Raw genomic sequence first — 53,843 nt, forward strand, 5'->3', positions numbered from 1 at the left:
AAAGTCCTGTCAAGCAACAGTAGACTAAATATTTCATTGATCTTCTAACGATTGGATTTGTCTTTTCTCGAACTTTTCTAGGTTTATCTGTATGAGTGACAACACACACCCACAATGAAATCTGCCACTCACGAGCCAAACCCCCAATCATAAAAAAATTCCCCACAACACAGCCGTAAATCGTGGGGCCTTTCTGGTGTGTGATGTTTACCGCTCAGTGAACCGCTCGGTGCCAATGACCTCAGTCTGACCACATGGGTTCGATGTGTGTTCCAACCGCCTGTCCGGCCCAGCCAGGGAGTGAGCTCAGACCTTCTCCAGCTGGAGAGACTTAAGACTTCCTCCTCTACACACAGCACACACGCACACACAAATGATATTCAGGGAACAGATACTGTACAAATGTGTATGACTACGAGAAGACAATTATGTGGGGATGAACAGTGAATCAGTGCATGGAGTTGGGTGAACTTTGAACTTGTCGCTGCATTGAGGAAAGGTTTTGTCTTAAATACCACATGATTGACTATGAACCCTTTTAAAAGACACTGCAGACAAGACCCTTTTCTTCCCTTTGGAGAAAACTTAGTAAACTGAAACCAAAGTTGAACTTTGTTTCCTGCTTGCTACCCACCAAATAAAAGTAATCAAACCCAGCGCAGTGGTTAAGGGCGCTGTACTGCAGCGCCAGCTGTGCCATCAGAGACTCTGGGTTTGCGCCCAGGCTCTGTCTAACCGGCCGCGACCGGGAGGTCCGTGGGGCGACGCACAATTGGCCTAGCGTCGTAAGGGTTAGGGAGGGCTTGGCCGGTAGGGATGTCCTTGTCTCATCGAGCACCAGCGACTCCTGTGGCGGGCCGGGCGCAGTGCGCGCTAACCAAGGTTGCCAGGTGCACAGTGTTTCCTCCGACACATTGGTGCGTCTGGCTTCCGGGTTGGATGCGCGCTGTGTTAAGAAGAAGTGCGACTTGGTTGCGTTGTGTTTTTACCTTTATTTAACTAGGCAAGTCAGTTAAGAACAAATTCTTATTTTCAATGGTGGCCTAGGAATAGTGGGTTAACTGCCTTGTTCAGGGGCAGAACGACAGATTTTGACCTTGTTAGCTCGGGGATTCGAGATTGCAACCTTTCGGTTACTAGTCCAACGCTCTAAACACTAGGCTACTTGCTGCCCCATGCGTGTGTCACTTCCTGGATAATTTCACGCTCATTGCCAGGTGAAATGTGGGGCAGCGGGTCGATTGGCTGTTTGGATCTTAGCAGATGTGGAAAAGCAGGCAGGGCTCTTAAAGGATTGATTTCTCCCAGGTGCATGGAGGAAATGAGGAAGGGAGGGATGGATAGAGGAAGAGACACTATGGCTTAGTAGCTTGCTCAGGTCATTAAAGCACACTTGTCTGTGTAGAACTGTAAACAGTCATCGGTCTTGAGTGCTATAAGCTTTCACACATCTACCCCCAGCTCCAATACAATGTCTGTCATGTCTATTGGATTTAGGCCACAAAGCGTAATTCAGCGTAACTCCCTCCCTCTGGCTGTCCAGGAAGTTAATTCTCCTGAGGGCTCCTTCACCTACAGGGAGAATGTCAGAGTCAAAGCTTTTACTGTCGATAGAGTTTCTCCATCTTCCCATGCTTAGCTAGAGTGCATCTTTATCAAAAAACACAGCCATTGGCATTCAGTATTGTTCACGTCGGTCCATGCGGCTCCAGCAAAACTGACCTTAGATCAGGCCCATTAGGGACACACCCATCCTATTCTTAAACTGAATCGTATATCTTCATTACTATTCAGACACAGCCAGAGGCCTCAGGAGGGTCGGGGAACAGTCGGCCTGCCAACATAGAACAAACCTCAGAATGTTATGGATTCATCACCTTCAGACCAGGACGAGTGAATAGGACAATGCTCAGTTCTGTATGCTATCGATACTATGGCAGGGGAAATAACACAGAGTGGGGGTGGGGTTCACAGATATTGATATACTAACGTGTCCTCCCATAGGACGATGTTGGAAAGTCAAGTAGTTCTAAAACCTCTTCACGCTCGCTGTCAGCTAGCAGCGCTGATGCATAATCTCTCACACCCAAAAACAACTTGTCATGGCAAACTGTTTTTTAAGCAAATAATACCTGAGGGATTGTGCTTCATTGTGACGCAGCCATAGGTATGAGGCGGTAGCCGAACCAAGGATTGCTAAAGTAAAGAGACTGGCCCTCTGGCTGACAAAAAATAAACAAATGTGTAGTGTTTTAGGACATAACTGACATACAGGTAGATGTCTATGGAGAGAGTGTACTGACAGCCCCCCCCCCCCCCCCCCCGAGACCCCTCTGCAGTAGACCCAGCTCCTGACCCTAAGGTGGTTTCTGGGCGGCCCTCTACTGCCTCTATGTGACCTTTCAGCCACGGGGTCACGATCCCAGGTGGTAAAGGAACACAGGAGGGAAAACAGGGACACAGAGGGCAACACACGGGACACCCCATGAACACTACGCAACAAATAATTCATGGCCCTGACATTTACAGTTTTAAGCCAATATGGCCTGCCTTGTGCTCCGTTTTGGACCTTAAAGCACCTCTGTGTATGTAGTTGAGTAATGAAGGTGTGGTAGTAAGAACAATAGGACAGTATTGTTTATATTTGAGATGTTATATTTGAGACCTGCAAACCAAATAGCTGAATAGCTCCACTACTAAAAACTAAAATGTACTTATCTAACCAGACTTAGGTCTCAAAATTCCGATATGCGGAATTAGTTACAAGCGCAAGTATGTATGTACGTACAGTGGGGTCTGAAATGATTGACACCTGCTGATAAAGATGAGCAATAATGACTGTGGAAAATAAATCATTAAAATACTGAGCTGTATTTTATCCCCCAAAAATGGGAAATTATATTATTTTATTCTAATACAATTGCTCAGATAAAAAAGGTAGGGGTCAAAATTGAAACCCCTAAAGATTCTTATCAATAAAGTAGTCAAAGGTTTAGTATTTGGTCCCATATTCAATTCTTATTTACAATAAAAGTTACTCCAAAATGACACTATGCATTATTTAACATTCATTTCAAAAGGCCACAAAATAATCTGAAACACAACCAAAACTAACTGTAAACACATCCAACACGTTTGTAGAGTAACAAGCTTGATGTAATCATTGCGTGCTAGGATTATGGGACCAAATACTCAACTTTTGACTACTTTATTTACAAGAATCTTTAGAGATGTCAAACATTTCAACCCCTACCTTTTGAGAAAAGAAATATTACTGTTAAACAAAATCTCTTTCCTCATTTTTTTCACTTACAATTATCCTTATCAAAGGGTGTCAATAATTTTGGACCGCACTGTATGTATGTATGACTGACAGTCACAGCTATTCTTGTAGCATCATATCACAGCATCAACTCCACATCTAAAAAAAATACAAAATACAAAAAAAAATAGTACAATTGAAATAAAACATTGCAATAATGGTCAAAACTGAATTGCGTGTTCAGTTGGAGTACTTCATTTTCTTGAGTGGTCTGGTGGAAGGTCGGAGATCGTCTGGGCCATGGGCGAAGGCACACTCCTCGGCCTGCAGTGGGCATCCGTGAGGGTGGTGGACGTGGAACCAGCAGGCCCGGGTCTTCAGGGCACCAGAGATGAGGTGCTTCCGCTTAGAATCAGCCGTGGTACCCTGCAGCCCTCTAGGCCTCTGGGCCTGTACCCGCCAGTCCCGGATATGGACCATACCACCTTCCACTGAGGGAGAGAAGAGTGGCGGAGAGGGGGGAATTTAGTAAAAAACTTTTTTCTTGCATTGACTAGGTATTTTCCAGGCCTGTTGTAATCAGGTTAAAGAAGCAAGCCTTAAGAGAGATTGCAAAATGCAAATTCCTTCAAGCTGAGAATGGGAATGATTCCATCGACTTTTTCAAGCATTTCATATCTGTATGTTGCATTCCAATAAGCCCTGGATTGCGTCAGTAAGATTAATATATGCAGACCCAGAGCCAATGATGTACAGTTCAGCAAACTTAATAGCCATCATGTTAGCACCAAAAGTTCCAAAATGAGGAACCTTATAGTGAGTATGCAAATAAGAACGCAATTAACGTGATGTTTGGTGCCGAAATAGACACAGCAGATCTCCACATAGTATCTACTGTATATACATCTATGGCAGCATCCCAAACATCCCTACCCCTAACCCTTTAGGCCCTGGTCCAAATGTAGTGCACTATATAGGGAATAGGTGCCGTCGCTCTGGGGCTCAATCTTCTTTGAGAGGAGTGTGTGGATGCGGGGTTTGTGCTGCACGTACCTCTGAAGACCTGGTGGTTGTTCTTGAGCAGGGTCTGCAGACCGCCACATTCTTTCTTCAGGACCTGCAGAGTCTCCTGCTCCAACAACTCAGCCACCTCTCTCACGGACAGCCTGCCTGGAGAGGAGAGAGCCAAGAGTGCAATTTGGAATGAAAAAGGAGAAGAGGAGGGTGGTTAAGGGTTCAATAATGGAGGACTAGGACAAAGGGATGAGAAAGCCATAGGAGATTATGGGGTTGTGATGAACATGACATTGGCGTTGTAGGAAAAGGACTTGGGTGGGTAGGTGTGACTTTTGGAATGAAACCAAGAGTTAGTCCCAAATGGCACCCTATTCTCTTTATAGTGCACTGCTTTTTTTTAGCAGTGCACTACAAAGGGAATAGGGTCCCATTTGGAAAGCAGACAGAGACAACAAGGGAGTTGTGATAAATTAGAACCTCAGAAAATAACTTATTCTCTCTGACAGTTCGTCTAAGGTGTCAGACCGTCAGAGCTGTGAAGTCAATTAAAATCATAATAACAGAGGACATTTTTGCCAGTACAGTTCCCAGCGGCCATTTTAAAATAAATCCTGAGACATTGTTGTCTGTTATTTCCTACCACCACCATTTCCCCACTGAGGGAGATATTAAAACGAACCCATTCCCCATGGGTCTTAGATAATGCATATACATGGCCAAAAAGTCTAGGTGTTTCCACAATATTTGTAATCCGAGATATAAATTCACATCTGAGTTTGCAGCAGAGCAGCTAGCCAATCTTTAAGTTCCATTTCATGGACATTAAGGTATTTCTGTCTTTGCTTTCCCCTTCTCCATGGATAATTCAATCTATGTTGACCTTTGGTTGATATAAATGACAATCTTCTCTCTTTGGCATATGGGAGTGCAATTCTACCTTTGGTTCCCTTCCCTCATGCTCCTTGTTATTTTATTTGATCATATATATTATATCAGAACGAGTTGTCGTGGCACCCATTGTAATTTTTCTGCTGTGGCACAGCCTTACTAACAAATCAGCGCAATACTTGTCAATCAATCAAGACCCCTCCACTCTTGATTATCAACTTCAAAACTGTTCTGTTGGTTTTGTATACAAAGACATTATACATAAACTACTTTGATTACATAGAGATGATTGTTTTAGTACTGTACCACATTACGTAACAATTCAAGACACTCAAGTTTTGTTTGCAGCCTGGCACAGTAGCTAGGAATAGTATGCCAATGTATGTGTGAACAGAGGGCAGCAAAAGAGCAGTCAGAGCACAGACACCAGGGGGCCCAGGGCCTTAATATAAGATTAATACTACATTTACAGCTGCCCTTAAGAGACTAGAGCCTACAATGCTAATAGAGATTAATGGGATAAGTGGGGCTATTGACAATGTGGATTCAGTTTAGACCTGGACTGGCCTCCCAAACTGTTATTAATGGATTGTCCATAGATAGTGTGTTTGTGTAATGCTGTGGGCTTTAAAAAGTACACTCAGCAAGGTGACATCGTATTACTGAGTGTATTAAATGGTTCCTAGCTAGATGCTCAGCTAACATTGATTGCGGGTTAGCAAGTATTTATTTAGTGCTATTGTATAAGTGGAGAGAGAAATGCTCAAAAACCATTGAGGAATTGTTTTTACCCTGCATTTAATCCTGTATGCTAAAATAGTGAATACTTAAAAGTGGAACTCACAGCGTTTTAGCAACATGAAATCTTAGCAAAATCTTTTCAAATACACCCTCTGGAGGAATTAAACCTTTTTTTCTTTCTTTTTTAAAAACATTTTCTGACAAGCGAGCACTTAAATATGGTCATTTTCACGTTTTAAATTCATAGAATATTAGAATACATTTGTAAAAACAATTCTACAGCGATATAGAGAGGGAAACCGGCCGTGCGTTTGGCCAAATAATATAACCTTCAAAAAAACATCTTCCTCGTCCAGGACCGGAGTCTATGCAGCCTGGTGCACCATAGTCAATCAGAGCTACACACTGGCCTGCCATCATTCACTTTGAACTGAACTGTGTGTTTACAGGCAGTAGCAACAGCGTGACTTTAGATCATTAAAACACATTCGCCAAAGGCCATGAAATACACCTGAGTGGATTTGAAAAAACATGGCCCTTTATAATGTCCACTTGTGTACATAGGATGATATATTTAGGCAATAAGGCTCGAGTGGGTGTGATATATGGCCAATATAACACGTCTAAGAGCTGTTCTTATTCATGGCGCAACGCGGAGTGGCTGGATACAGCCCTCAGCACTGGTATATTGGCAAACACCACAAACACCCAAGGTGCCTTATTGCTATTATAAACTGGTTAGCAAAATAATTAGAGCAGTAAAAATACATGTTTTGTCACGCATGTGGTATATGGTCTGTTATAAACTGGGTGGTTCGAGCCCTGAATGCTAATTGGCTGAAAGCCGTGGTATATCAGACCGTATACCAGGGGTATGACAAAACACTTATTTTCACTGCTCTAATTACGTTGGTAACCAGTTTATAATAGCAGTAAGGCACCTCGGGGGTTTGTGATATATGGCCAATATACCACAGCTAAGGGTTGTAATTTAGACACTCCCCACTCCCCGTAAACAGCCCTTAGACGTGTTATGTTGGCCATATATATATACACACACCACACCCCCTCGGCCAAAAGAGATAAATAACATTTGTCCAGCCTTTGCTTGCAGATGTGTGTAATATGTTGAAGTTGAATTCACCGATGCGAGCACATCAGGCTATAATTAGTAGATGACTCAACTGTTGACTCGTTTATATTCGCTTGTGTGTCCTATTCGGCCCGCGGGCCTTATGTTTGACACATGTGCGCTAACCTATTAGCCACGTTACGACTGACTTGTGATCATTGCCCTTTCTAGTTTGATTGTTTTGACATTTCCAGCCTTTTTTCTTCTCTGTAAAGGGGTGGATCAGCTTAATATTGCGGAAAGAATATTGGTTCCATCAATGTAATTGTCTGCATCATTTCCAATCCCCCATATATCTTTTTGGTAAATATATATACGCATACACGCATGCATATACACATATATACATACACATACCTATATAGACATACATGCTTTTTAAAAGAATATAACTTTATTATTATTCCCTGCAAACCCTTCCACCGATCGCCCAATTGGAGTAAACTAATAAACACTTCGGCTTTTACCTTCAATTTATACATCTTATACACATTTTACAGACAGTCTATTTTACAATAGTTATTTTTTGTTTTTGTTTTAGTCCTTCCTCTATTTCTGATGTCCATCCAGTTTGATTTCTATTTGTAACTGTCCTATTTCACAAAAGATCTGAACCAATATACATTTTACAGACCCCGTATGTTTTACATGGTTTATCTTGCTATTAGTCCCAGCCTTCAGCTCCATTCAACCCCTCCCATCGATCTCTCAACATCATCCATTTTGGATTTCTATTTGCCATATATTTTTCAACTGTGCTGTAATGCTTCACAAATGAATTGAACCTTTCTACTCTCATAGCTTCTACAGATTGTAAATTAAAAATAAACATTTTCGCTAAAATAATTATAATATTTTTGATTGATTGACTATGGCTTTTCAAATCACCCAGTATTGCTATCTGTGGCGTTAGTTCTAGGCATATGTTGCAATTCTTCAGCCATTCCTGGACCTGTGACCAAAAACGAGCTACATCTGGACAATACCAAAATAAATGATCTAATGACTCTGCCTCCTCACAGCAAACTCTACAGAGCTGGGAAAATTGTATCCCCCATTTAAATATAACGGCATTGTTTTGCGTATCAATTCATAAACCATGTGTCATGGAATGGGTACATCGAAAATCTCTGCCCAACTATTTTGCCATTTATATGGCACAAATGTCAGTTTTTTGGTCCTTAAATGAAATTGGTATATGTTTTTATTCATCACACTTTTCTTTAACCATTTATGCTCTTTAATACAGGGCCAACATACAAGTTCCTTACTTTTTTCCCCTTCTACTTGCCTCTTCCATTTTTGTGGTAATGCTGCAATTAAATTGTTGTAATTTTGGGTAGAGCAGACATTTTCGTATGTCTGTGTTAGCCGCATGTGTGACATAACTCCACCAGTCCTATTTATGATATCATTCACAAAAATTAAAATTTCTTCGAAAAATAGTTTTTTTAATCAAAAGGTATATTTGAATTTAACCACAATATTTATTGTATTATTTGTTCTGTCTTTTCAGATGGATTAAACTGAAATTGCAACCAACTTTCTAAGGCTTGTTTTAAAAAATTAAGATATTTTGGAGATTATTTCCTTTACAAACAATCAAAAGTGGGCAGGTGTAATCTGAATAAAGGGAAAAAGGCCCTTCTTGAACATAGGATGAGACATTCATACCAAATTACTAGAGAACCAGTTTGGATTTAAGTATAACTTTTGTATGACTGATGCCTTTACTGAGAGGTCTAATGCTTTAATATTTAATCATTTCAGCCCACCGAATTCATATTCATTATATAAATAGGCCCTTTTAATTTTATCTGGCTTGCCATTCCAAATAAGATGGAATATTTTATGTTCATATAATTTAAAAAGCAGGTCACTAGGTGTAGGCAAAACCATAAGCAAATAGGTAAACTGTGATATGACTAAAGAGTTAATCAGGGTGATTTTTCCACAAATAGACAGGTATTTTCCTTTCCATGGTAGCAAGATCTTATCTATTTTTGCTAACTTTCTATAACAATTTATTGGAGTGAGATCATTTCTTTCTTTTGGGATTTGTATACCGAGTATGTCCACATCTCCGTCAGACCATTTTATTGGTAAACTACATGGTAATGTAAAATTAGCATTTTTCAGTGATCCAATACGTAATATACTTATCATAATTTGGTTTTAATCCAGAGAGAATAGCAAAAGTATCTAGATCCTCTATGAGGCCGTGGAGAGACTCTAATTTGGTTTTAAAAGATCAGCGTACAATGACACCTTAGTTTTTAAGCCACGGATTTATAATCCCTTAATATTATTGTTTGATCTAATCTTAACAGCTAACATTTCGATGGCAATAATAAATAGATATGCCGATAGTGGACAACCTTGTTTTACTCCTCTAGAGAGTTTAAAACTTTGAGATGTAGCCATTATTTACTATTTTACACCTAGGGTCACTATACATAACTTTAACCCATTTATAAAAGATTCCCCAAAATTGAAATATTCTAGGCATTTATAAACTCCAGTCGTACTTTATCAAAAGCCTTTTCAAAATCAGCTATGAAAACCAGGCCTGGTGTCCCCAATATTTCATAGTATTCTATTGTTTCCAGTATTTGTCTTATATTATCTCCAATGTATCGTCCATGTAAAAAACCTGTCTGATTAGGATGAATAATATCTGACAATACTTTTTAAATTCTATGCGCCAAACATTTTGCTAGGATTTTTGCATCACAACACTGAAGTGTAAGAGGTCTCCAATTTTTTAAATGGACTGGATCTTTATATATACCACTTGGGTCCTGTTTCAGTAATAATGATATCAGACCTTCTTGTTGCGTGTCTGATAATCTACCATTTATATAGGAGTGGTTAAAACAAGCCAATAATGGTCCTTTGAGTATATCAAAGAAAGTTTTGTATACTTCCACTGGTATGCCATCCAGCACTGGAGTTTTCCCAGCCTTAATACTTCCACTGGTATGCCATCCAGCCCTGGAGTTTTCCCATCCTTAAAGGCCCCAATTGCCTCAAGCAGTTCCTCCTCAGTCATTTGGACTTCACATGAGTCCTTCTGTACAGATATTAATTTTACAATATTATTAGGGAAAAAATCCATACAATTAGTTTCGGTTAGAGTAGATGGAGGAGCCTGAAACGAAAACATATTCTTAAAGTACTTTACTTCCTCTTTCAAAATATCATTTGGTGAATCATGTGACTCCATTATTTGTAACAAGTTTTAATACATTTTGTTTGGTAGCATTTCTATATTGAAGATTGAAAAAGAATTTGGTGCATTTTTCCCCATATTCCATCCAGTTCACTTTATTTTTATAATCTATTACACTGGATCTTTCTTGAATAAGTTCCTCCATGTCTTTTTGTTTTTCCTCTAACTTATTCTGTGCCTCTATGGTACCGTGTTTATTGCTATCTAACTGTACTGTTAGTCCTTCAATTTCCTTTGTTAATATGGACTCTTTTGATCTAAATTGCTTTTGTTTTATTGATGAGTACTGAATTGCATGGCCTCTAAAGGCACACTTAAAAGTGTCCCATACAATAAGGGGATCTGCTGTACCTATGTTATGTCTGAAAAAGTCCATTATTTCTTCTGTCCTATATCTAAACAATTTATCATCTAATTTCCAGCCTTAGTTAGTCTTCCATTTTTGTTCAAAACATTGAGTCATGGAAACTGAAACAGCGCATCCCAAATGGGTGGAGGCAGCAAACAACGTACCAGACCAGCTGGGATTTACAACCTGATAGCAATAGTTTTTGGACTACCAAGAAATGTATTGGTGAATTATATAAATCATGCATTGAACTGCATACATCGATTTTGTCAACAATGTCTTATTGTCTGTCATGGAATTTTGAGTCAAATGGTTTTGAAGCATAAACTGGGAATATAATATTTGTTACTGATAATATGATTGTCTGTTTGTTTAATATTTGCAAAGTAGTTGAAACACTGTCAGTTCCACTTTAATAGTAGCACTTTGCTTTGCCATCTAAAATGGCACATTGAAACTCGGGAGCTAGCCACTGTCCATGCAAGCTGCCCCGGCTTAACCCCCGCTAATCCTCCCTCTTTTCAGAGCAGCGCCATAAAGTAACTGGTAGAAATACCTCAACACAAATACAGACTCATGCATAAAAGATGGGCCAGAGTGCATTATTCATCCAGTCATCTCCATCCTGGATTACAGGCTCTGTCTCTTCCCCTCTTTTTTCTCTCCCTCCCTTTTTCTCTCTGACTAGACTTCTTCTTCTTATCTCATCCATCGTACAGGGGGAGGGGGGAGTGCAGGGGAGCGTGTGTGTGAAGGGGAAAGTCCGGAAAAGGTTGATAAAAGAGAGATGGGGGCAGTGTGTGAATGTGGTGCCGAATGGCGGAGGATGAAACGCTGACAGGGTTCAAAGCAGGGTTGTGCTGCGCCACCAGGGGCTTTCCTATTGGTGCTGAGAGGGAGCGATAGACAGGAAGAGGTAGAGATACAGAAAGAGGTGGGGTGGGGTGGGTTAAGGGCATGATGGGCCACCAACATTGAGTTCCTGCACACACCCGATCATCCTGAATTCCACTGAATCAACAATACACCATGTAGTACACAGTACATAAATCCAATACACGCCATAATAGTAATAAATCCAAGATCAGATATGTACTTCATGTTCTGTTTTCCTAAACCTGTTATGACCTCAATTACAGCTCATGTAAATGCAGACTGAGTGAGACTTTATTGTATTTTGAGGGAGAGATTACCTTGTGATTTGATTGACAGTTTAGCTATTAAAGGCCCATTCTCTTACCTCCCGTGTTCCAGGTGCCGGGGACATCCCCACCTTCGTCCTTGGTCAACCCCAGCAGAGAGGTAGCCACACGTAGGACTATACCATCTACAAAGTCCCGGGGAAGGGCGGCACAGTTCCGCACTGTCTCGATCCTCTCTCGGGGCTGGAATCCAGCTCCCCAGTTGGTGCCGTGGATCCTGTCAGTCTCTGAGTGGTCGTGGTGGTGCTCGGCTTCATCCTCGGCATTTGACTCTCGAACTGTGACCCCGGAACAGGGCTGACGACCCTGTATATACTTGTCTCTCCCCTCCTCTGCCTGCGGCTCATCCGACAGCTGGTAGCTCCTCGACTTTCCTACCAGACACACCTGTAAAGCAAGGGGTTAGATTAAAACAACGAGTGGTTTGCATGAACATGTTAGCGTGTACTGTGTGTTCAAGTGTCATTGTTAGCATTAGCATACCCGCTTTGTGGAGGGGATTCTCAGGCAGTCCTCCTCTGTGTTGAACCCACAGGCTGTGCTGACCTCAGAGATGAAGTCAATGTATTCCTTATACTGGGACTTCTTACAGTGTCTCCGCTGGTACTTCCCATAGAAGTCAAAGAAGCAGCACGGCAGGACAAAATACCGGCAGGAGAAGGATGACCTAAAGTGGGAGGAAAGTGACCGAAATTACACATCAAAGCCATGTGGTTTGGTCACAGTTATCAATGTACTTTATAATTGTCTATTCATCCTTAATTCATCCAGGTGAGTTTAAATGAGATATGATGGAACCTCTTTTTTTTAAGGGAGCCCTAACCACAGATAGCAGGCAGCATAGAGGTGAGAAAATACCACAAGTACAACGGATGTAAGTACAACTGACTCAAAGTGGGGTGAGAAAAATGTGAGATTAAGGCAGGAGATGAGGACAATTTCAAATCTATGGAGGTTGTTGGAGCGTTCAAACCAGAACAGGAGAGTCAATAAAAATGTTGAGCCAAGCTCAACATCACCACCAGGTGGCTGCCGCATCAGAAACGACACTTCACACACCAACACACCTCCATTCCCCCTTCCCAACTCATGAAAAAAACATGATTTCAAACTCAAGAGATCAGTTGCCACTTGAGGCGGCTAAGCCAAATTGTTTCTGCTGATGACTTGCCTGGCCGCTATAACGGGGATCCACGGTGTGAGCTCGTCCGAGTGGTTTCCAATCAGCCAGTCTGTGCCCGGGAATAAGAAGCCATCACCGGGAGTGATTGCCGTTTCCTGGAATAGAAAAAAAGGCCCCCAACCAAAAGCACAACAGGCTTCTTTAGATCAGAGAGAAGCACCGCCGACAGTAATTCGATTTTTTTTATTAATCATTTTTGAATTACAAATGGCTTATGACACCCCCAGCCGCTTTCTGTCGCGAAATAACAACTCTGTTACCAACTTTTAATATTGAAGGAGAATAATGTTTAATGTGATTGTTATCTCAGCTCATTTAGTGTCTGAGTGGATAGGAAGAAGGGTGGTCTGAAATACAAAGTCAGATGAGATTACAAATTCAAAACAATACTTTTCAAAGCAACATTTTGTGCCTCTTGCCATGTATGGACTAGAGAAATAACTGGTTTTATACTTTTAAATAACAACAATAAAAGTAAATAAGGGATTTCAGGCAAAAACTAAGGAACAACTAAGGAAACTAGTTGAAAGGAAAACACAAAAAATGACAACAAGGAAAACCCCTTTCGGTGTTGGAGACCACTTCCATGCTCTATACACCCCATCATATCCCATCACCGACAATAAGGATACCAGAAAGAACCCCGAGCCGTTAGCTAAAAGTACATTGAGTCCCTATGGGAACAACTACCTCGCCTAGCTACTTCCTGCCTGGTCTACACACAGTGAATAATAGATGCAAGGGAACATTCAGCAGCGTGTCTTCTGATGAAACATTGAAGCCGGGCGGCAATGGGAAAGTACAGCACAGCAGAGTGTGTCTAACAACGTGTGGGATTCCCCGCAACCCCATGTGCAATTCCATGTGTATCTATTGTGGTTTAGACTATATGTGATTGTCATATGACTTCATTTGAAAAGGTGAACGAAATAGTTCATATAATACCTACATATCTTGTGAATTAATCTGGTATTCATAAATATTTCAAATACTGCGGTAGTTTTGTTTGCTTTCAAAAAATGGGAACACAAAATATCCACAAAGCCCTCAAAATTAAGTTGATTGAGGCAGCTATTGAACCCTTTCCACTAAGAGTCCCTGTAAATGGGTTGAAAATAGTAGATTGTCATTGATTGGAATGCAGTGGATGTACATTAATTGCAATAAGTATTCAGACCCTTTACTCAGAACTTTGTTGAAGCACCTTTGGCAGCGATTACAGCATTGAGTCTTCTTGGGTATGACGCTACAAGCTTGGCACACCTGTACTTGGGGAGTTTATCCCATTCATCTCTGCAGATCCTCTCAAGCTCTGTCAAGTTGGATGGGGAGTGTCGCTGCACAGCTATTTGCAGGTCTTTCCAGATATGTTCAGAGCCTGAGCCTGGTTCAAGTCCAGGCTCTGGCTGGGCCACTCAAGGAAATTCAGAGACTTGTCCCGAAGCCACTCCTGCATTGTCTTGGCCGTGTGCTTAGGGTCGTTGTCCTATTGGAAGGCGAATCTTCGCCCCAGTCTGAGGTCCTGAGCACTCTGGAGCAGGTTTTCACCAAGGATCTCTATGCACTTTGCTCCGTTCATCTTTGCCTCGATCCCAGTCCTTGCCGCTGAAAAACATCCCTACAGCATGATGCTGCCACCACCATGAGAGATGGTTGTCCTTCTGGAAGGTTCTCATATCTCCACAAAGGAACTCTAGAGCTCTGTCAAGAGTGACAATTGGGTTCTTTGTCACCTCCCTGGCCAAGGCCCTTCTCCCCCGATTGTCTGGCTGGGCGGCCTGCTCTATGATGAGTCTTGGTGGTTCTCTAAACTTCTTCCATTTAAGAATGATGGAGGCCACTGTGTTCTTGCTGTAGATATTTTTTAGTACCCTTCCCCAGATCTGTGCCTCGACACAATCCTGTCTCGGAGCTCTACGGACAATTCCTTTGACCTCATGGCTTGGTTTTTGCTCTGACATGCACTGTCAACTGTGGGACCTTATATAGACAGGTGTGTTCCTTTCCAAAAGTCAAAGGGCTTGCGTACTTTCTGAAGGCACTGTATCTTCCTCTACCACTCAAGTATCCCTGCACATTGTAAATATGGTATTGGAACTGACCCTGTATATAGCTTCTTACTTTCTTGTGTTCGTCTTATTTCTTATTTTTATTTCTCCTGTGTTTTTGTTCTAACTTATATAATTTTTGTGCTACATTGACATTGATTACTGCATTGTTGGGTTTGGAGCTTGCAAGAAAAGCATTTCACTGTACTTGTGCACGTGACATTAAAACTTGAAACAAGGATGACATGCGTTATTCCCTGGGTTGTCCTAAACAGAATGAGCCTGTTTGTCATATTATGAAGAAAATTTGCCGCAGAGCACGGACTTGAATGGACTCATGACTCACCAAAATTACAATATGTTTGTCTGAAGTACCTTTTGAAACCCAAACATCGTAAGTTTGTATTTTATAACTTAGCTAGCCATGTTGGCAAAAGAAGAAGCGTTCAAACAATACCCATCTGACCCACATTGCGATTTATAATGGACCGTTTCTGGATTGCGTAAAACAGCAACAGTAATAGTGTGATGGTGGGGACGCAAGGCTGTGTTCCAAACAAAACACTACATGTGTGCTTGCCTCAGTTCCATCATGGCAAAGCTAGGAGAGCAAAATAAATGACCTTATAGTTGAAAGCTCTTTCCTTGAGTCACAAAAGGTCATTGAAATGAATTAGGAACTGTGCACAGTTTGGAGGTGGTGGTCACTTAGAGACACCTTTTAGACCTCTCACTCAAACCCTTGTAATCGTTTTTTCTTGCACCTAAAATGTTTAAGAATATTCTTATTATGTTACTGAATGTATCCAGAGTATTGTCCAGTGTAATGTTTGGATTCAGTCTTGTGAACTGTTGTTCTTGTGCAGTATATACACCCCTAAGTCAAGTAGTTGATCTAGGCTGAAAAAAAACCCACTATCCTAAAACAGAGTTCCACATAGCCCATCCTCACCTCTAGATGTGTTTGGGGGCCGTACATATCCCAGATCTTCCTTTTCCTCACGTCGATGCCCTTTCCAGGGTGCTGAAACACAAGTAGGCATGACGGTCAGTCCTTAATCACTTCATCAAATGAACATTGGGTATAGTGACACACTTTCCACCTACCCTGTGTGTAATTTCAATTACGGATATCCAGCGTTTTGATTGGACGTTAAATCACATCACTGATTAAATGGAACATTGGCCTGGAATTGGCACAGATTAAGTCTGCGTCCCAAATGGGACCCTATTCCATATATGGTGCACTATGGGCCCTGTTCAAAAGTAGTGCACTATATAGGGAATAAAGTGCTACTTGGGACGCAGACTAAAGCTTTTTACGACTCGCCGGCTACCCTGTCATTGATTAAGCATCCAGTGGACATTTGTAAATTAAAGGAGATCTGCTAGAGAGGTCAGTTTTCCACATGGAGTATTTCAGCCCGTAATCCTGGTGTTACTATTCAGTACCAGGGCATATCAGGTTATATTATATAACTGTGTTCTGGCGAACCTAGTGAAGTGTTTATCACACATACCCCTTCGTTGCTTAGAATGTGAACCAAGAGACCATTTCCACAACCAAGATCCACAAAGGACTGTTTGACGGTCAGACCCTTCACCGCTCGCTCCTCACCCCATAGGACCTGTGCATTAATAGACAATGGTGTTATTGTCATTAGAGTTGCCATTTTACTCATATTAGCATTCCGTCAAATACATTGTTGTAGTTACTGTCCATGTACAGAAGGGACCTACCAAAAGATAGGTAGCGATGGCAACATCTTCAAAGACAAACTTCTCTGGATCCGTCACTTCAGGCCATACCTATGCAAAGACAAATATATTAATGCATTCAGGACTGTTGTGACAAATCTGTACTGTAAAAGACCTTGACCATGAACTATTAACCATACCTTGACCATATTAACCATACACTGGCCATGCATTGACCATATTAACCATACACTGGCCATGCATTGACCATACCTTGACCATATTAATCATACATTGACCATACCTTGACCATCTCCTTGTACTTGTCTTTCAGCTGTTGGTACATGATGCTGTACTTCTCTACTGGCAGGAGAGACAGGGTGCTCTTGAACTCACTGGTCTTACTCTCCGTGGCCCAGCGCACCAGTTTGGGCAGGAGCTCCCCACTGAGCCAGGGCAGTTTGGGGTAGGCCACCCCGTCACTGAACCAGTCATCAGGCCGCATGAGATGTAACTCTAGTGTCCTGGAGATTAGATTTACAGAGCAAACCAGTGCAGACACTATCCAATGCGTCCAAGCATTACTGAATCAATGGAAGGATGGGTGAAGAAGCAGACACTGAGGTTAAACATGGAAACACTCACCATTCATCACCCTTCTCAGCCAGGAGATGTATCTGATAGATGTTGTTCTTCCGTAAAGAGGCAGTCCCTTCCTCACTCTCTTCAACTGGTAAGAAGCTTACTCTTTGAGTGTTAAAGTCTGAAAATTTTGAGTAAAAAATAACACACAGGACACTTTCACACATGAGACTGTATTCAAATACCTGTGTTGCGTACATGTTGTAAAGTCAGCCAGAACTCAATGATAAGCAGCTTAAACATCAGCTGAATGTAATTTAAGGCTTACCTTTGAGTATAATATCTTTATGTACAGTCGTGCCATAACAGTTTACTTTAGGAATGAATGTCCTCACACAAAAAGACCACAGTCTCTCCTGGTCATGTTCGAGTTCAACGCCACTATTCAAGAAAGTAAGAACATCCTTGGACTCTGAAGTATCACTTCCATGAGTTAGCAGAATGTTTCGAAGTTCTTCACAGTCAACATTCTTACTCTGTGTCTCTTTGACTCCACAAAGACGTTTGTTCACAACGTGTGGTTTCTTTATCCAAACATCAATGGCAGACCAAAATCCTCCCGCATTAGATTTTTCTGTAAATTTTATCGCAAAGAGTTTCGGCATAGTTTAGAAAAGGGTAACTTGCATGCCACAACAGCATAACAAAATGCAAACGTGTGTTTACCAAAATTACTTCCGGGAACTTTTACGTTCAATATGGATTTTGTCGCTCGTTGATGACGCAATGATGGAGCGCATTATAGAAAATATGGTTGTTCGAAAAAGAGGCAGCAGAGGGTGGTGTTGTATATTTAATCTCAACATATTGAACGATACTGTTTCTTATTATTATATATATATGTTTTAATCAAGTCAGGGTTCTGCTGTCCAGCACCATTCAATTGGACATACACTACATGGTCAAAAGTATGTGGACACCCCTTAAATGTGTGTATTCGGCTATTTCAGTCACATCCGTTGCTGACAGGTGTATAAAATCGAGTACACAGCCATAGACAAACATTGTCAGTAGAATGGCCCATAGCGAATAGCTCAGTGACACTCAACGTGGCACCGTCATAGAATGCCACCTTTCCAACAAGTCAGTTTGTCAAATTTCTGTCCAGCAGAACTGCCCCGGTCAACTGTAAGTGCTGTTATTGTGAAGTGGAAATTTCTAGGAACAACAATGGCTCAGCTGCAAAGTGGTAGGCCACACAAGCTCACAGAACGGGACCAGCGAGAGCTTCATGAAATGGGTTTCCATGGCCAAGCAGCCACACACAAGCCTAAGATCACCACGCCCAATGTCAAGCGTTGGCTGGAGTGGTGTAAAGCTCTGGAGCAGGTTGTCTTTAGTGATTAGTCAAGCTTCACCATCTGGCAGTCCGACGGATGAATCTGGGTTTGGCGGATGCCAGAAGGATGCTGCAATGCATAGTGCCAACTGCAAAGTTAGGTGGAGGAGGAATAATATTCTGGTGCTGTTTTTCATTGTTCGGGCTAGGCCCCTTAGTTCAAGTGAAGGGAAATCTTAACGCTACAAGATACAATGACATTCTAGACGATTCGGTGCTTCCAACTTTGTGGCAACAGTTTGGGGAAGGCCCTTTCCTGTTTCAGCAAGGTCCATACAGAAATGGTTTGTCAAGATTGGTGTGGAAGAACTTAACTGGCCTGCACAGAGCCTTGACCTCAACCCCATCGAACATCTTTGGGACGAATTGGATCGCCAGCTGCGAGCCAGGCCTAATCGCCCAACATCAGTGTTCGACCTCACTAATGCTCTTGTCGCTGAATGGCAGCAAGTCCCCACAGCAATATTCCAACATCTAGTGGAAAGCCTTCCCAGAAGAGTGGAGGCTGTTATAGCAGCAAAGGGGGAACCAACTCCATATTAATGCCCTTGATTTTGCAATGAGATGTTTGACGAGCAGGTTTCCACATACTTTTGGCCATGTAGTGTGCTTTGGAAAAGATGTGAAATCAGCATGCAAAAAAACAACACAAGTGTGCTCTCACACCAATGACTAATCTGGGTTATAACCTTTTTCTATTTTGCCTAGGCCTATGCTTTATTATGGGCAAAAAGTTCAGTACACATCATTGCTTTCTGTATCAGAATGTAGGCTGGCCCTCTTTGAAGTCTTGTAGATCATTGTTTTTTGTTTATAAAGCCCTCTTGCATAAACGTCCACAGATGTACAAGCTACCGGACGTTGGTCCAAGAGCATTAGGGATGCCTAATTCTGGAGATCCCATCGATCTCCACTGATTTAGGTAAATGCCTCTTATGGCAATTCAGAAGGCTGATAGAGGACCCTTTTACTTAAAAATTTGTTTGTTTTATATGATTGTGTTTTACATATCGTGTATTGATATGTATTGATGTGTATGTCTGATACAGGATTCATCTGTGAAAGAGACCATGGTCTCAGCAGGACTACCCGTCAAAATAAAGGTTGGTTTTATGCGTTGACTGAACAGAGCCTGATAATTATATGTTTTTTTTAGTCTTGGCTGGACTGTCTTGGTCTCGAGTACTACAACACTTCCACATACTCATCCTCTAGATTCATAAACAAAATATCCCATCGCAACTTGGTACACTATTATTGGGTCCTTATCTTTCTCAATCCACTTGGTGAATTAATAGTACATTAGCAATGCATTACTCCTACAAAACAAATGACTCAAAATCTGACATTGCAATAATTTTTTTTCACCATAACAATTAATTTTAAATGAGTAAATATCCTAAGCTTACAAGAAATCCTGCTATGCCCTGTGACAAACCATCAAACAGGCGTCAATACAGGGCTAAGATTGAATCCCACTACACCGCCTCCGACGTTCGTCTTATGTGGCAGGGCTTGCAAACTATTACAGACTACAAAGGGAGGCACAGCCGCGAGATGCCCAGTGACACGAGCCTACCAGACGAGCTAAACCACTTCTATGCTCGCTTTGAGGAAAGCAACACTGAGGCATGCATGAGAGCATCAGCTGTTCCGGACGCTCCCCCCGTAGCCGACGTGAGTAAGACCTTTAAACAGGTCTACATATACAAGGCTGCAAGCCAGACAGATTACCAGGACGTGTGCTCCGGACATGTGCTGACCAACTGGCAGGTGTCTTCACTGATATTTTCAACATGTCCCTGATTGAGTCTGTAATACCAACATGTTTCAAGCAGACCACCATAGTCCCTGTGCGCAAGAACACAAAGACAACCTGCCTAAATGACTACAAGCCCGTAGCACTCACGTCCTTAGCCAAGAAGTGCTTTGAAAGGTTGGTAATGGCTCACATCAACACCATTATCCCAGAAACCCTAGACCCACTCAATTTGCATACCGCCCAAACAGATCCAGAGATGATGCAATCTCTATTGCACTCCACACTGCCCTTTCCCACCTGGACAAAAGGAACACTTATGTGAGAATGCTATTCATTGACTACAGCTCAGTGTTCAACACCATAGTACCCTCAAAGCTCATCACTAAGCTAAGGATCCTGGGACTAAACACCTCCCTCTGCAACTCGATCCTGGACTTCCTGACGGGCCGCCCCCAGGTGTTAAGGGTAGGTAGCAACACATCTGCCACGCTGATCCTCAACACTGGAGCTCCCCAAGGGTGCGTGCTCAGTCCCCTCCTGTACTCCCTGTTCACCCACGACTGCATGGCCAGGCACGACTCCAACACCATCATTAAGTTTGCAGACGACACAACAGTGGTAGGACTGTTCACCGACAACGACGAGACAGCCTATAGGGAGGAGGAGACCTGGCCGGGTGGTGCCAGAATAACAACCTATCCCTCAACATAACCAAGACTAAGGAGATGATTGTGGACTACAGGAAAAGTAGCATGCCCCCATTCTCATCGACGGGGCTGTAGTGGAGCAGGTTGGTGTCCACATCAACAACAAGCTAGAATGGTCAAAACACACCAAGACAGTCATGAAGAGGGCACGACAAAGCCTATTCCCCCTCAGGAAACTAAAAAGATTTGTCATGGGTCCTGAGATCCTCAAAAGGTTCTACAGCTGCAACATCGAGAGCCTCCTGACTGGTTGCATCACTGCCTGGTACGGCAATTGCTCGGCCTCTGACCGCAAGGCACTACAGATGGTACTGCGTACGGCCCAGTACATCACTGGGGCTAAGCTGCCTGCCATTCAGGACCTCTACACCAGGCGGTGTCAGAGGAAGGCCCTAAAAATCGTCAAAGACCCCAGCCACCTCAGTCATAGACTGTTCTGTCTACTACCGCATTGTGTTGCCGCCACCCGCCAACCCCTCTTTTATGCTGCTGCTACTCTCTGTTCATCATATATGCATAGTCACTTTAACCATATCTACATGTACATACTACCTCAATCAGCCTGACTAACCGGTGTCTGTATGTAGCCTCACTACTTTTATAGCCTCGCTACTGTTATAGCCTGTCTTTTTACTGTTGTTTTATTTCTTTACTTACTTATTGTTCACCTAATACCTTTTTTGCACTATTGGTTAGAGCCTGTAATTAAGCATTTCACTGTATTCAGGGGACGTGAGAAAAAAACTTTGATTTTAATATAATCATACAATATCATCTTGGCCAATATCCATATGTTATTGGCATGAAATAAAACCTGTTTACACTGTTTTTGAAATGGAAACGGCTTCTTTGACTAGCACTACTATTTGAAAGGTCTTTTGAATGGATCTCCATGCCCTTTCTAGTGTGTTGTGTATAGCGAGAGGGAGCGAGGTGACTGGGAGGTACTGTACCACCAGTACCAGGAAGTACAAGGTGCAAGGAGGGGGCACTCCACTGTGTTGCTGTCTGGGTTTACATTCAAATCCGAGGTTATGCGAGAGGCATACATCTAGTCAGACTGGTTATGCAGGAGCAGACAGGTATGGTTAAGAGAGTGAAAGAAACTCATTGCTACTGGCGCATTTCGGCATCAACAAACCAAGACAGATAATAATGTGAAAACATACATAAAAGGGAAGTTGAATCAGATTAAAGTTTTTTGGTCAAACAAGTAGAAAATATTATACCACATACACGATATGACAATGTATGATTATCAATGCCCATATAATTTGAATTATTGTGCGCTTGCACCGCATTATGTGTAATATATTTTTGTGAAATAACAATTATTTTATGTGTAGGCAGGTGGCTAGGCAATTGTTGCACAGGTGGAAATTGAAAAGGGGTGGAGTGAAAATACTGGGAAGAGGCGGAGAGAGCAATGTGGACAGGTAGCCAAAAAAACACTGAATGCTGTTGCTAAAGTTTTCAACACCAGTTGAAGAGAGGATATTTTGCTATGAGATTAAACCGACAAACTTAAAAAAACAAAAATATGATCATTTATTTACAAAATTAAGAAAAACAGTATGGCACGTGATGTGGATTATCCGTAGGCCTAGGTCTAACGATCCTATTGGGAATACCTTGATTTGTTGTAGCATATCCGAAAGCTGGGTTCATATATAAGCAAGATCGTGGCCCTGGTGGACCGTGGGTCATTTTATTGACGGTTAGTATTTAGAGCTTATCTACGCTGACTGAACTTCGGTATCAATTTGCCCCACCATATAGCAGCCTTGCCTTATACAATAAGTCCACAGTCTTTATTCTAAAAGACGAAGCCATGGCGTCCCACAACTACAGTAGACTATGTTGTGTTAAATAACACATAGGTCAACACCTGTAGGTCTACTTTCAATGATTGATTAATTATTGGGGACTGTTCTGCCCTCCCCTTTTACTGATTTAATATTAAATTCTAAACAAATTAAAGAGTTACTTTTATGGATAGCTAACTCATATGAGAAAATATGGCAATGAGATTTTGATGGGCAAGAATGTATCAAATAAAAAAATATGAGAGAAAGGCTTCATTGTTCTTGAACGTGCTTCAGTAAGCTCCAAGGCGTACTTTTGAGTGCATGAACCAGATAATTCAGAGCCTTTTGTTCTAAGTTGAGAAATGGATAATCATTTTAATGCTGACTTAATAGATTACAATTGTGCAATACTCTAGTTTTATATAGACCTACAGGTGGCAATTCCACGATAACAGAATGACTCCTATTTTTCTCTTTTAAAATTATGCCAAACAAAATACTTGTATTGCAAAGTTAAAGAAACCCAAAGACCTCTATGCACAGGGACTAATTTGAACAATTTCCACTGAACATTTTACAAAAACACATTTACTTGAAAAACAGTGCAGATGTAAAGTTTGGTAACAGAAGGGATAAAATCTCCCTCGGTTTTATTATTTTACACAGTGGCTGTTATTCAAATGAGGTCCGATTTAGTAAAATTATGGAGTGTTTTAATCACTTAATAAATCCTAAACCAAATTTGTATCAAATTTGTATCAGTAAAAACTATTTGGTGGGTCTACCGTTACTTGTTAGTTCTGTGAACTTTCATTATCCTCCCTCATGTGGTAGAAATATTAGAAAATTCTGTGTTTTAAAGATATGTGAGTTTTTGGTAACAGAATGACAATACACTAGGCAATATTTCTTAAACTTACAGAAGGCAAATCATTTCTGCAAAACTAAATGTAAATGGTGATATTAGTTGGCAGGGGTCTTTACATCAACATTACTGTGTTTTGATGTATTTATAATACCTTTCAACACTTTCTCTACTAGATGTTTTCTAAGACCCCTTTTCCACCTGTTTGACCAGAAATCAAAGCCTTTGCTTATATTCAAAATGTTTAGGTTGGAACATGGTTGAAACATTTGATATATGCCTTAATGTGTCATGAATATATACTCTTAGCTTTCATTTGACACCAAATTTGATGTGCTCCCATAAACTTCGTGTTAGTGCTCATTGGGCCTTTTGCATGGAAATTCCCTGTGTTTGATGCCTTTTTCATAAGGGAAACTCAAGTCTGACATTTCTGTGTTTGGTTGTTCAGATTTACTGCTACTGCAGAATTACAAACTTCAGAAGTCTTTTTAAACCTCAAATAAACTACAAGTCTTACATTTCCTGCATTTCACGAAAGTTCTCCTGCAACAGCGTGATCGAATTAAGATCCTACATCTGTACCAGCGAGCTCAGGATAAACTCCTTTTGACAAAGAATTAGTGTATAGCTTTTGAGTGTTTTTCTTCTCAATTTAGGCATGAATTTGGATTTATGAATAAATACTTATTTAACTAAGGGGAAAAGCTATGTCATGGCTGAGAGAGTTTGGTGTTACAGTGCATATTCAGGACATCATGTATACCTGAAATAATTATTCAACTTCCAGGAAGCTTTTTTGTTGACTGATTGGTGACAGTACTGGTTGGGTCAGTCAGTTAGTCCATGCATTCTCTGTTACAAGAGCCTTTCTCTGTAAGGAGACGTTATACAAGTTTATTGTGTCATTATGATTCTTTGTCAAACTGTTTTTATTAGTAAACCTGCTTATCAAGGATAATGTGTCCAGTGGGTTTTTAGACATCTCCAGTTACTGTTAGGAGAATTATGTTCTCAAGGTTCATAAGCTGAACATCAATTGCAATTCTCGGTCTGTGACCCAGAGGTTGTAAGGTTCTGGTTTAAATGAAACAGATAGAGACCAGTCCACAATAGTCAGTCACCAAAAAAAAAAATCTTGTCAAAACCAGTATGTAGTGGATCTAGGCATTTATTTTATGCCTGCTACATTAGGTTAGTTACCACCCAAAAGTATTCAGTAGCTGAGCGGGTTAAAATGTATACACGTGTACATAAAGCGAAATGACCCTAAAAGCAGTTGTTTAAAAAAAATCTCATATCAAATCATTTCTGTGTAACATTTCTGGATAACAATTTATGGGTACCTTACTATGATTGTTTTCAGTTAAAATGGTCAAAAAGAGACAAAAAAGGCTTCTAAGCAAAGATATATTTCTCAAGCAAGAATATTGTTCGGACTGTCTGGGAGTGGTCTGAGTGGGGAGGGGAAAACTGAAAACTAGCTGTTCTTGGCAGAACGGTTTGGAACTCTCTTTCTTATTGGTCTATTAACTAATTTACCGCCTGGTGACAGGTTGAAATTTCAGGCGGTCTTTGCAAACAGCTCTTACACTAAAAGGGCGTTATCATATTTTTTAAAAACAATTTAACAGTATTATTCCAACCTCATAGTGTGGTAAAATACTGTATAAAAAAAACAGAAACATCTAGTTTTTGAATGTACTGGGCATTTAAAACAATGGGACATGCGTGAGAAATGACCTCAGTGTTTGGTTGCACACATGTCTTTACTACAGAATTGCTCCATGGAGTGTCTCTGATGTGATATTTGGGTGCGGGTTTGAGAGTTGTCTTTGGGAATCTATTTGGACATGAGAAAGTGCTTGTCCGGGCTAGCCCCTTGCACCTCAGGCTGCATCAATGTGTCTGTCTCAAATAGAATCAAATCCAATTTGATTGGTCACATACACATGGTTAGCAGATGTTATTGCGTGTGTATTATGTTGATGCTTGTGCTTCTAGATCTGACAGTGCAGCAATATCTAACAAGTAATACCTAACAATTCCACAACAAATACTTAATACACACAAATCTAAGTAAAGGAATGGTATAAGAATATATAAATATATGGATGAGCAATGACAGAGCGGCATAGGCTAAGATGCAATGGAAAGTATAAAATACAGTATATACTGTACATATGAGATGAGTAATGCAAGATATGTAAACATTATTAAAGTGGCATTATTAATTATAGTGCTAGTGTTCCATTTATTAAAGTGGCCAATGATTTCAAGTCTGTATGTAGGCAGCAGCCTCTTTGTGCTTATGATGTCTGTTTAACAGTCTGATGGCCTTGAGATAGAAGCTGATAGAAGCTGTCTCTCGGTCCCGGCTTTGATGCATCTGTACTGACCTCGCCTTCTGGATGGTTGCGGGTGAACAGGCAGAGGCTCCGGTGTTTGTTGTCCTTGATGATCTTTTTGGCCTTTCTGTGACATCAGGTGCTGTAGATGTCCTGGAAGGACAGTAGTTTGCCCCCGGGGATGCATTGTGCAGACCGCACCACCCTCTGGAGAGCCCTGCGGTTGTGGTCGGTGCTGTTGCCGTACCAGGCGGTGATACAGCCTGACAGGATGCTCTCAATTGTGCATCAACCATCTCCTTTGTTTTGTTGACGTTGAGTAAGAGATTATTTTCCTGACACCACACTCCCAGAGCCCTCACCTCCTTCCTGTAGGCTGTCTCGTCGTTGTTGGTAATCAAGCCTACTACGACTGTATCGTCTGCAAACTTGATGATTGAGTTGGAGGCGTGCATGGCCACGCAGTCGTTGGCGAACAGGGAGTACAGGAGGGGGCTGAGCATGCACCATTGTGGGGCCCCAGTGCTGAGGATCAGCGAAGTGGAGATGCTGTTTCCTACCTTCGCCACCTGGGGGTGGCCCGTCAGCAAGTCCAGGACCAAGTTGCACAGGGCGGGGTTGCGACCCAGGGCCTCAAGCTTAATGATGAGCTTCGAGGGTACTATGGTGTTGAATGCTGAGCTTTAGTCAGTGAACAGCATTCTTACATAGGTATTCCTCTTGTCCAGATGGGATAGGGCAGTGTGCAGTGTGATGGCGATTGCAATGTCTGTGGACCTAGTGGGGTGGTAAGCAAATTGAAGTGGGTCAAGGGTGACAAGTAAGGTGGAGGTGATATGATCCTTGACTAGTCGCTCAAAGCACTTCATGATGACAGAAGTGAGTGCTACGGGGCGATAGTAATTTAGTTCAGCTACCTTTACATTCTTGGGTACAGGAATAATGCTGGCCATCTTGAAGCAAGTGGGGACAGCAGACTGGGATAGGGAGAGATTGAATATGTCCGTAAACACACCAGCCAGCTGGATGCCGTCTGGGCCGGCAGCCCTGCGAGGGTTAACACGTTTAAATGCCTTACTTACGTCGGTCACGGAGAAGGAGAGCCCACAGTCCTTGGTAGTGGGCCGCGTCGGTGGTACTGTATTATCCTCAAAGCAGGCAAAGAAAGTTTTTAATTTGTCTGGAAGTAAGACGCCGGTGTCCGTGACGTGGCTGGTTTTTCTTTTTCAGTCCGTGAGTGTCTGTAGACCCTGCCACATACGTCTCGTGTCTGAGCTATTGAATTGTGACTCCACTTTGTTCTATACTGACATTTTGCTTGTTTGATTGCCTTGCGGATGGGAATAACTACACTGTTTGTATTCAGCCATATTCCCAGTCACCTTTCCATGATAAAATGTGGTGGTTCGCATTGTCTGTCTGTCTGTGTCTGTGAACATACTCAGTGTACAGTGGCTTTGGAAAGTATTCAGACCCCTTGACTTTTTCCACATTTTGTTACATTACAGCCTTATTCTGAAATGGATTAAAGAGACTCGAAATTGAGCTCAGGTGCATCTTGTTTCCATTGATCATCCTTGAGATGTTTCTACAACTTGATTGGAGTACACCTGTGGTAAATTCAATTGATTGGACATGATTTGGAAAGGCACACACCTGTCAAAATAAGGTTCCACAGTTGACAGTGCGTGTCGAAGGCATTGGGATTAAACGTCAGGAATTGTGAAACACTGGGTTTAAATGTATTTGGCTAAGGTGTATGTAAACTTCCGACTTCAACTGTATATGTGAGAACTGGTTAGAGTTTGCCAGAGTACTTGACACAGGAATGTAGGCCTCTGACTCACCCTTCTCTCCACTGATAACTCTGGTTGTTTTATGGCGCCAATTCCCTGAAGCGGAAGTCCACAGACAGACAATGATATGAGATGACAAGAGGCCTGTGTGTGAACTGGGAACATAGCTAGTTACTGTAAAACAGGCTGCCTCGTTATTAAATTGCAACTCGGAAAAGGTACTGCCTCCTTTGGAAACAGCTCTTCGACTTCCTCTAATGTCCTTCCACTGAACAACATGAGTGAATTCTCAATTAAATTATGCATATTCAATTGGTGCATCTGATGGGAAAAAGCAACAAGGCAATGCTCATGGTGCTGTTTCTTGTAATTGACTTGAAATGCATCCTCCCTTGAGGTTATCACTGGTCATGACTGGACTGGTGAAAGTGCCAGAGCTGCTGGCTGTTGGTAAGCTTTCTTGACTTGGACATACAGTTGAACTCGGAAGTTTACATACACCTCAGCCAAATACATTTAAACTCAGTTTATCACAATTCCTAACATTTAATCCAAGTTAACATTCCCTGTCTTAGATAAGTTATGATCACCAATTTATTTTAAGAATGTGAAATGTCAGAATAATAGTAGAGAGAATTATTTATTTCAGCTTTTATTTATTTCATCACATTCCCAGTGGGTCAGCAGTTTAAAAAAACACTCAATTATTATTTGGTAGCATTGCCTTTAAATTGTTTAACTTGGGTCAAACGTTTCAGGTAGCCTTCCACAAGCTTCCAACAATAAGTTGGGTGAATTTTGGCCCATTCCTCAAGACAGAACTGGTGTAACTGAATCAGGTTTGTAGGCCTCCTTGCTTGCACACGCTTTTTCAGTTCTGCCCAGAAATGTTCTATAGGATTGAGGTCAGGGCTTTGTGATGGCCACTCCAATATCTTGACTTTGTTGTCCTTAAGCCATTTTGCCACAACTTTGGAAGTATGCTTGGGGTCATTGTCCATTTGGAAGATCCGTTTGCGACCAAGCTTTAACTTCCTGACTGATGTCTTGAGAGGTTGTTTCAATATATCCACATAGTTTTCCATCCTCATGATGCCATCTATTTTGTGAAGTGCACCAGTCCCTCCTGCAGCAAAGCACCGCCACAACATGATGCTGCCACCCCCGTGCTTCACTGTTGGGATGTTCTTCGGCTTGCAAGCTTACCCCTTTTTCCTCCACACATAACGATGGCCGTTATGGCCAAACAGTTCTATTTTTGTTTCATCAGACCAGAGGACATTTCTCCAAAAAGTACAATCTTTGTTCTCATGTGCAGTTGCAAACTGTGGTCTAGATTTTTTATGGTGATTTTGGAGCAATGGCTTCTTCCTTGCTGAGCGGCCTTTCAGGTTATGTTGATATAGGACTCGTTTTACTGTGGATATAGATACTTTTGTACCTGTTTCCTCCAGCATCTTCACAAGGTCCTTTGCTGTTGTTCTGGGATCGATTTGCACTTTTCACACCAAAATACGTCATCTCTAGGAGACAGAACGGGTCTCCTTCCTGAGCGGTATGACGGCTGCGTGGTCCTATGGCGTTTATACTTGCGTACTATTGTTTGTACAGATGAACGTGATACCTTCAGGTGTTTGGAAATTGCTCCCAAGGATGAACCAGACTTGTGGAGGTCTACAATTTTTTTCTAAGGTCTAGTCTGATTTCTTCTGATTTTCCCATGATGTCAAGCAAAGAGGCACTGAGTTTGAAGGTAGGCCTTGAAATACATCCACAGGTACACCTCCAATTGATTAAAATGATGTAAATTAGCCTATCAGAAGCTTCTAAAGCCATGATATCATTTTCTGGAATTTTCCAAGCTGTTTAAAGGCACAGTCAACCTAGTGTATGTAAACTTCTGACCCACTGGAATTGTGATACAGTTCATTATAAGTGAAATAATCTGTCTGTAAACAATTGTTGGAAAAATTACTTATATCATGCACATAGTAGATGTCCTAACCGACATCCCAAAACTATAGTTTGTAAACAATACATTTGTGGAGTGGTTGAAAAAGGAGTTTTAATGACTCCAACCTAAGTGTATATAAACTTCAGACTTCAACTGTACATGTTAGCCAACACATTGCTAACCTTTGTTAATTAAATCAGCTAAACAGCTGCTTATAGCAGAAATGTGTTTGGAGTTAACTTTCTAGCTAATCAGCCGTTAGAGTTTACACTTCCTCTTCCAAATGCAATGTGGGGAGGTCAGAATAATGAAAAACTATGTACCCAATCTATTCATTTTAAAACTATGATTACTTCTCCTTGTCATTATCATTCACCTGATGATAAGACAAGACGTGAAACAATTGTTTTTGCTAACATATAATGGGGGTCCCTGGTTCGCCAGTTTGCCTAGTGCTGTGGTGACCCACAGGGTCATGCTGATGGAACAGGACACTCAGTGGCTGTACCACCTCCTGGCCGAGGTCCAGTTGGAGAGGTTTTACCTGCGTGTCCGGGACAGCCTCAACATCACCCGCGTAGAGCATTTCGCCTACGTTAAAGAGTCTGACCTCGAACAGATTGGCATCAGCAAACCAGGTCAGTACACTGTGGTTATTGTTGTCCTTTTTAAAAATGATTCTATAGCTATTTTTGGTAACACTTCATATGAAAATCCCCTATGTTGTGCATTATAATGCATAACCCCTTATGAAGAGGGTATTCATGTGAAGTGTAACCCTTGTTTGTATGTTGCATCTTTTATATCGAATATTTGTCTACGTGTAGGACAGAGAAGATTATGGGAGGCTGTGAAAAACTTCAAGATCAGCGTGAGGCCCAGATCGTGGATGGCCAAGGTAAGACCTTTACATGGGGCTCCCGAGTGGCGCAGTGGTCTCAGGCACTGCATCTCAGTGCTTGAGACATCACTACAGACACCCTGGTTCGAATCCAGGTTGTATCACAACCGGCTGTAATTGGGAGTCCTATAGGGCAGAGCACAAATGGCCCAGTGTCGTCTGGGTTTGGCTGGTGTAGGCCATCATTGTAAGTAAGAATTTGATCTTAACTGACTTGCCTAGTTAAAGAAAGGTTAAACATCTCTCAAGTCCCTCCAGAATGCATTTTACTATTATATACCATTTGTTACAAGGTAGTGGTGAGTTCTTTGAAATAAGTACCAGACATTACTGATTGACACAACATAATAATTGGAATGCTCACCTGTCACTCATGTTGATCTGTTGGTCCCCCAGGCTTTCAGTGGGTGTGGTCCAGAGGGGGGTGATCAATGGGGCAGCGTGGGGTCGGGCCAGGAGAAAGGGGGGCGGGCCCTCACCTGTCTGATCCAGGACGATGAGCTGACTCTGGGGGAGAAGCTGGGAACGGGCTCCTTCGGCGTGGTGAAGAGAGGAGAGTGGCAGACCCCCACTGGGAGAGTGGTGAGTGGATTTGTTAAAATGTATGTTGCTTCTGGTGGGACAGTATTTAACTTTTATTTTACTCACCAACAGTAAAAGGCTGAGCTAGGTTGACAGTTTAGAAAGTCACAGGGCAAGATACTGTACCTTCAAAAGGATCAATAGAAATTGCATTACAGAAATAAAACATAATTTGCATTGAAGTACAGTGCATTCGTGAAGTATTCAGACCCCTCCCCCCTTTCCACATTTAGTTAGTAACAGCCTTATTCTAAAATGGATTAAACAAACGCAGCATCATGCTGAGGGGATGTTTTTCAGCGGGAGGGAGTTGGAGACTAGTCAGTATCAATGAAAAGATGAACGGAGCATAGTACAGAGAGATTCTTGATGAAAACCTGCTCCAGAGTGCTCAGGACCACAGACTGGGGCGAAGGTTCACCTTCCAACTGGACAATGACCCTAAGCACAGAGCCAAGACACCGCAGGAGTGGCTATGTGACAAGTCTCTAGATGTCCTTGAGTGGCCCAGCCAGAGCCCGGACTTGAACCCGATCGAACATCTCTGGAGAGACATGAAAATAGATGTGCAGCGACTCTCCCCATCCAACCTGACAGAGCTTGAGAGGATCTGCAGAGAAGAATGGGATAAACTCCCCAAGTAAAAGTGTGCCAAGCTTGTAGCATCATACCCAAGAGGACTTGAGGCTGTAATCACTGTCAAAGGTGCATCAACAAAGGACTGAGTAAAGGGTCTGAAAACGAATGTAAATGTGATATTTCAGTTTATTTATCTTTTGTAAATTAGCAAACATTTCTAAAAACCTGTTCTTGCTTTGGCGTTATGGGGTATTGTGTGTACATTGATGAGTGGATTTGTTTTTTTAAACCCATTTTAGAATAAGGCTGTAACAAAACATAATATGGAAAAAGTCAAGGGGTCTGAATACTTTCCGAATGCGCTGTATATTCCCAATCAATTTAAATTGCATTACAATATTTCGCAAATGGCATTAATCAGTACACCTAACTCCTCCATCCTTCCCCTTCTTCTTTCTGTTGCCATGACAGCTGCCGGTGGCAGTGAAGTCTCTGAAAAGTAGTCTTTCCAGACAGACAGACACCATGACAGACTTTCTCCAGGAGGTGACCACCATGCAGTCTCTTGACCACCCCAACATCATCCGCCTCTACGGAGTGGTGCTCACACAGCCCCTCAAGATGGTGAGAGTGCCATTCTCTCTATCCTCTTAAAGGTGGAGTATAAAGCAAATGTAGTATTATTCCTATTTCTGCATTGTAATCCGGTCTCTGCATTGTAATCCTTTCATGCATGGGCCTTTGCATATGCTAATATTCTAATTGGTAGAATTGCTATTGAAATACAGGCATGCAAATTTAAATAAACATTGAATGGTCATTCAGATGTTATGTTTATCGCAGAATTCACTCAGGGAATTGGAGGGAAAATGTAGTGTAAAGAAGTGACTTTAAAACCCTATTCTCCTCCTCCCAGGTGACAGAGTTGGCCTGTCTGGGGTCTCTGTATGACATGCTGCGCTCTCGCCAGCACGAGTACCCCCTGGCACGCCTCTGGCTCTTCGCCACCCAGATAGCAGCGGGTATGGAGTACCTGGAGGGTCGCAGGTGAGGCACAAACAGTCCCACTCTACAGACAGAATATGCAATTTTACCCACTAACTTCACTGTAACCCTAAACGTCAATAATTCCTTGAACCAACTTCATGCATATATTTTATTCTCAATTGACTGGAATTTCCGTAATTCCAATAAAATTTCAGCAGAGGCGGAAGGAAGACACTTCTAGCCAATGAAAATGCTGAACCATTCCTGGTTGTAGCCGGTATAGTGGGCCTGTGTTATATCTCCCCCAGGTTCATCCATAGGGACCTGGCTGCCCGGAACGTTCTGCTGGCCTCCAGGGAGATGGTGAAGATTGGGGACTTTGGTCTGATGAGGGGCCTGAGCCAGGAGACAGACCACTACGTGATGACGGCCCACAGACGTATCCCCTTTGCCTGGTGAGCTGAAGGAGAACATCAGGGTGTTTGTGGGGGGATATATCATTGATCAGTCATTGATTGTTTAACAGTGTGACCGAATGGAAGCCGGTGTGGAGAAGGGAGATATCACTACTATGGAATTTTCTTTGGTAAATGATTGGCAGTTTGTAGTAATTCCATCTCTCTCTCTCTCGCTCGGTCTCTTTTTTCTCCATATCTCTCCTCCCACGCTCCCTCCAGGTGTGCCCCAGAGAGTCTGCGTGTGGGCTCTTTCACCCACTCCTCTGATGTGTGGATGTTTGGGGTCATTCTCTGGGAGATGTTCACCTACTGTGAGGAGCCTTGGCGGGGGCTATCTGGCAGACAGGTATGTGTAGACACACTGTACACATTGTTATGATGCCAGAGTCAGACAGAACTTCCTTAGGCAGGAAAGAAGAGGAATTTGTACACAGCCACCGCTGGGGTTTTCCAAAATCTAGGAGCATTTACTGTTTTCCAAATTTAGAAGCAGAGTCAGAGATAGAGCTTAAAAAGTAGCTTGATTTAGCTTTCTTAATCGAGAGAGTACATCTGTTTCTCAATTGGCTGACAGATTGCCAGTCCACTACAGAGTCAGTTTTCCTTGCTTTGGCCCAGGCCTGATTTCTCATCTGAATGAGCTCAGATAACTCAGAAGAAAACCCAGGGTTAGATCTATACAACATGACCAAAAGTATGTGGATACCTGTTCATCGAACATCTCATTCCAAAATCATGGGCATTAATATGGAGTTGGTCCCCCTTTGCTGCTATAACAGCCTCCACTCTTCTGGGAAGACTTTCCACTAGATCTTGAAGCATTGCTGCGGGGTCTTGCTTCCTTTCAGCCACAAGAGCATTAGTGAGGTCAGGCACTGATGTATTGCAATTAGGCCTGGCTCGCAGTCGGCGTTCCAATTCATCCCAAAGGTGTTCGAGGGGGTTGAGGTCAGGGCGCTGTGCAGGCCAGTAAATGTTCTTCCACACCGATCCTGACAAGCCATTTCTGTATGGACCTCGCTTTGTGCACGAGGGCATTGTCATGCTGAAACTGGAAAGGCCCTTCCCCCAAACTGTTGCCACAGATTAGTCTAGAAAGCAATTGTATGCTGTTGTAACGCCCCGGGTGTCGTGGGTGTGGAGTCAGACGCAGGAAACAGAGAGTGCAATGCTGTGCTCTTTAATGCACAAACGCAACCCAGGGTGCTCACAACCAAACTGCCCCAAACACGGGGGACGAAAATAGTACAACCGAAATACACGACCAGGAACAAACACGTTCCTCTACTACAGAACAATAATTAATCCCGCACAAAGAAACAGGCGGGCCAGAACAGGTGCTAACAATAAACATACAAGGAGGGGGAGGAAAGACAATCAGTGGCAGCTAATAGGCCGGCGACGACGACCGCCACCCGACCGGGAAGGGAAGCCACCCTCGGTTGGACTCGTGACAGCTGTAGCGTTATGATTTCCCTTCACTTGAACTAAGAGGCCTAGCCTGAACCATGAAAACAACCCCAGACCATTATTTCTCCTCCAGCAAACTTAACAGTTGGTACTATGATTTCAGGCAGGTAGGGCTCTCCTGGCATCATGCCAGATGGTGAAGCGTGATTCATTATTCCAGAGAACGTGTTTCCAATGCTCCAGAGTCCAATGGTGGTGAGCTTTACACCACTCCAGGCGACGCTTGGCATTGTGCATGGTGATCTTAGGCTTGTGTGCAGCTGCTCGGTCATGGAAACCCATTTCATAAAGCTCCCGATGAACAGCTCTTGTGCTGATGTTGCTTCCAGAGGCGGTTTGGAACTCTGTACTTGTATATATATATATATATATATATATTAGTGTATCCTTGACTCTGAATTGTTTAAAAGGGGCATGTTTATCTGCCAGAGGAATAAATATATAGGATACATTTTCTAGCACCAACTCAGTGTCAGGAATACAGGAGATAGTGGCTAACTCAGAGTACAACATGTGGTTGAAAAACCCTTGAAGAGAAAACGTCTTAAAATCTTTCTTCTTAATTAAACGAAGATTAGTCTTTTTTTGTTTCATATCTGTAATACATGCTATGGGACAATGATCACTGAGATCATATGCAAATACTCCACTAGACAAATATTTATGGGGGTTATTAGTAAGAATTAAATCAATCAATGAGGAGTTAACTGTGTGCCAAGCATTGGGATCATCCGTGTAGAACAGAAGGCCTACTTTTATTTCCTTGATTCACTTTTAGGATGAAATCTGCCCTCGGAGTCTCTAGGGATTTGAATATCTTTTTTCTGACTCACTTGGAACATTTTCAGGGTACGTGATGGCAATGTGTCTGAAACAATGCTTAGACAAGACATCCATCTTCTTCTCCACGGTGACCTCTAAACAATGCACTATGCTCTAGAATGATGTGATGTGTCTCTTGATGAAAGCACTTGATTAAATAATGCACCTATAGATAAATGCACTTTTTAAACAATGCACTTTTATGAATAATACAAATAAAGATATTAAATGTGTTTTGCAATGACACAACACATTACACAGAAATGAAGATACGCTCTCAATGTTCAGAATGTTTCCACCTCCTTTCCACGTGTTATTTTGCTTGTTTGTTTGTTCGTCTGAATGCTTGCTTCCCTCAAGGCCTGAACCATCCTCCAGAAATCCCCCTTGCCACATTTCAGGCTTCAAACATAAAGATATAAAACTGTATTTTTTGTGAAGAATCAACAACAAGTGGGACACAATCATGAAGTGGAACGACATTTATTGGATATTTCAAACTTTTTTAACAAATCAAAAACTGAAAAATTGGGCGTGCAAAATTATTCAGCCCCCTTAAGTTAATACTTTGTAGCGCTTTGTTGTTGATTCTTCACGAAAAATACAGTTTTATATCTTTATGTTTGAAGCCTGAAATGTGGCAAAAGGTTGCAGAGTTCAAGGGGGCCGAATACTTTCGCAAGGCACTGTACATTTAGGATAAATGAATTACTAGATACAGTATATGGGAAACATTAACGCGCCAAAGAACTTATAAGGGGAATTAAATCATGAGCGTTTGTAACGAGAGCTAATGAGTTAGATTTATCAGGTACACCTTGTAGGTAGAGCACTTGAAGTTGAACCATGACTCAAAAGGACACAAGGCTCTAAGCATTTGTACGACCTCTGAAATATTTGAGCCCTTTGTACCAAATCAAATATTCAATATTGTGTATGTGTGTGTGTGTTTGTGTCCACAAACATCTTCAATATCACAACAATGCAATGTCTTTGTCATTAAACGTTCCCCACTCTTTTTTTTCTCTCAGATCCTCTGGCGTGTGGAGCTGGAAGGACAGCGTATGGAGAGACCCCCTGACTGTCCTCAGGAACTCTACTCTGTGATGAGAAAGTGTTGGGCCTGCACCCCCTCCAACCGACCCACCTTCTCCCAGCTCACCACCCTGGTCGCAGAGGTAACACTGTAAATATTTATATGTACAGTACCAGTCAAAAGTTTGGACACACCTACTCATTCAAGGGTTTTTCTTTATTTTTACTATTGTCAACATTGTAGAATAATAGTGAAGACATCAAAACTATGAAAATAACACATATGCAATCATATAACCAAAAAAAGTGTTAAACAAATACAAATATATTTGAGATTCTTCAAAGCAACCCTTTGTCTTGATGACAGCTCTGCACACGCTTGGCATTCTCTCAACCAGCTTCATGAGGTAGTCACCTGGAACGCATTTCAATTAACAGGTGTGCCGTAAAAGTTCATTTGTGGAATTTGAGCCAATCAGTTGTGTGTGACAAGGTAGGGGTGGTATACTATTTGGTAAAAGACCAAGTCCATACTATGGCAAGAACAGCTCAAATAAGCAAAGAGAAACGACAGTCCATTATTACTTTAAGACAAGAAGGTCAGTCAATACCGGATGTTTCAAGAACTTTGAAAGTTTCTTCAAGTGCAGTCGCAAAAACCATCAAGCGCTATGATGAAACTGGCTCTCATGAGGACCGCCACAGGAAAGGAAGACCCAGAGTTACCTCTGCTGCAGAGGATAAGTTCATTAGAGTTACCAGCACCTCAGAAATTGCAGCCCAATTAAATGCTTCACAGAGTTTTAGTAACAGACATCTCAACATCAACTGTTCAGAGGAGACTAAGTGAATCAGGCCTTTATGGTCGAATTGCTGGAAAGAAACCACGACTAAAGGACACCAATAAGAAGAAGAGACTTGCTTGGGCCAAGAAACACAAGCAATGGACATTAGACCCGTGGAAATCTGTCCTTTGGTCTGATGAGTCCGAATTTGAGATTTTGGTTCCAACCGCAACACACGGAGATCATCCGTTCACCCACACCGCATCTCACAAAGACATGGCGATTGGAACCAAAAATCGCCCATTTGGACTCCAGGCCAAAGGACAAATTTCCACTGGTCTAATGTCCATTGCTCATGTTTCTTGACCCAAGCAAGTCTCTTCTTCTTATTGATGTCCTTTTGTAGTGTTTTTTTTGTTGTTGCAGCAATTCGACCATGACGACCTGATTCACACAGTCTCCTCTGAACAGTTGATTTTGAGATGTGTCAGTTACTTGAACTCTGTGAAGTATTTATTTCGGCAGCAATTTCTGAGGCTGGTAACTAATTAACTTTTTGCGACTGCACTTGAAGAAACTTTCAAAGTTCTTGAAATGTTCCATATTGACTGACCTTCATGTCTTAAAATAATGATGGACTGTCATTTCTCTTTGCTTATTTGAGCTGTTCTTTCCATAATATGGACTTGATCTTTTACCAAATAGGGTTATCTTCTGTATACCACCCCTACCTTGTCACAACACAACTGATTAGCTCAAACAAAACACATGAAGAAGGAAAGAAATTCCACAAATGAGCTTTTAACAAGGCACACCTGTTAATTGAAATTCATTCCAGGTGACTACCTCATGAAGCTGGTTGAGAGAATGCCAAGAGTGTGCAAAGCTGTCATCAAGGCAAAAGGTGGCTATTTGAAGAATCTTATATATAAAATATATTTTGATTTGTTTAACACTTTTTTGGTTACTACATGATTCCATATGTGTTATTTAATTTTCTACAATGTAGAAAATAGTAAAAATAAAGAAAAACCCTTGAATGAGTAGGTGTGTCCAAACTTTTGACTGGTACTGTACATTTATTATATATGTATAAATGTATGCTCACATTTGCATTATACTCACATAATACACTCTAATCAAGTGGCTCCCAAGCATGTTCACATTAGCATTTAAGAGTCAATATGGCCAGCGACCAAAAAAAAGGCGGTTGGACTGCGAGACAGTGGCATAAAAGGGTTTCCTCTCCCCTCTTCCCTCTCTATCCAGGCTCAGCCTTTGGAGGTGTGTGCTGTACGGGACTTTGTGGAACCTGGAAAACTCGCCCTCCTTTCCAACGACCTAGTGACCATCATAGACCATAGGTAAGAGAGAAGAAGGATGGGGAGATGGAAAAAAGAGATCGGAAGAAACAGAGGTTCATTGTTAAACTTAGACATATTGCTTCAAAGAGCGAACCTTTTAAACCTGAATTCCGTTGCATTGACTGTTAACCCTAATCCTCACATTTTTGCCACCTTGTGGTAATAAAAATCAGATACCAAGAATAAAAGATTTGAAGATCTGACTCAAGTTTGCTAAAGTTTTCAGAGTCCTATGTAAAAGGGTGTCAAGACAGTTTATAAGAGTTTTATAATCGTTTATAGAGAGTACATTTTTTGTGAATATGTAGTTCGTAAGTCATCAATAAACTGTTATGTCATTTGTTGGACTTGTATGATTGCCTTTTCTTAATGTGACCATTTAAATTGTATCCATGTGTTTTTTATTTCGCTTACTGTATATCTACATGTGGCTTATATGTGGCTCATATGATTTGACTGTATGGTTCTCCTCCTGTAGTCTGGAGCTGTGTGAGTGGAAGGGCCAGAACCAAAGGACCTTGATAGTGGGCTGGTTCCCCCCGAGCCTGGCTGCTCCCTCCCTCTCCGCCCCCAGCAGCGCCCCTGCTCTTCCCACCACAGCCCCCGTCGCTGCATCGAGCCTCATCCCGCCCCCCCTGAAGGGCAGTCTGCAGCACACGGGGCAGAGTGAGACCCACCCCGACCGTAACTGGGGCACGCCGGAATGCCTCGACGAGTCAGTCAAGTTTCCACTTTTTGATGATTCGTTGATATATAGCTGTTGAGCATCATCATGCTATATGCTAGCCTGGGTTCCTGACTATTTTTGCTGTCATTAATGCCACATTGTTGCCTTGTCTTGTTTAGCATTACAGAAATCCGTTGTCATATATCGATAGAAATCAAGTAAAAACTGCATTTGTTTGCGTCTTTGTTGGTGGCCCACTATTGGTGGTATACAAATCTTGCAGAGTAAGTAAGATGAATGCCTTGAACCTTTGATATTGTCAGTGTACAACCCTGACCCATGTTTGTTTGAATACTGTGTTTTTAGCTGACCTCTGACCTTTTCAGGAGAGTAAACTGGAGAAGAAGCCCAGCAAATAGAGAGAGAGAGGGCGGCTCCAATTTACAGAAAATGTCAGGTACCAACTTCGATAAGTTATTGACTCTTTATTTGATTATTATATGACTGATACTAACATGTTCTCCAAATAATATTAGCTAATATTCAATCCATACATATAATTGTCTTGTGGGTAGCAATCTGTAGCTAATTGGGCACATTACAGCTCTTCTAAATGTTTAGACCTTTGGTACCCTTCGTAGTGTACTAGCCTCAAGAGCAGAGGGTCACAAGTTTTATATCACATAGTGAAAACCACCCTCAACATGCTGTACACTGTAGTTATTTTGTACAAAATACATATACTGTATACAGTACCAGTCAAAACCCATTCAATGGTTTTAATTTTTTACTATTTCTACATTGTAGATGTAATGCCTGGGGTGTAGTGGAGGAAGAAGTCAGACGCAGGAAACAGAGTTCAGAGTAACGCTATACTTTATTCACCACACAGGTGAAAACGATGCCACTCAAACAAATGCCCCAAAACACAGGGGAACTAAACAGTCCCAAATAACTCACGTACACGAACAAACGTGACTTACAGGCGTGTACACGAGTACACATAAAACAATCCTGAACACCCAGCAGACGGGCCGGCTGGATAATATAGCCCAACTAATTAACCTAACTAAACACAGGTGTAACTAATAAACAGACAAGGAGGGGGAGAAAAAGATCAGTGGCAGCTAGTAGGCCGGTGACGCCGTGCGCCACCCGAACAGAAAGGGGAGCCACCTTCGGTAGGAGTCGTGACAGTAGAATAATAGTGAAGACATTAAAACTAAGAAATAACACATATATTTGATATTCTTCAAATTAGCCACCCTTTGTCTTGATGACAACTTTGCACACTCTTGGCATTCTCTCAACCAGCTTCATGAGTTAGTCACCTGGAATACATTTCAATTAACAGGTGTGACTTGTTCAAAATTCATTTGTGGAATTTATTTTTTTCTTAATGCGTTTGAGCCAATCAGTTGTGTTGAGACAAGGTAGGGGTGGTATACAGAAGATAGCCCAAATAAAGTAACATACACATCTCAACATCGACTGTTCAGAGGAGACTGCATGAATCAGGCCTTCGTGGTCAAATTGCTGCAAAGAAACCACTACTAAAGGACACCAATAATAAGAAGAGACTTGCTTTGGCCAAGAAACATGAGCAGAAATCTCTGCATGTGTGGTTCCCACCGTGAAGCATGGAGGAGCAGGTGTTATTGTGTGGGGGTGCTCCACAGCATTCTGCAGCGATACGCCATCCCATCTGGTTTGTTTTTCAACAGGACAATGACCCAACACACCTCCACGCTGTGTAAGGGCTTTTTGACCAAGAAGGGGAGTGATGGTGTGAAGCATCATCTGATCTGGCCTCCACAATCAACCGACCTCAACCCAATTGAGATGGTTTGGGATGAGTTGGACCGCAGAGTGAAGGAAAAGCAGCCAACAAGTGCTCAGCATATGTAGGAACTCCTTCAAGTCTGTTGTAAAAGCTTTCCAGGTGAAGCTGCTTGAGAGAATGCCAAGCATGTGCAAAGCTGTGATCAATGCAAAGGGTGGCTACTTTGAAGAATCTCAAATATATTTAGATTTGTTTGACACTTTTTTGGTTACTACATGATTGCATATGTTTTATTTCATCATTTTGATGTCTTCACTATTATTTCACAATGTTTAAATAGTCAAATAAAGAAAAACCCTTGAATGAGTAGGTGTGACCAAACTTTTGACTGGTACTGTATGTTTAATAGAACTATCCATCTGTCCCCAGGTATGACCAGAAGTCTGGAGTCTGTCCTGAGTGGTCCCCAGAGCAGGACCTTAGGAGGGGTCAAGGTGGACCCCCGTCGTGGACCCCTCCCCAACGCCATGGTTGCCCGCAGCGTTGTGGTGCAGCAGGATCCCCATCGGTTCAGCGAGGCCAGCATCAACCCCCCACCTCGACCGCTCCCGCCCAACCTCAAACGCGTCAAGATTCCCCAGGTGGCCTTGTTCCGAGATCGGAGGCCTGTAAATCCATCCCCAGGTTCCTTGTGGCCTCCACAACCTCAAAAGAATCCTCAGCAGCAGATGCTACAGCCACCCCAGCCCCAGCTGCAGCAGACCATGGGGGGCAGCGACCTGGGCAAAATGGCCCACATGGCATGGTCCAAACCAGCACTGGATGACTATGGGGACTTGTGGCCTCCACAACCTCAAAAGAATCCTCAGCAGCAGATGCTACAGCCACCCCAGCCCCAGCTGCAGCAGACCATGGGGGGCAGCGACCTGGGCAAAATGGCCCACATGGCATGGTCCAAACCAGCACTGGATGACTATGGGGACAAGGAGAGGAATCAAGAAAAGGAGTGGGTGGTGAGGGATCGAGAGAGGGAGAGGTACCCGTCTCAAGTACAACACACCAGGGAAACCTTCATAGCCCAGGTATTGAATGGATGTATGATCTTTAGTTCTTGAGTTGTTAGACATATTACAGAATTCAGGCTTTGTGATTGGCCTGAAGTTCTAAGGTCCTCTAGTCTGATTGGTCAGGTCACGGAAGCAGTGCATGGAGTGACCAATGAGGAGGTTCGGAACGCACTTCACTGCAATGAATGGAACCCTATAAGGGCCCAGCAACAACTCAAGGTTAGACAGAATTACTCTAATTCATACTTAATACATGTATTATTTCCATGTACTTCAAAATGTATTCTCCATCGACCAACCTAGTTTACTAAGAATGCAAAAATTATGTAATATTAAATGTGATGCACCAACCTTGTGCTCTCTCCTCTCTCTCGCTCATTCCCTCCTTCCTTCTCAGATGGAGCAGCTGCACTCTCTGAGCCTGTGTTCTCGTGACGACTGCCTAAGGATCCTGTCCCGCTATCAGTGGGATCTACAGCTGGCCAGCCGCTACCTGTTCAGAATGGTACGGGAGGAGAGGACTGGAGGAGGAGAAAGGGAGAGGAGGGACGGAGAGAGAGAGGCACCCCCTGCTGCCATGGAGAGACGAGGAGTATGAGAGGTGTGGGGATGGAGGGATACTGGAAACAGAGGACAATAAAGATTTACGAAATTGAAGAGGGACTGAGGAGCTATTTAAGGAATTTAAGAGATGGGATGGTTGATTAAAAAGGAATGGAATATATATATGAAGTGAACCATAAAGACATTACAGTCCTCCAAAATACAATTTGTATCCCTTTTTACAATTCTGTTTAGTTTGTGCAATATTTGTCCATTATTAATTTTAAAATTATTCAAGCTCTGTCAAGATGTTGGTGATCATGGCTAGACAGCAATGTTGAAGTATTGCCATAGATTTTTAAGCAGATTTAAGTCAAAACTAACTTGGCCACTCATGTACATTCACTGTCTTCTTGGTAAGCAGCTCCAGTGTAGATTTGGCCTTATGGTTATTATCCTGCTGAAAAGTGAATTCCTCTCATAGTCTCTGGTGGAAAGCAGACTGAAGCAGGTTTTCCTCTAGGATTTTGCCTGTGCTTAGCTCCATCCCGTTTTTTTATCCTGAAAAAATCCACAATATTTTCTAAAGGGAAGCATACCCATAACATGATGTAGCCACCACCATGCTTGTAAATAAGGAGGCAGTTACTCAGTGATGTTGTATTTGCCCCAAACAAGACTTTGCATCCAAAAAGTGTATTCATTTGCTATGTTTTTTTTGCAGTGTTACTTTAGTGCCTTATTATTTTAACTACAATAGTGTTGCTACCATCACAGCCATTAAACTCTGTAGCCCATGGCAACACAGCAGTTTCATTCCTGTCCTGCAGCTCACTTCAGGATGACTATTTTTTATGTCTGGGTGGTTTAATACATAATCCACAGCATAACAATTCACTTGACCATGATGAAAGAGCTATTCAATGTCTGTTTTGTTATTGTTGCCCACTTTCATTATCCTTCTTTGATTCTTTCGAAAAGCTTCTTAGTTGAATCTGTACTTGAAATTCAATACTTGACTTTACAGATGTGTGTACGGGGGACAGAGAAAGAGTTAGTAATTAAACAAATCCATGTGATTTGTTAAGCCAAATTTACTCCTGAACTCATTTAGGCTTTCCTAAACAAAGAGGCTGAATACGTATGCAACAACTCTATTTTAGTTATGAATATTTGATTTATCATTCAAATATATATTTTACTTCCTCATTTAAGAGAATTTTGTGTAGATTGTTGACAAAGAAATTACAATTAAATCCATTTGAATCCCACTTTACCCCAATAAAAAAAAGAAATTCACTTTTGCAAGGCACTGTATTGTATTAGCATTGATTATATTTGTTGAATAAAATGTTGATACACCCAGTCAAGAGAGTTGGGATGTTGGGAGTTGGGATGTTGTAAGAATCAAAAGATGATCTACAGAGTGATGTAATTTCCTTTCAGAGAAAGTGTTTGTCAATTCTCTGCTTTGACTTCCTTTACCACTTCAGTTGAGGCGAATTGTGAGCTTCTCCTTATGCTGTCTAAAACTACAGCTTTACATGAGCTGGTCACATAGGGCTGGAGAATCCATAGTACTAGGGAAGGACATGAGTTTATTTTATCCTGCACCTCAGCAGCACCTCACCTTAAGTCAGGTAAGCACATTCCTTCATGATGAAGGTGTGCCCTGCAGGTAAATGATTCTGGGACAATGTTTTTTTAAATTTAAAGTGGATGAATGTAAATACTCAAATGCTTCGCATCAATTATGTTACTTAATGATAGCTCCTTGAATCTCTGACAATCACTGCTGCAAAAAAAGATGTTGACTCAGATGGCAGCCACCTCACTCTCTCCCACTTCCCCAGTGGCTATAGTTACTATCAGAAGTAGTAACATTAAAATGTTTGACAGCGTGAATGAATGGTGCTTGTCAAGGAACAACTGAGGCCTGGAAAAACATACTGAGTGTACAAAATATTAGGACCACCTTCCTAATATTGGAGTCGTACCCCCTTTTGCGCTCAGAACAGCCTCAGTTCGTCAGGGCATGGACTCATCAAGCGTTCCACAGGGATGCCGACTCCGATGCTTCCCACAGTTGTGTCAAGGTGGCTTATGGGTCGCGGAGCATACTTGATACACAAGGGAAACTGTTGAGCGTGAAGAAGTCAGCAGCGGTGCAGTTCTTGACACAAACCGGTTTGCCTGGCACCTGCTACCATACCCCATTCAAAAGGCACAAATCTTTTGTCTTACCCATTCACCCTCTGAATGGCACAAATACAGGCTCAAAGCTTAAAAATCCTACTTTAACCCGTCTCCTCCCCTTCATCTACACTGATTGAAGTGGATTTGACAGGTGACAACAGTAAATAATCAATTTTCAACACTAAAATAAAGAATCTAGAATGTAATACTGCAACTGAAGCAGTATGATAAAATACTTGCCATGGCAGTGACTAAAAAGAAAATACTGAGAAAGTATTGAAGAACATGTAAAGTTTCCATACTGTTCTGAACCCCCAAATGTACATAGATAACCAAGAAATCAATTTGATAGAACAAATAACTCAGTGGAGAGAGTGGAGAAACCCATGAAAGACAACTAAGGCCAATGTCTCATAGCCCAGTCGCTGATTCTTACATTCGGGTGGATAGACAGAAACAGTCCAGAGGCTATGTAAGCTCATCAGATAAGACCTCACGTGTTACACAGAAAGAGTTCTAGGATTGGCAGCTTCCTCTAAGGTTTCAAATAAGGAATGAGTATCAAAACCGAAATTGGAAAAAAGAGGGGGGATTGAAAATGGGAACAGAAAGAGTTTGACTCAAGTGCTCAGTCCTTCTCGAAGAACATGAAATCCTGTGAGGCAGAAAAGAAGAAATGTCAACTAAATTTCCTCCAACAACTGCTCATCTTATCAGTATAGTAATAGGATTTACACATGTCAAGTTCTGTGATTCATTTTTTTTTTTTAACAGACAAATGGGACTTACGATGAGGAAGCAGGCACCCATGAGCACAGCCTTCATCTTGACGTCCAGGTCCATGGGGAACTGGATGCCAAAGTTGTCCGTGTCGGTGAAGACCTCCTTTATCAGGCCACCCCACTGCTTACTGATGCGGCCGATGGGCTTGCTTCCATCTTCCCCCGTCAGCTACGAGTGTGCAGCAAAACACATGGGTCAGAGACAAAGATTTGCCCACTGCACCTCATCACATCCCTACTTCTGAAAGGATTAGATGAGTGTGTAGACAAAAGGGTAACTTAGCCAATCTTTTCTGGTCTAAAAGAAGTCCAAAGATAAGGTTTGTTCTAGTTAAATAGGACTGTTATGAACCGATTTCACCGAAAGAAAGCCCAAACTGTATGACCCTTCACCTCAAAATTCACATCCCCGCAGCAGTTGCAGGCAAAGCAGGGTCCTTCCAGCTTCATTACGGTCTCCGTGTTGGCCCCCTTGATGGAGAACTTGGGCACGCAGGGGTTCCAGTCCTGGGACACATAACCTATGGTGGTGCCAGGGGGGGCTTGGACCTCAAGCTGAGGGACACACCATTTGAAAGGTATTTCACCATGTTTAAAATCAGGCTTCGGTCTGTGCACTGTGGCTTTAAATAGCATGTGCTTGGCTTACTGCAAAGCTTGCTTCAGCAGGTAATATGGCACTGATTTGATGAGTGCATTGGTGTCCGATATTGGCGTTGCAATCACTATCATGACAAAGGTAATATGCTTCACATGGTAACTGTGGGGCTGTGTCTCCATAGACACTGAACTAATGTGACACTGCAGTCATAAGGGACCTTAGAAATGTACTATACTTCACGGCTCCACCTGTACCCGAATACCAGAGATCCTATCAGGGGCCCGAGCAGGTCCAGAACCAGAGTTCTAAATAATGCCACAGGTCAGAATGTACTGTGGTTAGCCTGCCAGAAAATGTGATTCACTAGAGACAGAGCTGAAAGGTGAAGAGATGAGAGACAGTCTGGGAGAGGGTTTGGACTGACAAAAGGACCATTCAGCATCATTCATAGATCTTTACAAAGCTAAGGACACTAAGGATTTGGTAGGACAGTACAAAATGGCTTTGAGTCCAAGAGTTTCTTTTTAGCATTAGCATCATTAACTTGTACTTCATACAGTGTTGTATAGCAATGCTAACCTGAGGATAAATAAAATAATTGCATTTTAGGTGACCTGTCCCTTTACTCCTAACACATCAAGACTCAATGATGATTTTATTCATTTTCTTTCCTGGTTACATAGTCAAATATTTGTCTCAGGGTTCAGTGCCCCATCGTACCTCTTGCAGGCAGCAGGGGCACCAGCAGGAGGCACAGCGGAAGGGTCGTATGAGGCGGATGACCTCGCGGTCCATGTTGTCCTTGATCTTCATGTCAAAGCTACGCAGGGCACCGCAGCAGTTGCGTGTGCAGCAGTCGTTCTTCTCCTTGGCCTTGTAGATCTTCTGACCCAGGCTGTTCTTGATCTCGTACTGGTTGTTGGTCTCAAAGCCAATAAACACTGAGGAGAGGGGAACGGAGGGAGAAGGAAGAGGGGATGGTGAGGAAGGTGAGAGGACAAACGCAAGAACGTAAACAGGAAAACAGTAGTTTGGCGGTGGTCACTTTCTCCTCATGATTTATCGACTTTTTACAATGCCTTTACTTCTGTTCTCTCTGTATTCCGATAAGACTAGCAAGCTCACCTTCCAGCAACTCCACTTTTTGGTGTATAAGGAGCTGGTCAATCTGAAATGCAGAACAGAGTATGCGATAGTGTACAAAACATTAGGAACATCCTTCATGACAGACTGACCAGGTGAATCCAGGTGAAAGCCATGATCCCTTAATGTAACCTGTTAAATCAGTGTAGATTAAGGGGGGGGGGGGGGGGGGGGGGGGGGGGCACAGGTTAAAGGACTTATAAGCCTTGAGACATGGATTGTGTATTTTACCTTTATTTAACCCAGATGACGCTGGGCCAATTATTCACCACCCTAAAAGACTCCCAATCACGGCCGGGTTGTGATACATCCCAGGACCGAACCAGGGTCTGTAGTGATGCCTCTGTGGCTGAGATGCAGTGCCTTAGACCGCTGTGCCACTCAGAAGTCCCTGTGTGTATGTTTGCCATGCAGAGGGATGTTTGTGAAATCAGTGTATTTGACAGCCTGTTGTGAGACTCTCCAAGCAAACCTACCTGTGTTAGGTACTCCAGACCAGGTGGAACTCCAACAGGCACAACTGCTGCAGGGGCTGGGGAGATGGCTGCAGGAGGGCCCGAGTGAGGTGCACCGAATTCAGGCCCAGGCATGGGACCACCATACCCTGGGCCCATTTGAGGTACCCCATATTCAGGCATGGGCACAGGCTGATGCATCACAGGCTGGCCTGGGTGGAGTTGTTTGTGGTTGTAGCCCATATGGAAGTCAACCAGTGGGGGAGCATGGTTAGGGTCACCATACCCACCATGAGGAACAGGGTAGGGTGCCGTGGAGTAACTTCCAGGACCCTGGTGAGGGGATGGGTAACCTGAGGAAATAGTATTATAATACATTCATATTGATAAAAAGCTAAACATGAATATGGAGTTATGGATGCAAATGTGGGGAGTGTGAACTGGTGTTATTAAAGCTCATGCATTGGAGATTCTGCATTAAGGAAATTGTTTGGCATTAACAAAAGTGGGCCGTATTGCTGGGCACCAACGGACTCCCCACAACGTACCACTCGTTCAATGGAAACTGCAAGGAACAAAAGTAATTTCACATAATCTAAGCTTATAGCAACGTAGTTAGCCTTTTACACAGCAAGCTTTTTCTTATCGTGAATACACAGGAATAATAACATTACACAAATCCTATTGGGGAAAATACCCAGGGGGAGTTTCATTACGGTGCAACAGGGAAATTTGTGATTAACTGTTGTCAAGAATCTGTGGTCGTCCTGCTCAGAATTGAATTCCAGTCGAAGGATTTTGACCACTGCTTACTATTCTTATCAGGTAGTGGCTGGATGGCAAACAATGTCTAAAAATACACAAAATGGGTACTTCAAATTAATATTTTGAATGGTGAAAAATTACATTTCAGAATCTAGACAACTCCATACTTAAAAACACTATAAAAGTAGTTACAAGATGTCTATCATATACACGTTTCACAGATCATAGGTCTTACAGGAGGGCATGTATAGGTCTAAAAAGGGACTAAAATTGCCACTCATGATTTTCTCAAAAATGGTTTGTGATACAAATGTAAATACTGGACTATTATGAAGTTACTATGTGACACTTGCCAGAACAATCTGAGATTCCAAAAATATTTCCAGGCTACGCTGGCATGGAATCACCCAGATGTATCGCTGCACCCATCTCCACATTCCTACCTCTAAGGTAAGAAAACAAAAAGGTTGACTAGCTTTCTTTTTACTGAAAAATTGCTCCTGGATTACAGACACCTAGACCAAGAGTGGGGAGATTGAGAGCAGCAGATTTTTCCCTTTTTGTAAACTACTGAAAGTAAAGATTTTGTTTTGGAAGCAAAGAACATTTTTACATTGTGCATTTAAATGTATGAACATGAATTGACATGTCAAAATTGGGATGGTGTTTTTTAGTATTGAAATAAGACATTTCATACATCCTTTTCCTACTTCAACAATTCGGGAGATGGTAAAGTTTCAGTTGAGAGCCTCGAGGAATGTGGAGTAGAAGCAGGGGTGTATTCACTAGGAACCCAACAGAACGAAATGGGAAGTGACCTAACTGAATTTGTCCAATAGAAACTTGTTTCCGTTGCTAAACGTTTTCCGTTAGCTAATGTGTGAAGTAATGATTACAACCCTGGTGAAGAAAAACCAGTTCAGTTATCTATTCATTCAGGAAGAGACTCAAGTCACAGATTGTGATGTCAAACAGATTCACATTTACACCCCTTTGTGTTCTCAAACATTGCAGCATGAGGGCATTGGGCACAAGTTGGTGGCAGAACAGCAACCTGGTGTCAGCATTTTGTAATATTCTGTACGTTTCGCATGGTAACCGAGTGGCGCAGCGGTCTAAAGCACTGCATCTCAGCGCTAGAGGCGTCACTACAGACACCCTGGTTCGAATCCAGGCTGTATCACAACCGGCCGTGATTGGGAGTCCCATAGACGCACAATTGGCCCAGCGTTGTCCGGGTTTGGCCGGTGTCATTGTAAATAACGTTAACGGATTTACCTAGTTAAATAATTGGTAGATGTCCATCACCCCTTTAGTATGTGTCACGAATAACTCGTATATGTTACGAATTCCAAAAACGCCTACATTTACATGCTGCTTATGGGTGAATTTGACTACCTTTGGATTTTGAGGCTCGTACGAGTGTCCTGCTAAGATAATGTCCAATTGTCGCAAATCAACTGTATTATACTTTTTAAACTAACCAAAGGCTTTTTGGATAGCCTTTGTTACTGCCTGTCAATGTACATTAGCATCCTAGCTGATGTACCCTAGCTATATCCTGTACTGAAAAGGGGCCGATGAACACAGACAGTTATCCTGCAAAGATGCAATTTATGAGAAAACAACCCCAGTATAATATGATAACTAAATTATGTAGAACATATTTACCTGGGGCTGACATGACTTAGTGACAAGCAATGGCTAGCAGGCGGATTTACTTGTAACGATGTGCGGTGAGAGTCGGGAAGCACGTTCAGGGAGTGAGTTGGTGATTTAATAAAAACCAAGAACATGAAACAGAAACAAAGATGCATGGGGAAAGAACCAAAGGGGCAGGTAATCAAGGAAGTGATGAGTCCATGTATCTGACGATGCGCTGGTGCGCGTAACGATGGTGACAGGTGTGCGCCATAACGAGCAGCCTGGTGACCTGGAAGCCGGAGTGGGAGCACGCGTGACTGAACCACCTCCCCGAAGTGCAGCTTTAGCCGCAGGACACCGACCAAAATGACGATCCCAGGGAACAGGAGCGGACCGGTCACCTCTGCAGAGGCGCAGGAAAGCCGTCAATCCGGCTAAGACGAAGGAGCATGACGAAAGAGCGCCGGAGATAGAGCATAACTGACCGTACCCCGTCCCCGGCGCGTACGGCTCCAGGCGCAGGACGCCAACACAAAGGACGATGCCCGGGATCATGAGCGGACCGGTCACCCCCGCTGATGCGCGGGAACCTGACAGACCGGCTGAGGCAAGGGAGCCTGGCGATCAAGGTTGAGGTGTAAGAGCCTGACGAGCCAGTGGAAGCAGGGGAGCCTTGCGATCCGGCGAAGGCATGAAAGACCAGCGAGCCGGTCGAGGCATGAGAGCCTGTAGCAGCTCCCAGACCCAACTTCATTCCCATCTAACTCGAAAAAACACTCCATGATGCTTCATTCTGTAAGGATGTGCGCTGAAAGTTTGGAAGCAGGTTCAGGGAGTGAGTGTTTTAATAAAATAAACAGACCATAATACAAAACAAGAACAACGCACAGACATGAAACAATGACATCTGGGGAAGGCACCAAAGGAGTGACATATATAAGGCAGGTAATCAAGGGAGTGATGGAGTCCAGGTGAGTCTGACGACGCGCAGGTGCGTATAACGACGGTGACAGGTGTGCGCCAAAACGAGCAGCCTGGTGACCTAGAGGCCGGAGAGGGAGCACACGTGACACTTGTCCACTCCCGTAGACTCTATGGAGGCAAAAAGAAAACTATGGCAAGACCAATTTCAGCATTCTGAGTCAAACAGATCAAAATATATAAACATGTGCCCGTAATGGCACCACTGATATGAATGTTCTTGCATATGTTGAGTCTTGACATTGTTTGCAGCACGTGTACCAAATTGTGTTACAATATGAATATTCTTGACTGATTCATATGCATTTATGTTCCAGAACACGCCCACATGAATGTTTATTGGTCAATTGCGGCAATGTTGTTTTAGGTACTGGTCTGGACCTTTGTAAATCAAGTTTCATGCAGATCGGTGCCAAAAGAGGAGCATTTTAATTGTTTTTCACAAAATTCTAAATTGAGGAAAATACATCATGGTGGACCCTATGGATCCAAAGGCAAATGTGTTCCTTTTGAGGAGAGGGACCGATGTATCGCCTTTCGTGACTTTAGGTAAGGGGCGTGAACTTTCAAAGTTTGCATTTTCCGTCTCTTGTTATAGTGCCATTATCTGGGCAATCAGCGTAATTTGTAAATGGCTGATCTCAATGCATCATTCACCCAAGTTTCGTCAAAATCAGGCCAGTGCTGTCTGAGATAAAAACGTATGAATGAACGTACGGGACAGAGACAGATTCACATGCCCCTCCCCGATTTCATCGTGGGGGACAATGATGGATTGGTGGGCTAGGGGTATAAAAAGCAGAGCAGAGAGAACAGGGTTGTTGTGAAAGAGAGAGAGAATGACACTAAACATGTCCCCCAGTTCAGACAAACCATTAACAATAAGACGCTATACAAACAAAATTTGTCCTTTCATAATTCTCCAACATAAGATCTAAAACATCCATCCATATAGCCCCACATTGGAGTTGTCATAATACCCATAAAACCTAGTGGTCAAACAGGGAAATGGTTCCAATCTTTTTTCCACCATATATTTTTCTAAAATCCCTTATGGGAGAAAGAAGTGAATGGTGGAAAAACCATTGGAACCATTTCCCTGTTTCACCGCTAGGTTCTATGGGTATTGTGACTCATTTTGTGGTACTCTATGTATAAGTGCAATTTGCCACTCGTCATTCTAAAAGCATGTGGTTATGCAACTTGTTTGATATACAGTACTTACAATACACCCAATAAGAAAATAAGTATTTCAGTTTCTTCCAATAGGGTCTGGCTCCAGAAGATACCTTCTCACACCACAGACACTGTGAGATGAGACACGATGTCAATTGGTGACAGAGAGAGGACACTGTGTTACTGCCACCAACAGCACAGGTGTTGAAATTACATTTAGAATTAGAAGCTAGGCACTAACAAGTGTTTGCTACTTAGCATTGTACTAGTGCACTGGTGCACTTCACAAAATAGATGGTATCATGAGGATGGAAAATTATGTGGATATATTGAAACCACATCTCAAGACATCAATCAGGAAGTTAAAGCTTGGTCGCAAATGGGTCTTACAAATGGACAATGACCCCAAGCATTCTTCCAAAGTTGTGGCAAAATGTCTTAAGGACAACAAAGTCAAGGTATTGGAGTGGCCATCACAAAGCCCTGACCTCAATCCTATAGAAAAATTGTGGGCAGAACTGAAAAAGCGTGTACAAGCAAGGAGGCCTACAAACCAGACTCAGTTACACCAGCTCTGTCAGCAGGAATGGGCCAACATACACCCGACTTTTTGTGGGAAGCTTGTGGAAGGCTACCCAAAACGGTTGACCCAAGTTAAACAATTTGAAGGCAATGCTACCAAATACTAATTGAGTGTATGTAAACTGCTGACCCACTGGGAATGTGATAAAACAAATAAAAGCTGAAATAAATCCTTCTCTCTAGTATTATTCTGACATTTCACATTCTTACAATAAAGTGGTGATCCTAACTGACCTAAGACAGGGAATTTTTACTAGGATTAAATGTCGGAAATTTTGAAAAACTTAGTTCAAATGCATTTGGCTAAGGTGTATGTAAACTTCTGACTTCAACTGTATAACAGTGGTTATAATGGTTAGTCAAGGACTGAAATATATACATATATGCACATAGTACAGTGCAAATTACAATACAAGACATAACATGTCTGTGTCTCTTCACAGTCCCCTTTGTGCAGTAAGGTGTTCTTTTATAATAAAAAAAAACTGTCATTATTGCTAGC

General features: G+C 42.3%; 3 protein-coding genes across 5 annotated transcripts; 1 reads left to right on the forward strand and 2 right to left on the reverse strand.

The window, feature by feature from the left end:
* Positions 1–2,622: 2,622 nt before the first annotated feature.
* On the reverse strand, positions 2,623–18,108 carry trmt44 (tRNA methyltransferase 44 homolog). The gene is made up of 11 exons (XM_020504304.2): positions 17,663–18,108; positions 17,398–17,515; positions 17,057–17,276; positions 16,795–16,863; positions 16,575–16,682; positions 16,007–16,078; positions 12,995–13,101; positions 12,307–12,490; positions 11,862–12,210; positions 4,316–4,432; positions 2,623–3,753 (listed from the first exon to the last, which is right to left on the reverse strand). The coding sequence occupies exons 1-11, from the start codon at positions 17,997–17,999 to the stop codon at positions 3,503–3,505; spliced, it is 1,932 nt and encodes a 643-aa protein (XP_020359893.1). The 5' UTR covers positions 18,000–18,108; the 3' UTR covers positions 2,623–3,502.
* Positions 18,109–22,664: 4,556 nt separating this feature from the next.
* On the forward strand, positions 22,665–43,775 carry LOC109906264 (activated CDC42 kinase 1-like). The gene is made up of 15 exons (XM_031792135.1): positions 22,665–22,919; positions 30,418–30,611; positions 30,801–30,871; positions 31,271–31,456; positions 32,507–32,659; positions 32,952–33,082; positions 33,331–33,477; positions 33,700–33,826; positions 36,804–36,950; positions 38,862–38,956; positions 39,435–39,671; positions 40,010–40,080; positions 41,836–42,488; positions 42,597–42,692; positions 42,871–43,775. Exons 2-15 carry the CDS (start codon positions 30,449–30,451, stop codon positions 43,069–43,071), a joined length of 2,478 nt encoding a protein of 825 aa, XP_031647995.1. The 5' UTR covers positions 22,665–22,919; positions 30,418–30,448; the 3' UTR covers positions 43,072–43,775.
* An 819-nt stretch (positions 43,776–44,594) lies between these two features.
* On the reverse strand, positions 44,595–53,505 carry LOC109906559 (phospholipid scramblase 2-like). 3 transcript variants are annotated; one of them, XM_020504307.2, is made up of 7 exons: positions 50,630–53,505; positions 48,215–48,546; positions 47,721–47,763; positions 47,316–47,536; positions 46,388–46,549; positions 46,002–46,163; positions 44,595–45,867 (listed from the first exon to the last, which is right to left on the reverse strand). In XM_020504307.2, the coding sequence occupies exons 1-7, from the start codon at positions 50,640–50,642 to the stop codon at positions 45,841–45,843; spliced, it is 960 nt and encodes a 319-aa protein (XP_020359896.1). In that variant the 5' UTR covers positions 50,643–53,505; the 3' UTR covers positions 44,595–45,840. The 3 variants fall into 3 exon arrangements, with proteins under 3 accessions (XP_020359896.1, XP_031647996.1, XP_020359895.1); XM_031792136.1 differs by lacking the exon at positions 46,388–46,549; XM_020504306.2 differs by having other exon boundaries at positions 44,595–46,163.
* Between the last annotated feature and the right edge of the window lie 338 nt (positions 53,506–53,843).

This window comes from Oncorhynchus kisutch, linkage group LG16 (assembly GCF_002021735.2).
Source record: "Oncorhynchus kisutch isolate 150728-3 linkage group LG16, Okis_V2, whole genome shotgun sequence".
NCBI classification, from domain to species: Eukaryota; Metazoa; Chordata; class Actinopteri; order Salmoniformes; family Salmonidae; genus Oncorhynchus; species Oncorhynchus kisutch.

What these genes read in the sequence shown, in the direction of transcription:
- trmt44 (XM_020504304.2), bottom strand. Translation starts at nt 17,999, where the DNA reads ATGCCGAAACTCTTTGCGATAAAATTTACAGAAAAATCTAATGCGGGA. An exon ending in CCATCGCTACCTATCTTTTG is followed by an intron (nt 16,683 to 16,794) that starts GTAGGTCCCTTC and finishes ATTAATGCACAG; the next exon opens with GTCCTATGGGGTGAGGAGCG. An exon ending in ACATTCTAAGCAACGAAGGG is followed by an intron (nt 16,079 to 16,574) that starts GTATGTGTGATA and finishes CTTGTGTTTCAG; the next exon opens with CACCCTGGAAAGGGCATCGA.
- LOC109906559 (XM_020504306.2), bottom strand. An exon ending in GTCTGGAGTACCTAACACAG is followed by an intron (nt 47,764 to 48,214) that starts GTAGGTTTGCTT and finishes TCTGCATTTCAG; the next exon opens with ATTGACCAGCTCCTTATACA. An exon ending in GCGGGGATGTGAATTTTGAG is followed by an intron (nt 46,164 to 46,387) that starts GTGAAGGGTCAT and finishes GCACACTCGTAG; the next exon opens with CTGACGGGGGAAGATGGAAG.
- LOC109906264 (XM_031792135.1), top strand. Translation starts at nt 30,449, where the DNA reads ATGCTGATGGAACAGGACACTCAGTGGCTGTACCACCTCCTGGCCGAG. An exon ending in CCAGATCGTGGATGGCCAAG is followed by an intron (nt 30,872 to 31,270) that starts GTAAGACCTTTA and finishes TTGGTCCCCCAG; the next exon opens with GCTTTCAGTGGGTGTGGTCC. An exon ending in ACGCCGGAATGCCTCGACGA is followed by an intron (nt 39,672 to 40,009) that starts GTCAGTCAAGTT and finishes TGACCTTTTCAG; the next exon opens with GAGAGTAAACTGGAGAAGAA.